Source organism: Triticum aestivum, chromosome 2D (genome assembly GCF_018294505.1).
Source record: "Triticum aestivum cultivar Chinese Spring chromosome 2D, IWGSC CS RefSeq v2.1, whole genome shotgun sequence".
In the NCBI taxonomy this organism is placed as follows: Eukaryota; Viridiplantae; Streptophyta; class Magnoliopsida; order Poales; family Poaceae; genus Triticum; species Triticum aestivum.
In genome coordinates, this window is record NC_057799.1 from 637,070,864 (window position 1) to 637,142,952 (window position 72,089).

General features: G+C 44.7%; 4 protein-coding genes and 1 pseudogene across 4 annotated transcripts; 1 reads left to right on the plus strand and 4 right to left on the minus strand.

The window, feature by feature from the left end:
• Positions 1 to 13,604: 13,604 nt before the first annotated feature.
• Positions 13,605 to 22,717, plus strand: LOC123050640 (probable LRR receptor-like serine/threonine-protein kinase At1g51810; annotated as a pseudogene).
• A 1,646-nt stretch (positions 22,718 to 24,363) lies between these two features.
• LOC123050641 (uncharacterized) lies at positions 24,364 to 25,737 on the minus strand. The gene has a single exon (XM_044473401.1). It carries the CDS (start codon positions 25,690 to 25,692, stop codon positions 24,493 to 24,495), a length of 1,200 nt encoding a protein of 399 aa, XP_044329336.1. The 5' UTR covers positions 25,693 to 25,737; the 3' UTR covers positions 24,364 to 24,492.
• A 2,299-nt stretch (positions 25,738 to 28,036) lies between these two features.
• On the minus strand, positions 28,037 to 30,438 carry LOC123050642 (uncharacterized). Its single transcript, XM_044473402.1, has 3 exons — positions 29,402 to 30,438; positions 29,025 to 29,257; positions 28,037 to 28,871 (listed from the first exon to the last, which is right to left on the minus strand). Exons 1-3 carry the CDS (start codon positions 30,288 to 30,290, stop codon positions 28,233 to 28,235), a joined length of 1,761 nt encoding a protein of 586 aa, XP_044329337.1. The 5' UTR covers positions 30,291 to 30,438; the 3' UTR covers positions 28,037 to 28,232.
• Positions 30,439 to 34,030: 3,592 nt separating this feature from the next.
• LOC123050644 (uncharacterized) lies at positions 34,031 to 35,744 on the minus strand. Its single transcript, XM_044473404.1, has 2 exons — positions 34,837 to 35,744; positions 34,031 to 34,703 (listed from the first exon to the last, which is right to left on the minus strand). Exons 1-2 carry the CDS (start codon positions 35,050 to 35,052, stop codon positions 34,095 to 34,097), a joined length of 825 nt encoding a protein of 274 aa, XP_044329339.1. The 5' UTR covers positions 35,053 to 35,744; the 3' UTR covers positions 34,031 to 34,094.
• Positions 35,745 to 48,077: 12,333 nt separating this feature from the next.
• LOC123050645 (NDR1/HIN1-like protein 6) lies at positions 48,078 to 49,288 on the minus strand. The gene has a single exon (XM_044473405.1). The coding sequence runs from the start codon at positions 49,107 to 49,109 to the stop codon at positions 48,348 to 48,350; it is 762 nt and encodes a 253-aa protein (XP_044329340.1). The 5' UTR covers positions 49,110 to 49,288; the 3' UTR covers positions 48,078 to 48,347.
• Positions 49,289 to 72,089: the final 22,801 nt, after the last annotated feature.

The window sequence follows — 72,089 nt, forward strand, 5'->3', positions numbered from 1 at the left end:
AAATCCAAAACATGAAGTAGCACTCACATATCAATTGGGATTGAGCTGAATTTTTGTGTAGATGAGTTATTTGGTCATATGAGAGTGCCATAAACATTTCATGCCATTTGGACAAGCCAAAATGGTACTTCCTTCATACGGCACCTCTCTGGACAGAATCTTGGGAAAATCCTGAGGGGAAATGGCTAGAGGAAATGATCCCAAATTTTGTAGAGATAGTTTATATAGATAGGAGAAGGCCTAGAAAAAAATTTCAGACATAATGGAGCAACATAAAATATACTTGCTTCATTAACTGAAAATTTGGACAAAACCAAAGAATTGATGCTCAGCTCACATGGATGCATTGCATGAGCTCAAATCTTGAGGAGGGCTTTTATTTGATAAAATGAAAGACCATGCAAAAATTTAACTCAATTGGATTAACCTAGCTAGTACTTCCTTCACAATCAATTCCCTTAGACAGGAACTTTGAAAAATTGCTCAGGAATATTTACTAGGCAAATTAAGTTGAAATTTGTGATGAGGCAATTATTTGGACATGAAAAGGTGTCCAAATAGTTTGGGGTCAATTGGGCAAAGATAAATGGCGCTTGCTTCACAATCTGCCACTCAGGACAAAATAGGAAAATAACAAATTGAGCATTATGGGAAACATGGCCAATGAAATATTTTTTCGTATTTGAGAAAGATATGACCCAAACAATTTATGAGAATTATTTGGGAATTTTAGGAGTGACAGAAATATAGGTTGCTTCACAACCTAGGGCAGACAAGGTTATTCCTTTAATTGAAAAAGAAATATTCCCTAGCCAAAAGAATATTGGGGTTGGGCTAGGATGAAAATGGCAAGGTCTAGGGAAGGATTTGGGTATGACAAGCCACTCTGGAAATAAAGAAGAGGGCATCTTCTTCAGTTTCCCGACCACAAAGCCACGGAAAAAGAAAACTCAAGCAAAAATCTCAGAAAAACAAATGAAAAAGAAAGGGCCAAAAATCAGGCTGTGACAGCCATAGAGCTTGACAATGTTGTCTATGAAGGCTTTTGCAATATATTCATCTGTGTAGTGGTGTGTCATGGGAAGGAAATGAGCATACTTTGTGAATCTGCCCACTAATACAAATATTACTTTTTTCCATTCGGAATTTGGCAAACAATTTTGTATATGGCGTATTACAATTTATAAATGAACATTCCTCATACATTTATAATAAACTTGTTTACTTTGTTTTCTTACCTAAAAATGCACTAAACAAATACTCATCATCTCTCCAAATTTAATATACCATCGATGGAAAACATATAAGAAGCCTAAACAATATAAACACAACTTCAAATATGTGGCCATAAGGACTCTAATATACCTCTCAAGGGATTGTACCTCTACTCTAGTAGTCAAGTGAGCAAGGCTCGCTTTCTGTACTAAATATTTAAAATACTGATGTCTGTTTTTATAGTGTCCTATAAAAATAAATGTGCTAAATTTAATTAAAATATGTTTGTAGAAATTGTGTTAGTCTTCATAAATTTTTTAGTGTCTCTTAACAGAACAATTTCTTCATAAATATAATGTTTTCTATAGATTGAAGAACATTACAAAGCATAAGAAAAGGTATAGCATTACAGTTTGTTTAAGTGTTATGTCTCTAGCATCTTTAGCTATCGTAAATGATAGTTCTAGAGCACACAAGTCTAATAAGTATCTTGACACAATTTTTTCGGTATTATTATTTAGTTTAACTTTAACTTAAATAAATCATTTGAAGTGTATGATTCTCTTTCTGTTGCTCAAACAATGGCTGAATCTCCTCCATATTCCGTTAATTAGTTGTTGCCTTGTTGGTGTTTTAATTTCTTTGTTCTTTATTGGTCAAGTCTGGCAGTTATGTTCTCAAGGCTTGACTAATGAACTAGAAATGTGTGCATGCTTCTCCTGGAATGAAAGGATACACTACGAAGGGATTTAGAGCACAGTCTAGGAATTTAGCACTAGAGCATCACTATTTGGTGAATGAGCTTGGGTATTTTATGCCCTTAAACATATTAGCCTCACCGACACCATCTCACCAGAGGAGAGCCACTGAGCTGCCATAATTTGCCCATGTTGGCTTACCACTTTCCGAGCGCCAACCTCTTCTCTAGCGTAGCCCTAGAAATCATGGAGCCCGTCCTACTGAACAATGAGTCAATGCCAGCTTCTCCGACGAGATGTTTACTTCTGTCACTGCCTTTCCCAACCTTACCGATATATATTTGAGCCACAAAAAGATCAGAGACGGGATTCCACCGCATACCGCAAGCACGTCGTCTTTTCACTAACGATGTGTTGGCGATGTATTCTGGAATCCTGCTGCCAATGTGCTTGTTCTTTGACACGTTGAAGTGCTTGTAGGCTCCATTTCGAGGTCATTGCTCGGCTTGCAAAAGTCTTGGGCGCGCATGTGGCATCTTAACTATTAAAGAGCAAGCTCACCTCTGAGCTGCCTAAATTAATCGGCTAGAGTCAGAAGTCGGTCATTGTTTTAAAGAACCCAAGGTGTGACATACATAGCTCGATCTCGATCTTGGCAAAACTCATGTTCCGGAGAGGCCACAGATCTCCCGAACTGAGTTAGTGTCGTCATGCCAACAACCTTGGCGGTGATCACAATCTTGCACTGGGTGGACCTCACCTACAATGCTGTCATTGGTAGGATGCCGGTTAATTTCACAAGAGTGGTGGGATTCAGCAAGCGAGATTTAGAAGCAATAAGCTATGTAGGAGGATATGTTGATAGTGCCATTCAATCGGTTTCCTATGGTGGCATACGTGCAAAACCTATGCTTGTGTGGCAAACTGCCGCCACCGCGCGAATCTATAAGAAATCTGTTAATACGTGACGGATTTCGGGCGACGTTTTGAAAAACCTTCATGAATCGGCTTAATACAGCCCCAAAGCCCGCTGGGTCCGCTGGAGCCCGCCTAATCCATTCCTCGCATGAAATCTAACCCTAAGCCTCTCCCTGCCTCATCTCATTCTACCTCTGGCGCCGCCCCATCATCTTCTCCAGTCTCCTCGATCCACTCCTTTCCGTCCTAGCACACCTACCGCACGGACGGTCTGTCCTTCCTCCACCCCATCACCACCTCCCAACTGCGCCCTCTCTCGTCCCCGGCCTCTCCCGTCCTTCCTCGAGTCACAATTCTAGTGGCAACAATCACCCCTATAGGCCTACACACCATCGTCTACCTTTCCGGCTACCCCTCCCCCCTCCGCCCCATCTTCACGACAATGGTTGATCCATAGCATGTGCTACTGATCTACCGAGTTTGACGGCGTTAGCAGCCCGAGTGATGACATGCGCGTCTTGGGCGCGCGCATATCCGGCACGGCTCAACCCCGGTGTTGGCCTTGTTGGAGCGGAGCGACCGTGCGGTGGCCGGTCCATGACAATGGCTCGCTACAATCCGCAGTGTACCCTAGACGCCACTGGATACTGGTGTGGATCCCACCCCTTCTGTTGGCTTCCACGACATCATGGCCTCATGCTGTTGCTGCGACCGCCAGTCAGGTTCATATTTGTTTAGACAATCCGGTCAAGTTCATTTGCCTAAGCTAGTAGTCGTACACTACTAGGGAAAAGCCTAGTAGTAGCGCGGGTTTAAATCCTACTAGTAGCGTGTGTCACCGCGCTACTAGTAAGACGCTACAGCTATTCCTTAGTAGTAGCGTGTGCGACACACGCTACTGCTAAGACACATAGCCGCAACGTGTGTTGTTTCCAGCGCTACTGCTATTATAACTAGTAGTAGCGTGTTTCCTGTCCAGCGCTACTAGTATACTTATTTTCATTTTTTTATTTTTAGTGTATTTATACGCCGTTATACAAATTTTGGTACAATACCAATTATGAGGTTGTTATATCATTATGTCCATAACAGTGTGTGAAATGAAGGTCGATTAGGTTCAAGTGGAGGCAGCATGTGGTGCATCTCGAAACTATACTACTAATCCAAACTTGATCTAGTTTGGATTAGTAGTACTTTCGATGTGCACCACATGTTGCCTCCACTTGAATCTAATCCGCCAACACAAGCTATTTAATCATCATCATAGTCATTACCACCAACACTAGCTATTTAATCATCATAGTCATCGTGTAGCACATTATCATCTTCAAACTCATTCTAGCTAGCTAATCACCACCAACACTAGCTACGGTAGCTATCTAATTACCACCAACACTATCTAATAATAATCATCATGGTCATTACCACAAACACTAGCTATTTAATCATCATAGTCATAGTGTAGCACATCATCATCTTCAAACTCATTCTAGCTAGCTAATCACTCCTGCCGCTCTCTCTCAGGTAAAATAGCATAAAACATGTGTAGCACTCCTGCTTCATCATATTGGAGCATGCAGATAAACATGTCTCCTAATTGTGGGCTGCGCTTCTGATTGCTGCCCCCTAGTAGTTCTCTGTGATCCTTCCAAATTTTGCTCCAGTCTTTGACTATTAAGACTTGCTCGCTTTTAGAAATCTTGAATGCACTAAAGTGCAATGTAGGATGTCTTGGCCGTAAGCTAACCATGGACATGCGACCTTTAGTCTCGATCCAATGACACACAACTATCACCGGGAGTCCCTGTTGAAGAACATGGTATATTAACATACTTAGCAATGAAGTTTAACTTAAAAAATAATGTATGCAAAAGATGCACTGAGGACAAATAGTAAAAATCTTACCATCTTTCCTAAATAGATGTGACCGTAGTTCAATACGAACACTATTGGTCGCACGTTTTGAGTACTAAGATTTTCAAGTCCAGGAAAATAATTTGTCTTGACAGCATCAGGATCCTCAAGCCATGAAACATAATGACTTATCTACTCGCAGTTTAGTTCAGCCCCGGGACAATGGACGGTCATGTCTACCGAGCATCGGACATGTTTGCTGGAATGGAAATAAGCTGTCAATAGAAATTCGTTGTCAACTATTTTTGAATAAACAATATCGAAGACATAAATATGGTTGAGAAACTCACATAATGGTTGAACTGGAGGCATCGGCACATCGACCCAGATGTCGATATTACCTTCAATATCATCTTCCGGACGAATATCAAAGGTGATAAGCATATCAGGCTCAAATGCATAAGCCTTGCATAGTGCTCTCCAAGTTTTGCATCCAAAATAGGTGTAGGTGTATGCATTGTATAATTTTGCGTCGAAAGTATAACCATGTTCGGTCTTCAAGTGAACTCTCTTTACCTCCATAGTTTTCATAGGACTGGAACTAATCTTACCCAAGACAAAAATTCTTGCATGGCAGGGGATACGCTAGTAGAATAGTAAAAAATTAAAATTATAAGTTGAAGCAAATGAAGCATAAGTCATGCTTAATTACGAAAAAAGACTTGTCGTTGTGTGTATCCACTTGGAAGGTCTCATCCAGCTTGATGCTGAAGCACCTACCATCAACTAGGAAACTTCTGTCGCACAGGCCGCGCTCGTCTTCGCAGTATTCGCACATACCGAAATCCTTTTGGTCGTCAGACATTTCCTATGTTCATAGTTGAAACATTAATTGAGAATCGATCGAAGGCAAAAAGCAGGAAACTCAACACATAAATCACTATTACTCAATATGCAATGGGTTGACTTTAGGTCTGTTGAGTCTTCCTTCCTAAACTCTCATCTCACGTATATGGTGGGCACTCCCTCTCTGATATTGCGACTGTCGGTGATGGTCGCTACTCCTCCTTTCCCTAGTGCGTTACAAATATCTAGCACAAGGAAAAGAAGGAGAAGCGACCCCCACGACAACAATCGGCATTCTTCTTCTCTCATATATGGTGGGCACTCCCTCACCGATTTTTCGACCGTCGATGATGGTCGCAACTCCTTCTTCCCCTAGTGCATAACAAAGGTTTAGCACAAAGAGAAGAAGGAGAAGCGACCCCCACGACAACAGTTGGCATTCTTCTTCTCTCATATATGGTGGAGACTCTCCCTCACTGATTTTTTGACTGATTCTCTTACTAGCAAATCTGGGGCACTCGACATTTCCTACATATTCTAGCACAAGTCATGCTTAAATTCACGGAAAAATCCGGCATGACCTTTGCTAAAATAGGACATATCGAGCGCCTGAAATTTGCCGCAACGGAAATGAATCAACACTCCGGCAAAACATAAGCCACTTGGAAATGAATCAACACTTCGCACATGAGCATAAACTGGTGCTCATTGCATTTCAATGGTTTAATATTGATTTTTTTTGAATATATCTTATAACCCGAACACTTCATTTGGTTAAGAAGCATAACTAAATACCCTAGTTTTACTTTATTCAACACCGAGGAGTGGAGAAGGAGGAAGTGTACTTTTAGCTCACCGACTCAGGTGTAGAGGAAGTAGAGATAGCTCGGATGACGATCATTCCAATGAGACACGACTCTACAAAGCCTGCATATTCCACCGAGTAATATTTTAATTAGATCATCAAATCTCATATAGCATTCTTTGATGATAAAGTGACAATGACATAAATTCAACTAGTTCTATTAATTCAACTAGTTAAACTAAGCACTTACTAAAAATAAACTAGTTCTATTAATTTTCTTACTAAAAATAAACTAGTTCTATAGTAAAATTTTAATTAGATCATCAAATCTCATATACCTAAATTTTCTTACTAAAAATAAAATAGTTCTATTAATTCAACTAGTTCAACTAAGCACTTACTATAAATAAAAATAATTAATTTTCTTACTAAAAACAGTAAAAAAACTACATTATACAAGAACAATACAAAAAAAGTTTAGGGTTTAGGAGAGATGGAGGGAGGAGGGAGTGGGAGGAGGGAGGAGGGAGGAGGAGTATGGAGGAGGGAGGAGGGGGCGACCGGAGGAGGGGGCGGCCGGAGGAGGAGGGGGCGGTCGGAGGAGGAGGGAGGAGGGAGGAGGGGGGCGGCTGAAGGAGGAGGGAGGAGGGAGGAGGGGGCGGCCGGAGGTGGAGGGAAGGGCGCGGTAGGGAGGAAGGAGAGAGGAGGAGGTGGTAGGAGGAGGGATTACCTCAGTGGAGGAGGAGGAGCAGCATCGGCGGCGGCGGGCGACGACGGGGGTCGGTGAACGGCGGCGGCAGCGGACGACGGAGGGTGCGGGGGAGTGAGAGTGGAGAGGGAGAGTGGGGGCGGCCGGTTGGGGAAGGTAAAGTTGAACTTAGCAGTAGCGCGGGATATGATAAACTGCTACTTCTAAGTTCAATAGCAGTAGCGCGCCTGCAATACAGGCGCTACTACTATACCTAATAGGGTGGCAACGTTGTGGCATTTTTAATGGTAGCGCGTTTTGCTACTAGCGCGCTGCTGCTACTTCTATAGCAGTAGCGCTGTTTTCAACAAGCGCTGCAGCTAAATAGCAGTAGCACCTTATTTTAGACCGCGCTGCTGGTAATATTCTGTGTATAAGGTTTTCCTTAGTAATGGTACTTGGGTTCTCTGATGTATGTTCTATTACGTTGTCACTTATATGTCAACTTAATTAGATTTTCATTTGACCCACTTTTATTTGGAATTTTAAGAAACCTCATCTTTATTTTTGTTTTAAAGTAGACACTTCATTATTCTCATTTGTAGCCACGGTAAGATTTAAGAATTTTGGATAGCAAGTAATTTATTTTCTAAGTTTGTTCTAATTCTCTTATTTCTACTATCTAATGTCTAATGTTGTTGTAAATATGCTAGATACGATTGGGTAGCGGGCTACTTGGTGCTGACCATCACGATCCGCCATGACATGCTAATTACCATCAGGAGGGCCGACGACAAGAACTTGAATAACAACCTTAATAGTTTTATATGTTCTGTTGATGTAAATTGGATTGTGCCAGTTACTAACCTTGTTGTGTGATATATTTTTTCAATATATTCTGTAAATTATCATTTCATTGGACGATCTTGTAAACTGCTATGGTGTAGATACCAATGGATGGCAGCATATTGAATATCTGTGGAAATACTTTGTCTTGGGCCAAAGTTGGCATTATGATTTGTATAATGTATTATGCTAAAAAATGTGCTGGCTCAAAATTGGTGCGGTAGATATGGGCTGGACTAAATTTAAATTATGCCTAAATCCATGACGATTTCTATGATGAAAAATAATGTCCATGTAGGCAGTCACATCACTCCAATTGGTCGATTGAAAATCCAACGTTCTGTCGGTCTATGACAGTTTGTTCCATCATGAATGGTTGGGCCTAGTTTAGGTTGGGCGGGCCTGGGGCAGACCCATGACAAGAACTAGATACATGAGGGATTGCAAATCCATCATCGATGCGCACGCATGACAGTTTTCCACAAATGTCCTAGGGCGTACTTTATTAATTTAAAATCACCGTTACATCAAAGATAATGTCGGAGAGAATAACACTAGGTGGATCACTGTCCCAGTTAATTACAATCTTTGAATCATAAACATGCCTTGCCAAATTATGTGCGACCCTATTAGCATCTCTAGGGCGAGAGAGCGACTTGGTTGATCGCTTCCAAATATAGTTATTGTATAGAATATAAATATTGTGTTATTTGGCTTATTGGTTCTAGTATAAGAAAAGATGGCCACTGATATAATGTATGCCATTAGATTTGAGAGGGTATTTTTTTAAAGCGTGTTGAGAGGGTATTTAACAAGCTAGAGTGATCAAATGTACGAGAAGAATTGTGAGTAAATGTTGTATATTAAATTATGAGGAAAAACATTACATGTTTGTAATCAAGTATCACCATTTCTTAAAGTATATCCAACCATTGACAGTAACTGGTGAATACAGTAGTATAGGAACAGAATCTACCATCATTGAAGTTGACATCAAATTCAACAAACTTCAATAAAAATAGAGTTTCATGACATGGAGTAGCAACCAACAAGCCTTAACAAAATATAGAAGATAATAGAATCCCCAAAGGAAGTCTGAAATTTATTTTTATTTTATATATGAAAAAACTGCAAAAAACAATTTAGGCCCTTGTACTAAGCTTAGTTCCCACTCTCAGCTATAAGAAGTTGTGCATTTAGTCAGTCCATAAATGAATACGTGATAATTCTAAAAAAAAAATTAGTGAATGACGAAGTAACATTATAATTAAGCAGTATAATAAGCATCGCAGTTGATACCATTGGAAAGCAACAGAAAAAAAATGCAAACATGAGAAACATAATATTCCAACAAGTAGTGTGATGGAGTATATGTACTGAACAAAAAGAGGACGCATAAGTTACTATAAATCTCAATAAAAAAGAATGCATTACTAATACATAGATGATAGGTAAACTTTTAATTCGAATGATAAACACCTGTCATTCTAATTCAGATATTTTTATGTAAGAATACAGAAAAAGATCATTATCACAAGTGAACTGCACTAAATTTTACAGTTATGGAGCCATACTGAAGCTAGGCTTAACTCTTCTCTGGTTCTCTGGCATTGCCGCAGTAATCATGAAGCCTCGCCCTGTTGAACAACGAGTGAACGATGGCTTGAACAACGAGTCAACGATAGCTTCTCAAGTTAGATATCATCTTGTAATGGTGGCTTGCCCAACTTTATCAATCTGTCGCCAAGCCATAATATCAGCGGCATGATTCCACCACACGCGCATCGTTAGCCGCCGGCGATCTCTGAATTCTCTTTCCGCTGAGATGTGCGGTCGAATGTTGCCGCCGGCGAGCTTGTTCTTTAACAGGTGGAGGCGCAGAATGACTCCTTGCTAATGAAGAATATTTACAAAGTTATCAACTGACATTTATTCCTTGAGTGAACTAGATACGGGAATAATTGCCCTGCTAGCAGTTGCAGAAGTTGTGGCGTCTTAACCTGTTAAAGAACAAGCTCACTTGTGCAACTCGAAATTTTAATTCAGAAGATGTTTTTATGCAAGGATACATAAAAGGATTCTGTCCGGCGGCTCCGGGAGCTCCGCTTTGGCGCTCTGGAACCGTCCAGGCGCCGGATCCAAGTGTCGACACCTGCGCCGAGACCTGCCGGACGTGGTGCTCCAGATCCACGCGGTGGTAGGACGCGCCGTCGCCGCCGTCCTCCGGGAGGAAGGTGTAGCCGTGTGAGACCCCGTCGAGTCTGGCCGGTAGTGGAGGCGGGAGGACTAGGGCCGGCGCCAGGTGATGCTGCCGATCCAGCAGCGGGCTGACCACCTGAGTGCCGCCGATGCTGTAGCCGTCGACGAGGAGGCGGCCGTTGCGGCAGTCGTCGATGGTGAACGAGAAATCGGGGTAGGCGTTGTTAGGAATAAACCACGTTTCACCGTGGTCATCTGTGTATGTCGCGTGTGGGTGTGTGTGCACTCAGTCCAGCGCGTGGGCAGGGGCCGTTGGCGAGTGTGCCGGCCAGATTAGCTAGTGCATGCGTAGTTGGCAGGTTAGTTAGTGCATGGATCTCGGCTGGATAACGTTGAGAGCCTAACGCAAGGGGTGGTTTTGGCCGTGCATGTAGCTAGGTTAGTGCGTGTGTATGGTTGGACTAGGTAGTGGCCGGTGTGACAGCCGGGTCGTGTGTGTGCAGCCGGGTATAAAAGCCCCTCCCATGTACTGATCAAGCGCGCCGGTATGTTGCCGCGCCACGGGACGGTATGTGCCGAGCCAAGGGGGAGGGGCTTAAGGAAGATGCAGTCTCTGTCGGGACCGTGGTATGCGCACGGTCGATGTGAGAGTTCTTTCGTTGTGCTACGTGTGTGCGTGTGTACCTTCATGTATGAGTGTTTGAGTAGTTGAGTTGAATAGAAATCAACATACAAACCGTTCGGCGGCCGAGGCGTTCGTCGCCGGAAAATTCTGTTCATCTTCTTCTACCTTCGTCCGGCGTTTGTCGCCGGAGGGCGGTTTGGTGTATGTGACCGGTGGGTTTGTCCCAACATGTGTAGAGGCCGAAGCTGGCGCGGCGGAGGACGGCGGCCAGCTCAGGAGGGCTGGGGACCGGCACGAAGTCTTGGCGCGGGACGCCGTCGCCGACGACGTAGAAGCCGAGGAGACGGGGCGCGTGGAGCCTGCGGAAGCGGCGGAGGAAGGCCGGCCGGGAGACGGTGCAGAGCCAGCGGGAGCAGGCGAGGGAGGCGCGGACGAGGCAGGTGGGGAGGTCGAGCCGGAGGAGGATCTCGTCCAGCAGGTTGTCGTCGCTCAACACCTTCTCTGTCGCCATTTCCTGTCTTCTCCGATCAACTTCCGATCACATTGAGTCATAGATTCATGTGGAGACAACAAGGGCGTACTAAAGAGATGTTACTGAGTCAAAAATTACGACCGTTCGTGACTCCGTGAGTCAAATTTGATGTGCGTGTGGACTCTTTCGCCTTGGCATGTGGTTATTGTTCTTAAACTAAAAAGTATTCATTTTTCAGAACGCAAGAAGCAGACTTTTTCAAAGCGAGCTTAAATATTTTTCTAGCTTTTCTAGATAACTTTTGCACTTTATCAATCACTGCTGCACCAAACATGGGATTGGTCTGTTTAACAGTCGACTGATTTTCATATTAGCTTAAGTCAATTTTTTTCCAATGAAGATGTGAAAGGTGTTGATTTCATGTTTTTTATCAGAGTTCACCATACTTATATTGCCACTGTAAGATTCATTCAAACTCATATAGTTCTCTTGAACAGGTTGATCCATATTCAATGAGAAGGATCCATTCTTGTCGCCGTAATCATCGCCGTCATAATCGGTCTCCTCGTCCATCTATACACGTTTAAATAAATTCTAAGATCAATCCGGACACCATACAGCATCATCGCAAAAATAATCAGTTCATCAATTAGAGTATTGCATAATTAAATTATGTGCAAAATGAATTTGCTTAACAGTACATCACACAAATTTATGAATTAAACTAACACCTACTTAGTAAGTCAATACAAAAAATAATTTCATCTCGTTTCAATGAGTAACCTAATGTAAAATTTGCAAACCAACCTCTTCGTTTACGTTGCCCGCAGAATGCCACCTTTAGGATTAAGGGGTGGGAGGCGATCACGGCGACGACAAAGGAATGCGGCGGCTGCAATGATGATCGCAACTAGGGTTTCTCCTGTGGGCGGCGACAGGGGCACGCGTGGCGTGTTGTTTGGGCGGCGACCAGGGCGACGTGTAGGGCGACGACGACTGCCAAAGAGGAATGCGGCGACTAGAACAACTATCGCCGATAGGGTTTCGACGGGGGTGGCTGCAAGGCACACACCGGGCTATTTTTTTCACACGTACCGTCGCGGGTGTACATCAACGCGGGCGGGCATACAGCAATGGGGTATGGCGTACGCGGGCTAGCGGGTGTACAACGGCGGGCGGGTATGCTATACGCCGTGCGGAATGACCATACTACCCATTATATGTTTTAGGGGGAGGGGGTCGTACCGAGGAGGGACTCCACACAAAAATAGATTTTGGTTTACGACGACATAGAGCTTTTTTTCCAGGGGACGACGCCAGAGAGCTGACCAAGCAAATCAGCGCATGATCCCCGGCACCGCTCAACACACACGCAACTGGAGGGGTTTAAGGGATGCCCGTGCCAGCCTGTCATCGCCGCTGTTGCCGCCGACAGGAGCTCGACCCCACCTCGCCAACCACGCTGCCACGCTGGCCAACCTCCCGGACAAACAATATGTAGCCCAAAAACGGCGTCCATGTTGAGGGAAGCCTCTGTGTAAACGAATCGTCGGACGTTGCGCTATTCCGGCACCATGAGCCGGCCCAATAAGGCAGCACAACCTGGCAGTGTCCCTCTGTTTCCACAACATCCGCAACCTAAGGCACAAACTACCCATAGTAAGGAGTAACTTAGAGTAGTAACATGCATATGCTATTAGTCTATGTTACCATCTCTATTGTGTGAAGTAACATATGTGAGATGTCATACAACATTATATTTATTAGGTTGTAGACTTATCTTGTTTTGATATGTGTGATGTTACTTATAGCGTGAGTAAGACTATCCATAGTAGGTCAATTATCTAACACGTGTTTTGATTCGGTTTGTGATTGTAGGGGATGCGAATTATCTAACACGTGTATTCTGGATGCACGGGCTTCTTAACCACGTGGGTTCAACTTGACGGCCACTTTTTGCCGATTAAGAAACGATCTTTGGCTTAACGTCTCCCGCGTATGTTCGCCGCGACATCCCCAGCAGCACCACGCCATCACGAGGAGCTAGCAGTTGCTTTCTGTGATTACACTAGCATCGTGGGCTTTGATCTTGCAAGTTTTTCTTTTATTTTAGACTTCCAACTCTACTTTGTTAGTCCTTTAACCTAGCATAGCAGACTGGTTCGACGAAAGATCGATCGACGTGTGCTTCAAACAAAATTCCACGGCAAAGCGCACTACCTCTATTATATCTAGCTAGATTTATGCAAGTTGCATTTGTTTGAAGCAAAGGTCACCTACAGATGCACAAAACTTTTGTTTTCTTCACACTGTTGACCGCATGCGCCGATCGAGGCCAAGTCATGGGAAGCAAGCACTAAACTGTTCCAATTAATTTTGCTCTGCTATATAACTCCACAAGTCACTTGTAGCATCTACGGCGCTTCTTGCTTGTAACCATGGTGATCAACTTCATTTGCTCGCCAAGTACAAAACTGACATGGATCTCGGCGTTGCTGCTCAACCTGGTCATGATGATTCAAGTTCACGGCCAGCCTCCTTCTGGTAATACAAGCCATATCCTCCTAGCTTTTCCGTTGTAGACCCTACAGTTCTTTAAGCTATGATCCATCTGCATGCAGTACAGTTCTGTCTACTTCAGCATGCAACTTGAAATCTTACAACAACAACAACAGCAACAACAACAAAGCTTTTAGTTCCAAATAGGCTGGTTAGACGTAAAACCCATAAGATCTCGCGACCAACTCATGTTCGCTGTCCATGGCTAGTTCTTTGATAATACTCCAGTTCTTCAGATCTCTCTTTATGGACTCATCCCATATCAAATTCGGTCTAGCCGACCTCTCTTGATATTATCTGCACGATTTAGCCGTCCGCTATGCACAGGAGCTTCTGGATGCCTGCGGTGAATATGCCTAAACCATCTCAGACGAAGTTGGACAAGCTTCTTTTCAGTTGGGGCTACCCCAACTGTATCTCGTATATCATCATTCCGAACTCGATCCTTCCTCATACGGCCACACATCTATCTCAACATGTGCATCTCCGCCAAACCTAACTGTTGAACATGTCGCCTTTTAGTTGACCAGCACTCGGCGCCATACAACATTGCGGCTCGAATCGCCGTAATACAGAACTTGCCTTTTAGCTTTTGTGTTACTCTCTTGTCATAGAGAATTCCAGAAGGTTGGCGCCACTTCATCCATACTGCTTTGATTCAATGGTTCACATCTTCATCAATACCCCCATGCTTCTACAGCATTCACCCCAAATATTGAAAGGTGTCCTTCCGAGGCACCACTTGCCCATCAAGGCTAACCTCCTCCTCGCACCTAGTTGTACTGAAACCACACGTCATGTACTTGGTTTGGTTCTACTAAGTCTAAAACCTTTCAACAATAAAGAAATCTTGCTTTACAGAAATCTCAACATTTGTACATTATCAGCTTTAGAGTATGCAGTCGCACAACTAATGATCTTTGCATTAATCCCAAACCGTTATAAATTGGAACACATGAAATTGATACATATTCTCCATTGTACAGGGTTCATAAGCATCGACTGTGGATTGAGAAACAGCAGTTCCTACAATGACAGCACCACAGGACTACGGTTTGATCCTGACAGTGGATTTGTCGAGGGCGGTGTGAGAAGACGGATGTCTCAAGAGTTTATGGCTGATGCCACAAATGAGCAACAAAAATCCCTGAGAAGCTTCCCAAGAGGCTCAAGAAATTGCTATACACTGCCATCTACCATCGGTAAGAAGTATCTATTGAGGGCCATGTTTACTTACGGCAACTACGATGGGTTGAACAAGACTGGGGACGGGTCGTTGTTTCTGTTTGGGCTCCATATCGGCGTCAATTTCTGGGATACGGTGAACTTGACAAATTGGAATCCATCAGTCACTAAATGGAAGGAGGTGCTCACCATTGCTCCAAGCAACTCCATATCCATCTGCCTGATAAATTTTGGTTCAGGGATTCCCTTCATATCTTCTTTGGAGCTGAGGCCACTACAAGATACGATGTATCCCTTTGTCAATACTTCTGTATCAATCAACCTCTATGGACGGAACAGATTTGGCAACGTCCCTAACGTTCTCACAAGGTGAGACGAGGCTGCCATCCATAGTTTTGGAATAGTTATGAGTTGTGCCTGTCAATGGTTTTATATTCAAGTTTGCTTAGCTAGCTTAATGCATTTAAAGTGTTTGATCGTTTGTTTCCTAATTCTATTAAAAAACTATTAGTAGTAAATCTAAATGCCATTAATATATCTTTTCCTTTGTCTTTCTGTGCGATGAAGATATCCAACGGATAAATATGACCGCTTCTGGGTCACACGGATCTTGCCCTACCCCTGGATAATGTTGAACACTACAAATATAGTGGAGAGCCTTCCCGGCAACGACTTCTTCAATGTACCATCGGCCATCATGCAGACTGCCTGGAGCAAAGAATCGAACTACTCAGGCTTTAGCATAAGTGAATCACGTCGCAATGAAGACCTCACGAACCAGCAACTTTTGCCAGTCTTTCACTTTGCCGAGATCAACGGGAGCAACCCGGATAGGAGGTTCAACATTTACAGCGCTGGCGAATTACTATTCTCAGACTTTTCCCCGTCACGATTCCAGGTGGACAGCGTGCACCAGAACGGAAGGTTCTTGCACAATCCTAATGCCTCCTTCAGCTTAAACAAGACACACAACTCAACACTCCCACCGCTCATCAACGCGCAGGAGGTGTGTTCGGATGGACAACCTGACTACTGACTCGGAAGATGGTAAGCTGGTGTATATACTGCATGTGCATTACGCATTTTCATGTACTATATGAGAAGTTCACATGATCATGATGCAATTTATTCAGTTGGTTGAATAGCACCTCGAGCTTCATGCGCTTACAAAGAAATGTTAATGACCGGGATATCACTGTGTAGAGCGGTAGAGCCCCGGAGATTCTCAACTCCATTTGGCATTATTAGTATCCTCATTATAGAAAGAAGTTCGCCAACCGGTTAGTTCACTAGTATACTCAAATCCTGAGTAAGCCATCTTCCAAAGGTCAGTTGCCAATGAGCCATGGCTAAGACCATAGCAGAGCAATGAATTCCTAGAATTTATTCCATTATATGAAATATAAATACTTGCATCTGAAATATATTTTGCGTTTCTTTTCATTGAATAGGAAGACATTAGGGTACAACCTCTAGGAGGGACGCATAGACACACGCATGCATGCGCACGCGCACACACACATACCGAAACGATGAAAGGCTTCACCCAGCCTGACCTCCAGCCAAGAATGGCGAGGCACTGAGACTCGGAGCAACATGGCCGCATCACAGCCGTTGCCAGATGACCACAACTTCAGGATAGTCCAGGTGAACGTACCTCGCACCCATGTGCCTAGAGAGTCGACTAGTCTAGTTTTTGTCAGGGAAGCGTCAACGCCGGCGTACATTGTACACAGGAGGTCCGCATCCTGTGAGGTAGACCATGCTAGAGCAACACATCGCCACCATCTCCAACTGCCGCTTTAGGAACACCTGTGCAGCCGAAGAAGTGCCTTTAAGAAGGGAACGATGCTACGACGCCGCCGTTGCCTGGTACCGCCAAGCCGAACCTAGGTTTTCCCCTGCTGCTCCCGGAAGAAGTCCAGTCAGGGTCATGCCAACTCCTCCATAGAGGTAGCGGCGCCCTCGGGCTTCATCGTTGACAGCGCCGATCGTCGGCTCACAGGGATTTAGCCCCGACCCATGAACAAAGACCCCCGAAGACCGCCGAAGCAGGGGCAGACCGGAGACGGCGAAGAAGGTCACCAGCTCAGGGAGGGAAGCCGAGAAACACTACCGTCGAAGGAGGGAGGCACCGGCCAGTGCAGCAACAACAAGCCAGCCACCACAGGAGAGCGGGTGGAGCAGGAGAGGCGGCGCCATCTAGGGACCAACCGCCTGCACCGCGTGGCCGCTCATTTGAAATAACCTTTTCAACTTGTTATTTATGACCCGCGGCTTGGGCTATTGGGAAGAGCAATGCTACATCTACGTACTAGTTTTTATGTGTTGTACGTAACAATAAACGTGGCAAGTTAGGATTGGAGATTGGGAGAGGAAGATGGGGGGGGGGGAGGGGGGCACCCCCATTAAAATAGGGGGGGGGGGGGGGGGGGGAGAAGGTTAGATTAGGAAGTTTACGTAACATTACGTAGTTATTTACGTAGGTGTAGTATTATTGTATTGGAAATGCTTCGACTAAGGTAAAGGGGGTGATGTGAGAAGTTAGGGTAACTTCTAGTCTACTTTTTTCAATTGCATACATATTGAGACACCCAAGCCCATCGAAACCTTAAAAAATACAAACCCTTTCTTTGGTAATCAAATCTGGAACTTGGGCGGGATGCTCCTATATATCACAATTACTTAATTTAAAGTTTACATCTTTCTAATACATATAAGCCCCATGACTAATATATACAGACTTTTGATTCCGGTTCATATTTTTCTATGTTGTATTTTTCCTGTTGTAGTCAATTACATGAAAGAAATCAAGAAGCACTACAATTTGACACGGAAAAACTGGAATGGAGATCCATGCTCCCCAAGAGAATATTCTTGGGAAGGTTTGACTTGCGACTACTCAAAGAGCAACCAGAATCCAAGGATTGTTTCAGTGTAAGAACATAATACCATATACATAAGTATTGCGGTTTAATCTTTTTAACATTTGAAGTGAACAAGTTTAATGCTCCACAAAATCCTCCTCTTCAATTAAGTGTTGCTCCAAATATGTACTATTCTATATAAATATGCACGACAGAGACACTTGGTCACATCTCTTACCGGCTAAGATCTTGATAACACGAATAATTTAGTTAAAATTAAAACACATGTAATTCGGTGCAAACATTGACTACAGAAATATGTTTACATAATCCTGAAAATATATGTCAGCTAGATGAAATCACTAGATTAATAGGACTTGTAGTAACATGAGTTGATTTTGCAGAAATCTGTCTACGAGTGGATTGGAAGGTGGGGTAGCTGTATCATTTATGAACATGGTATCACTGGAAAACCTGTAAGTAGTGCTTACCACATTGTAATGATATGCTAGACACTTAATGAGGATATATTGTCATAATTTTGACCATGTGCACAAAACATATATAGGGATTTATCGCACAACAATTTGACAGGAGCTATTCCTGACTATCAACTAAAGTCACTCAAAATTCTGTAAGTATGATTTACATCTTTGGTCCAAGATACAGATTTCAGATGAATAATTTTAACTATTATTTTGCAGAAACTTGTCAAACAACCAGCTCGTTGGGCCAATCCCTTACTCTATTCTTCAAAGATTTCAGGCTGGCTTGCTTGATTTAAGGTTTGACATGCTCTATTGCGCAATTTCTGGATATATTTCTTTTCTGATCAAACTAAAATCACACTAATAGGCTCAACCCAAGGTTCATTGTCACCAAAATAATTGGGCATTTAGCAATAACAATTGCAAACATTATATATATTATTTGGTGGAAACACATTCTGTTCCTATGCCACGCCTTGCCAAACAAAGAGCTGTGTAAGTTGACTTTTTACTTGTGCCGCACCACACTTATACAGCTCAACCAGCCATATGCATAAACTCTTGTCAGATGCGACGTCTAGGGTGCCACGAAATAGCCACACTTTTGCAGTTCATTGTATTGATCCAGACATAACCTCGGTTACGTATACTAGCATCTAGTCTAGTAACTATAAATACTTTATCATTAGTAGGCGTTCAACATGAGAAGCAGGTAAGGACCTATTCATAATGGGGTGCGATTTGAAAATCATGTAGCCTTTTGATTTGGAGGTTAGGGATCTTTGCAATAAGAGTAAAATGCACCAGAGGTCCAAAAATATAGTGGTGTGTCAGCTGGGTCCTAGTTATTTGAAAATACATACATGAGTTCTAAAAGTAGAGAAGTAGTTCACCGCAGGTCCTAACCAGGTCTGACTTGGCTACGTGACGTGTTGACCGATGCCACATCGACATTATTAAAAAGTCCCTCCAACATCACATCTTCAAATATAGTACTACCTCTATTCCTAAATATATATTTTTAGAGATTTCAATGCGAACTACATACAAATGTATATAGTCATATTTTAGAGTGTAGATTAACTCATTTTGCTCCGTATGTAATTATATTGGAATCTCTGAAAATACTTATATTTAGGAATGGTGGGAGTAGTTCTCTAATTTAGAAGAGCACCAACATGTGCATGTTGGTGCTTGTTGTCTTGGATTCTTTCCCCACTAAGAAAGCCAACGCGCGAAGAGTCGATGTGAAAGTAGTCCTGTACACTCTTCCTCTGATTACCTCTATGCAAAGCAGGCCATGGTGATGGCGCACGTGTCGAGAAAACAACTGCTGCTACACCACATAACGTACGCGCACCGTGCAGAGCTACTGCTACGGTGAGCACCGGGATGAGCACGACCGGCGAGCAGAGGGGTCATCGGCAGTCCACGTGCCAGGCAGATGGCCGTGGCGCCGTGCTCCGCTTCCTCGTGGTCACTCGATCTGGTCGTCACCGTGTTCCTTGCAGGCCTGGTCGCGCTCGTCTTATGGCTCGTTTTATCCTTTTATAGGCCTGGTAGACGTATGTCTTCTGAACATGTATGTCTGGGTAGGACGTGCGGTGAACTATCCACTTCTAGGACTCAGATATGTATTTTCATAAAACTAGGACCTAGTTGACACCCCCAGAAAAGTTTTAGTACCTCTGATGCATTTTACTCTTATAATAACTATTAGAAAGTTAATTGTGTTAGAAAACGGAGGTATGTTACAATCATAATTTTGTAGAGCTGTTGTAGCTAATATCTTTTCAACTGATTTATAGATATGTTGTGCATTTGTGTTACTAGATTAGAAGGCAATCCCGTATGCTCAGAAGTCAGAGATACGTACTGTTCAAATAAGAAGAACTCCATACATATAATGCTCATCGCAGTAACAGTTCCTGTTGCACTGGTATCCCTTCTAGCATTGATGTGCATAATCCGGAAATTATGTTGGAAAGGTAAAATATAATTGTTACGCTCTAAAATTCCCTTTTATTGGTGCAATAAAAATAGGTAGACATGAGACAATAGGTTCATACCTAAACTTTGATGTAAAACGCAATTTGTTGGCAATGCAGGGAAATCAGACCATGAGGATTATGCTATGTATGAAGAGGAAACTTCCCTACATGTTGACATCAGACGGTTCATGTACGCGGAGCTAAAGCTCATAACAAATGATTTCCAGTCAATCATTGGAAAAGGAGGTTTTGGTATTGTTTATCATGGCATGTTGGAAAATGGTGATGAAGTAGCGGTTAAGGTGCTGATGGAAACATCAATAACCGAGTCAACGGACTTCCTCCCTGAGGTATAACATGAAACCAACAAGGCCAAATCATTATTTCTTCAATAGGAAGTATACAATAAGCCTGGAAGATAAATAAAACCTTTACGTAGTCCATATTAAACAAATGCAATTGGCGTCTGCTCTTGTATGTTTGGTAACAATATGTGTTCCTACAGGTACAAACCTTGTCCAAAGTTCACCACAAGAATCTTGTGAATTTGAAAGGATATTGTCAAAACAAGAAGTGCCTAGCTCTCATTTATGACTTCATGCAGAGAGGGAATCTTCAACAACTCATAAGAGGAGGTTTTTATATTAATTTTTTATCCTTTAAATAATGTTTATATTAAGAATAGTTGACTTGCTAAGTTGTATTTTAATTTGTACATAGACTGCTTGTGCCTTAATTCAATAAATTTAAATCTTAATCATTAAAATATAAAATGCATGTTGACAAATTCAGGGTTTTAATTCTGATGAAACAAATAACTAAGAAGATACACTGACCCCAATAGCTCTAGTTAACCCTTGGGACACAAGAACTTCCGAAACTATATGAATATATGGTATTTCACATCATAATATAAAAATCGCACGACCTAGCCACAAGTACAAAAAGGAACTCTAAAATCAAACTAGTCCGCCTTTTGACATCCTACGGTAGCAATATTTCCTACTACAGTTGTGGTTGGTTTTCTAGACTGTTATTGCTACTTTGATTTAATGAATTTGAGTTGGTGGACCTAATTTACCCTGTATAGATGATGGAGTAAGAAGTAAGGCCTCCCTAACTGCACATGAATAACCCAGGGATGTTCAATTAATTGTTCATAGATAGATATGTGGCTAACAAACCGAGGAAAGCACAATTACATTCCTAGAGTCATAACCATGATACAATGGAACTCTAACCATCTTTGAAAGCCACTAAGAAAGAAAATAACTCCTGAAAAAAAAAATAGTTGGTTCTCTTCTCAATTTGATTTGGATATGAAAAATACTCTGGTAAAGAGAAGGAAAAGCACTGGTCCCCTCTCGAATATCAAATCCCAAGTTTATGCAGGTTTCAAATCTTAATACATCAATTCGTGCTATGCTCAACCATTAAGGCATTGTGCATAATTTGTGAGCTTAAATATGTTCCAACATGTTGAAAATAATAATAATAATAATAGTGGTAGTAGTAGTGGCAGTAGTCGTGGTAGAAGTAGTAGTAATAATAACAATGGTAGTAGTAGTACTAAAAAGAACATATATTTATGTGCCGTGCATGTATCAAGGCACTTATGTTAATCATGTATATCTTGATGCAGGAGATGACTATAGTTTGAATTGGGAACAACGGCTTCATATTGCACTTGATGCTGCACAAGGTCCATATTTGAATTATGTATTAACTTTTGTCTTGTATGTATGTATGTATGTATGTTTTGACGAAGTATGAACTATAATAAACTATAGGGCTGGAGTATCTACACGAGTCATGCACCCCTTCAATAGTTCACAGAGATGTCAAGACCCCCAATATCCTTCTGGACAAGAATCTGGTGGGGATAATATCTGATTTTGGTCTTTCACGAGCTTTTAATGATGCTCACACGCACATATCTACTGTTGCTGCTGGCACTCTTGGCTACCTCGACCCCGAGTACCATGCAACTTTTCAACTCACGGTCAAGACAGATGTTTACAGTTTCGGCATCGTGCTCTTGGAGATCATCACTGGCCAGCCCCCAGTATTGATGGAGCCTCAAACCTTTCATCTACCAAACTGGGTACGCCATAAGATTGCCATGGGCAATATTCATGACATCGTGGACAAGAGGTTGTTGGATCAGTACAATGCTAGTTCACTCCAGAGTGTGGTAGACCTTGCTATGAGCTGCGTCGAAAACGCAGCCATCGACAGGCCGACCATGACCGAGGTTGTTTCAAGGCTCAAAGAGTGGTTGCCAGCGGTTTCAAGCGAAAAGCAGCCTGATTCGTCTTCAACTCGTCGTACGAACTCCACGGATGCTGAAATTCGAAGGCAATTTCAGTTGGCGATTTTTGGAGTAAGTAACGAGGAGAACTCCTTCCAGTCTGGTTATACCGATGGGATGTCAGAATTAATCCCTTTATCTGGACGGTGAAAGGGAACTCCTACTGAGTTATTGTTGCATCTGGTTAGTGAAATTTTGGTAATATGCTCAAATGTGTCATTATTTGTTGTTCGTAAACCGCAACCGAGTCATTTTATGCTTCTGGCACATCTGTGGTGTTTTCATTTTGTTCTATTTTTGTGCAAACTCTGCTAATTAGTTAGAGTAATTGTCAAACATGAAGCATCTTCTTCATGTGAGAACTCGTGATAACCGTTACCCACGCATTAAGCCCGAGATCAATGTTAAACAAGTGGTTTGCTCAAGCGTTGCTAATTAATAATTCTGCCCGTTTCTCCCTAATATCTCATGCAATGTTGTGGAATACGATTAAAAATACGTGCTCCTTGTACCAAACCCTATGAACATTTCCCGAGTTCATGCATCATCATAGAATTATACGCGATGGAGTTGCGCTATGAGCGAGTTGGCACCTGAGTTGTGAAGAGGCTGATCCCATTCGTCGTCGTCGGTCGCCCAATGGTAGTTCATCCTCCTCCGCGTTGAACACAGACTGTTGTGGGCTTGTGGTGATATTCTTCTGGGAAGGGGGCCGGAGCAAACTGGTGCCGCGCGTGTATCCCGGCAGCCCATAGATGCCCGCCCAGCCCACAGCGGTAACGGGCTGCACGTACCGAGCCGAGAGTTGCGTGTGTAGGCCCGACAGGTGTCACAGCCCATAACCCCTCATGCCCTTCGGCGCATCCGCGTTCATGGGACTCTTTGCATGGAAAAAAAAAATTCAAGACAAACATAACTAATATTCCAGCAAGGAGTGCGATGGAGTATGTCCTGAACAAAAAGATAACGCAAAAGTTACTATAAAGCTCGATAAAAAAAGAATGTATTAGTAATACATAGATGATAGGTAAACTTTTAATTCGAATGATAAACACCTGTCATTCTAATTCAGATGTTTTTATGTATGAATACATAAAAAGAGCATTATCACAAGTGAACTTTCAATCACTAAAATTTGCAGTACACAAAAGTCGGTGAATCATACTGAAGCTAGGCTGAACAATTCTTTGCTTCTCTGGCATTGCCGCAGAAATCATGGAGCCTGATGTTCCACCTGACCTGAGAGATGTTCTAGCCTCTGATTGTAACAAATCTGCTTAATCAATATATTTCTTTGTCTCAAAAAAAATCATGGAGCCTCGCCCTGTTGAACAATGAGTTAACGATAGCTTCTCCAGTGAGATATCATCTTCTAACGGTGGCTTGCCCAACATTATCGATCTGTCGCCGAGCAATTATATCAGTGGCAGGATTCCACGACAGGTGCATCGGCAGCCTCCGATCTCTGAATTCTCTTTCCATTGACGATGTGTGGTCGAATCTTGCCACCGGCGAGCTTGTTCTTTAACAGGTGGAGGCGCAGAATGACTCCTTGCTAATGAGTATTCCTTGACTGAGCTAGATACGGGAATAATTGCCCTGCTTGCAGTTGCAGAAGTTGTGGCGTCTTAACCTATTAATTAAAGAACAAGCTCACTGGTGCAACTCGGAATTTTCATTCAGAAGATGTTTTTATGCAAAGATACATAAAAGGATCATCATCACAAGTGAACTTTCAGTCACTAAAAATTACTGTAAAAATCACTGAACCACTGTCAATTAAAGAACAGGCTCACTGGTGCAACTCTGAATTTTAATTCAGAAGATGTTTTTATGCAAGGATACATAAAAGGATCATCATCACAAGTGAACTTTCAGTCACTAAAAAATACTGTAAAAATCACTGAACCATTCTTTAGCCAGGCTTAGCTTTGCTCTGCCTCTTCCAGGTTCCTGAACTTTGCTCTGCTTGCTTGATGTGGAGGGAACACAGGCGGCCAGACCATGGTAACTGGATACACGATGATGAGTTCATCGTTGTCCGGGTCCCTCTGGTACACCTTCTCCACTGTCCTGCTCCCTAGCCACAGCAAGACGAAGGCGCCACTATCCTCCTCCAAGAAGGCGAACTCGGCGTTGTCCCCGACCCCGACCACCGAGAAACCTACAAGCGTCTGCTGCACAAGATGGCCGCACGCCTTGCGCAGACAGATGCTGTGCACAAGAACCCACTGGGCCTCGTCATCTGCCGCCGTCGTCCAGGGCCGGCGGCGCCAGACCTGCAGCTGAAACCTATCCACCACATGGAAAAGGTAGAGGTGATCACCGTCGTGGTGGTGGTCGTCGTATCCTCGGGACAGGACCAGGCTGCCGAAGTACTGGTACGTGACGCCGTCCGGGAGCTGGACCACGAAGAAGCTCGCCGCGGCCAAGTCTAACCCGAGGATGTATCCGGCCGTGGTCACCATGTAGAGCTTGCCGCGGAGGAGCACGGTTAGGTCGGGGATTCTGTCCGGCGGCTCCGGGAGCTCCGCTTTGGCGATCTGGACCGTCCAGGCGCCGGATCCAAGCGTCGACACCTGCGCCGAGACCTGCCGACCGTGGTGCTCCAGATCCACGCGGTGGTACGACGCGCCGTCGCCGCCGTCCTCCGGGAGGAAGGTGTAGCCGTGTGAGACCCCGTCGAGGCTGGCCGGCGGCGGAGGCGGAAGGACTAGCGCCGGCGCCAGGTGGTGCTGCCGATGCAGCAGCGGGCTGACCACCTGAGTGCCGCCGACTCTGTAGCCATCGACGAGGAGGCGGCCGTTGCGGCAGTCGTCGATGGTGAACGAGAAATCGGAGTAGGCGTCGAGGCCAGAGCTGGCACGGCGGAGGACGGCGGCCAGCTCAGGAGGGCTGGGGACCGGCACGAAGTCTTGGCGCGGGACGCCGTCGCCGACGACGTAGAAGCCGAGGAGACGGGGCGCGTGAAGCCTGCGGAAGCGGCGGAGGAAGGCCGGCCGGGAGACGGCGCAGAGCCAGCGGGAGCAGGCGAGGGAGGCGCGGACGAGGCAGGTGGGGAGGTCGAGCCGGAGGAGGATCTCCTCCAGCAGGTTGTCGTCGCTCAACACCTTCTCTGTCGCCATTTCCTGTCTTCTCCCACCAGCTTTCAGTTTGTTTCTGATGGTTCTTATCGCCTTGAGTCATATATTCATCTGAGTGAGATAGCAAAGTCGTCGAGCCGTGAGTCAAATTTGATGTGCGTGGACCCTTTCTCCTTGGCATGTGGTTACTGTTCTTATGAAATAAAATAAAAGTATTTATGTTCTAGAGCTCAAGAAGCAGACTTTTTCAAAGCGTGATCAAATATTTTTCTAGCTGCTTTTCTAGATAACATTGACACTTTATCAATCACTGTACCAAACATGGGACTGTCTATTAACAGTCGACTGATTTTCATTTTAGCCTAAGTCAAAAATAATTCCAATGAAGATGTGGCATGTGTCCATTTATTCATGATCTGCCTCCGTCTTGGTACTTTGTACGTTTTCGTCTGTTTCCTACTGAACTGTCCCAGGACTTGACAAGGAAAACGAGCCACACAAAAAGAAAGGAAGAAATACAACGGGTTTGAAAACAGAGACGCACTAACCTGGAGAAGAATCCGCAACGCATGCTGCCCTAGTTCACATATCTGGCAAATGAAACCACAATGTTCACTAGAACTTAGACTAAACGTACGGCACCAAAGAAGAGACATGAAAAAGAACACAAGTACTGCGTGTTTATGGTCTGATCATACATGTCTTGGATATATAGCAGACATGACTGCCCTGACCTTGAAAAAATGACATTAACTAAACTTAAGTATGATATATAGACAATCAAGCGCTAAATTATCATGACAATCCATGAGCAAGAGAAGCCATGTTTGGAGTCAAATCTTGGAAGCGAATTTCTACCATCCGGATTCGAAGAAGTAGAGCCGGCCATCCGAAGAAGAAGTGCACTGCGTTACCTGTGGCTCGCATCCATTGAAAACCCCTCGCCAGCTCATGTTCACATATCCAAAACTTGGTTGAGGGCATCCACTTTAAACTGAATCTTGTGGCCGGCTTTTATGGCGTAGAGACATAGAAATCTTTCTCAATCCTGTTGCTGACAAACAAACACATTAAAAACAAAAACTTTAGGCAAGGATGTAAAATAAGGATATACAGACTTACATGATGAAAACATTGGAAGCTGCATTGAAAGAGAGAGATTTGAGATATTACTGAAATTTGATACCTGTGAGATTGGTGACTAAAGAACACACACTAAATCCTAATGAGAAAAAAAAGGACATGATAATAAAAGTAAGGTTCGGAACATTCACACTAACTAGCAAAAAAATGACGATTTCTAGTCAATGGATCAAGAAAATGGCTTAATAAACCTGACCAATCTTGAATCTTCTTCCTTGTCCAATCACCTATATTCACAGCCCACTCCTTTACGAATCGGCATCCGAAAACATGGGCAAGAAAGAAAAATGAAAGGAATGCAAAAGGAAGGAAAACATAGAAGGACCTTGACTTACAGGAATAATTATATAGATGTGAAAGCGAGATAGGGACAAAGACTCATGAATGAGGAATGACATGGCTCATATATATAATGAAATAACTAAATGAATTGAATGAGAAAAAAAATACAGTAACTGAATGAGGAGAATGAGAGATGTAACAGAAGAAATGTAATGAGGAAAAAAGAAAAATATCAAAAGGACTAAACTGAAAAGTGATGCATACATAAGGATTGAATAACCGATTACGAAAATGAAAATGAAGACCGAGGAATGAATACAAGAGAAGATACTTCAATCAATGAACAAAATGATAACATTCAAGACAAACTGCTGCCTCAATAGAATTTTATTTTTCATGATTCATGATCGCAATCAGCAATTCAGGCATTTAGTTTCATCGCCAATGGAGAGAGAGAAGTCCCAAAATAGTTGGGTTTCACCTGAACTTTGTCATTCCCAGTGCTGAACTGGCCTACTGATTTTCGAAGTTTCAACTCCCCCATCTATCAACAGGCAATCTTGATGCAAATGATTCAAGAATGTCATGGGCATCCATGGCAACCAGAAAGAAAACTAGAAAATACATTATTTAATGTTATTTCACTGGATTATAATGTTAAACACAAGCCCAAATAAGAGGAAAACACAACAAGGACCACATTATTTCATCAACTGTATTTTTATGATATATGTAAATTCTTACAAACAAAAATTATATACATGGTAAGAATCAACAATATAGAGTGATCAACAAGAGTAAATCGAACAAAAACAGAGTCTATAATATTCTGGCACTTCATTTTCTAACAAAGGTTACTCGAACACAAGCCCATAAGTTGAAATTATGCACTAGTCAGGAAAAAAATGTATTGCAATTTGGACATTTGAAATAACATAAATACAATTAATCAAAACCGGATACTTCACACAACAGAGCATATAAGTTATAGCCATTACATCAACAGTTGGATAGAATAAGGTACAACCGATACGCACACAGTTGGACATCTGACCTAGCTAGTCAATATATAAATACTTAACATTTTAGTGAAAAAACAACAATAAAATAGATATAATTGGAAAAACATGACACCACTCCTTGAAAACATATAGCCTCTACTCCTTGCCGATGTGCCCCTCTATCAGCACATCCATTCTGTCTCGGACCAGGCGGGACCAAGCAACGGTTATCTCCATCTTGAAGTCGCCAATGAAGCATTCAAGTGTACTTGTTTGACAATGTTTGGGAGGGAAGTATACATGACCCTCATGGTCATCAATACGACCAGATTCCAAGTAAGCTTGTATGACAACTTTCAATTCTCCTTGTAATTCTACTGAAACAACATTCCTTGACAACTGAAGGTAACCATTTGGTCCAACAGGCATTCCTTGACCATGACAATCCAGCAACACAACTTCCATAGATGTGGGTTCAATAACCTCTGCAGCAGACTGGGAGCAAGCAACTCGACCTCCATATTTAAAAGGCCACCCCCCTTCAACCACGCGAACACCAACAATAGTGGCCTGGACCGTTGTAGCAAGTCGCTGAAGGCTTAACTCTGCTGTACACCAGCAGCTGTGGAAGAGAATGGTACGATCAGTAACATCATAATGGTTGCTAACATTCATCAATGGTCTATCTTGGGACTCCCATCCCACCCCGTCATGTAGTTTTAGTTCAACTTCAAAGTCAACGGGGTCTAGAGCTACAATTGCACGAGAGGGGCCGCTCAAGCGTAAAAAAGGATCCTGCAAAAGCATCATATCATTATACCTATTTTGCAGTGGTTTCGTAAAAAAAATAAAACCTTGGTTGCAATGTGCTATGTATTTGTATGAAATAAGCAGGAAGAACCAAAGAAAATAAAAGAAAATGTAGAGAAAACTAGATAAAATACATACATTTTGGGTGAGTAGTTGACATTTAAACATCGACCGGTTGAAGAGAATGTTGCGATTGCGGTCCACGGTGTCTCGAGCAGCGATCAGGCCGTAGACATAGAGTGGCCAGTTCAAGTTGCCTTTTAGTTCAAGAATTCTGAAGGAGTAGATTTGCAAGGTGCTCCCAGTGACCGCAGCAGATGATGGGATGGTACAGGGTGTGTAGTGTGTAAAGAACATAGGGCTCAATAAGGCTGCAGGACCAAAGCAAAGTGCACACTTAGCGTTAGAAATCAAATATGTGAACAGCTAAATTAAATCTCTTGTCTTCCATTTCCTTGATTAAACAAATTACTAATAAGTTAAGTGAGGTAAGCAGAGTGCACATGTTTACTTACTTTTATCTTCGAAGGCACCGCACCGCCCAATCTCAGTGCCCCGATCAAGTTCCCACATGCGACGACAGCCATGCAAAAAATCCTGCTCTATAACCATCTGATTTTTGAGATACTCCATTGTGGATTCCATCTCCTCCTCATAATCAAAAGCCCTTTTCCACTCCTCCGCCTGGTTCCTCCTCTCCTCCGCCTGGTTCCTCCTCTCCTCCGCCTGGTTCCTCCTCTCCTCGTCCTCCTTCTCCTTCCTCTCCTTCCTCTCCTTCCTCTTCTCCATGTTCCTCTTCTTCTCGTCCTCTTTGTACTTGTGCTTGTCCTGAGCCGTCTTCTTTATCCACTCCTCCTTCCTCCTCTTCCTATCCTCCTCATCCTTCTTCTTCTTTTCCTCCAACGCCTTCTCCTTCTCCTCCTTCCTCTTGTGCTCCTCCTCCTTTTCCTTCTTCTCACGCTCCTCCTTCTCCTTCTTCTCACGCTCCTCCTCCTCCTTCCTCTTTTTCTCCTCCTCCTCCTTCTCCTTGACATACTCATCGGAGCATTCCAAGTAATCGTGGTAGACACTCAGGAACCCGTTAGAGCGCACCATCTTCGCCTCCTCCTCCTCTTCATTCTTATTATCCTTGATCCCCTCAGGCGCCTCCGCCTCCTTGATACCTTTGTAGAAATCCTCGGACATGTGCGTCAACATAGATGCCGCCCTGACGAGCTCCTCGGTCTTGTACGGCGAGACGGTAGCGTCGGATTTGCCAAGAACATAAGTGGTAGACAGCATCCGGTGGCCCAGATCCTCCATGTCTTGCAGGATGGAGTTGAAGTAGTCCAGGAGGTCTTCCTCCTCGTCCCAGGCAGAGTGGGGCAGATACACCCGCTGCGAGTTGGTTTTGCTCGAGCCCATCTTCTTCCTCTGGGCGGATCCGCCACACTGCTGCGGTGGCGCGTGAGTTTCCGGCGATCGAACTTCTTCTCTCGGCGGAGATGCAGCAAACCCTCTCCGTCTCCGTCTCCTAGATTGATTCAACTGGCCGGATCTGGTCCGGTGCGACCCTGTTGCTGGGCCTGTTAGAACGATTTAGGCCCAATGCTGACTTGTTTGAGCGAACGACTTTGTTTCCTCCGATTCCTTTCTCAAACACAATCCTTTTTTTTTCGCGAAATTCTCAAACGCAACCGTTTAGCTCAAGAAAAAAAAGTAAACACAATAGTATATATGCGTAGCGCGACACGAAACGACATCTAATAGCTATTGCATTTCGTGTCACCCTTGGCTAGGATAGCAGGGAGCTATGTAGCCCGACGAGGCTCGAGCCACGGAGTGGCCTGTGGTGTTTAGAGTTTTTTTCCATAAAAATATGCCTTCAAGGGCTAGTCCTGAATGGTATGGGTTTTTTCAACGATTTTCATCAGGGATGCCGGCCAATCAAGCAGCGCAACCTGGCGGCGTACAGCCATAACATCCGCTCCGGCCGTCCACTGAAAATGACACGACGGTGGTGATGCTCCCGATATTCCACGTACACATGTGGTCTCTTTTGCAGCCTGCTGGCCTCCGAGGCATCTAGTACCTTCTGGGGCGGGCGGACATGTGCGCGGCAAGGTCCCGGTCTCCACTCTCCACACCTCCCATCTCAGTGGTCCGGTGGGAGATTGCATCCTTGGGTTATATGTCGTTAGCGCATCTCCAACCTGACCCTAAACTTGACACCATATCCGTCCGCAGACTGGTGAGGACCCATCCACGGAGATTGACATGAGAGCGAGCCATCTAAAGTTAGCTGCAAACTGTCCGCCGTACGTTCAATATGAAATTCAAATGTGTTCGATCACATATATAGTGCGCGTCCGATCACATTGCACCCGGTCACAATCAAAAAGAGGCAAGTATATGGGCAAGAGAGACAGAAGTAAATTTCATGGGCAGCGAAGAATGCACGAGAGGCGTGATTATCAAATTCTCGCCCATTGTCAGTTTATGATTTTTCGGTGAAACAGTGTGTCCGCGTAGGTATGAAAATAATTTAGTAGAGGGAAAACTTCAGATTTTTTATGTATAAGAAATATGGAGGTGTAATGAGAGTAATCATAAAAAAGACTAATTTGTATTTATAAGCGGAGACACTTGGAACCATCGAGGTCCATACATCGCAATGTAGAAGTCCAAAAGCAAAGCTTGCCCTAGACTCTGAATTTTTTAACAAAAGACGCTAAAGTGCGAGACAATGAATCAGGTCCTGGATGCCCAAGTCGCTGGTGCCAAAGCTCTGTGGTGACGTCGATGAAAGTATGATATGCAGTCTGCTGGTCAGCAACTAGGGGGTAGAGCTCTCATGGACTATCACATCGCAGAATCACCTTCCGAGTTCAAAGGTCCTTGATAGGAAAACCAAAACTGTCAAACTCAACCATAATAGGATTTTGACGAGTTAAAGCGGGATCAAACATCACCCTATTTCTAATGAAATCAGGTGTGATAGCAATGTCACGGAGATGAATAGGAAATTTTGAACTGTCAAAAAATGTGTCACCAACATTTGTAATGGGCAAGGAAGCACCATTGCCTACTATAACACTAGAAGAAGAAGTGTAGGGAGAGAGATTGGATAGGATACCATCGTTTTTGGGGAGGTGCGTGGTGGCGCCGATGACAATGAGCCAGTCGTTGCCGGAGCCCTATCCTTGGAGCGACAAGTTGTTCAGCGCCCATGCGGTCGGTTGCTGCGTCATAGGGAAGTTGTAGTAGCCGGTGTAGCTAACTCGCGCCAGGTAGGCCTACGGAGGAGGTGCACCAGGACAAGTTTTTTTTCTCAAACCGAAATTCTGGTTACCGACCGAAAATTGGAAATTTTGATGACGACAAATATTTTAGGTACCGCCCGAGATTTTTGAAATTAAACGGAAGGCTAATGTCAAATAGTGGTCGTCTGCCATTTTTAGAACAACCAGTCTCTTGGCGTAGCGGTATGGCTCGCGAGCTATTGTTTTGGTGACAAGAAGTACTCCATGTACACACGGGGTTAAATTCCTTACATATTGGCATTAAAATATTTAGATTTCAAAATTCATTTAAAAAAATCAGGCAAAATAAATCCAAAATTCCCGAGATTTTACGAAAACCGGCTTTTTTGCCCACTCCCAAAAAAGAGGAACCAAAAAAGACCTTCTCCAGGACACGGACCAAGCAGGCCAGTGACGGGAGCGCGCCCAACAGGTGCACAAGTGGGTGGCCACGCGCGGAAGACCCCTGAGTGGGGGTACGAACCAGCTACGAAGAAGGGGGCATGCGCGGCGGGAGGGCCAACCGGAACGCCGCCAGCCGGGGCGGTCTTGTTCTTCATGTTGTTCCAGTCGTTGCGGTTGCCGGGGGGAGATGAGGCAACTAGTGCAGCCGAACGAGGAGCTGGTTGACTAGCAGCTCCGCCAGCAAAGAGGGCGGTCGGTGAGGGCTGCCGAGTGCGCCGACAAGACGCTCCTCCTAGAGTAGTGCAGAGCGCACGTTCGCTAAGGAGGGGACGGCGGGGTTGATAGTCAGGGCCGCAATGCATTGGTTGAACTCGTCGTTGAGGCCATGGATGAATGCCAGGAGCATGTCTTGGTTGCTGCCCGCAGATCCGACGTCACGCAAGGTGTCGACGATGCACTTCAGTTCGCCGGAGAGAAAGCCGTGAGCAAGAGGTCGCCCTCAACGAGGTTATGGAATTCTCCCTTGGGGAAGACGACACGCTGATGGCGGTTCTCGAGGAAGAGGTTGGTGATGGTTGTCCATGCCCGTTCAATGGTGTTGGCAGGTTGGATATGATGTAATAACCTAAAATTAATATGTGCTAATAATTAGTGTGACTGGACCATTGTACTAGAATTATTTGTTAAACTATCATGCTAGAAGAAAAAGAAATAGATATGTACAACTCCTGGCAGATTATTTACGCTGGAAGAATACCATTTTGTATGGTCCTTAAAATATCTCCCTAACTGGAGTGAGCCAACCAAGGGCCAACCCGAACATGAGTAAATTCGATCTAATCCATCTGCCTTTCCTTAGTCGGTAGCTTCAACAGATGTCTCGCTCTCGCCCACCCAGAAAATTCTCCACCCTAGTTGATAGCAACCGAAGGACGACGACTGTTGGAGAAGTCTAGGAGAAATTTGAAGACAAAGAGGTATGGCCTGCTATGAACTATGAGACTGAGATGAGACTTGGGAATAGAGGGAAAGGAGGTCACTGACCTTATTTTCCATTCACGTGAGCACATGGACGCATAGTGCAGAGAAGTGGGGCATAGCTAGAACACCTACATTAGACTCTGGCCTAAATGACCACTGTACACACAAAGTCTAACCGGTATTAGAATAAATGCAGTAATAAAGCTGCATATATAGATCTCGGAAACTGGACGATGGTGATAAGGGGTGTACCTACATGGCGTCTCATTCAGAACTTTCCCTAGCGCCATGCCATGGAAAGACAGAGTGAGTCGCCAAGGTAAGTAGGTGTGTCACCGTAACAACGAATAAGATGCAGTGCATGCAGGTGCCCGCAATGGCATTCGCCTAACAAAAAAGCTGGAAGAAATTTCTCAACACGATCAACAAAATGCTTAACAACACAAGATATGATCGGTACATAATGCGTCGGTTAACAATAGCTTGAATTCATACACAAAAGTTGGTATATATACACACACCAAGAGGCGGTATAATCCTCCTACAAGATATCCAGCTTATCCTCGACAAGAAGAGACCAAGCAACAACAATCTCCACCTTAGAGTTGCCAACAAAACACACACCCCTACTCATCTGGCAATGTTGGGAAGGGAAATCGACATCCCCCTGTCCAGCAATAGCACCAGATTCCGCGTATGCTTGGATGACAACTTTTAGTGTTCCTTGTAATTCTGCGGTGACAACATTCCTTGATAGAGTAAGATAACCATCTGATTCTACAGGAATTTGTTCACCGTGACAATCAAGCAACACAACTTGGTTCGACGGGAGATCCTCAATAAGCTCTGCAGATGATAGGGAGCAAGCGACTCGACATCCATATTCAAAAGGCGGCCCACCTTCAAGTACGCAAACACCCAGGACAGTGGCCTGAACCGCTCTACCAATTGTTTGAAGGCTTAGCTCTCCATCACAAGAGGAACCGGGGAACCAAGCGGTATGATGGTGCATATGGTGATGGTTGGTAGAACAGAAGAATGCTATATCTTGGGACTCGGTTCCATATTTTATCTTCAGTTCGACTTCAAAGTCAACAGGTGCCTTAGCTTGAATTGCACAGGAAGGGCCGGTCAAGCGCAGAAAAGGATCCTGCAAGCATCATTGTCGTTGTTATCATTACCAATACTTCATTAAAATGGACTAATCAATAAGATCACAAACATGCGGGAGGAGGAAAAAGAAACAAAGAGAACTTGATGTTATACCCTGCACGTATATATACCTTTTCAGTGAGTACTTGGTAATTAGCCCTCGACCGGCAGAAGAGAAGGTTGCGGTTACTGTCTACATCGTCTCGAGCAGCGACCACACCGTACACGTGGAGCGGCCAGTTCAAGTTTTCATTTAGTCTAAAAATTTTGAAGGAGTAGATCTGCAAAGCTGGGGTGACGTAAAAGTAGTCGGGGATGTTAACAGGCACCCGGCGCGTGAAGTGCATAGGACTCAGTGTAGCTGCAGCACCAAAGTCAAGTGCGTTATGGTTAGAGATTCAACTTTTTTTGAAACGGTTAGAAATCTAGCTTGAATGAATTGCTAAACCAAGCCAAGTGAAACCTTCGCCTGTATACAAGAAGGAAATCAGGGGTTAGTATATGCATATGAACTCTTGCTTACTTATATCATGGAAGCCACCGGTGTTTCCAATGGGGCCGCCCCACGTAGATTTCCAGCCGGCGCGGTGCTCTTTGTAGGAAGAAACTTGGTCCTCCTCGGTAGCAGATTTGCGTGGATTTGGCGATCCATGCTTGCTGGCTATGTCCCCGGAGATGCTGGCGAGTGCGCGCGACACGAGGAGCAGCGTCTTGGCCTTGTCCGGGGAGACGACGGGGACGCCGGAGTTGGATTCCCTGAGGACGGATGCCAGGGACTGGATCCTGTAGCGCAGCCTCTGCGCCTCGTGCAGGAGGAGACGGACGGCCTCCTCCGCCGAGTCGGCTCCGCTCGAGCCCATCTTCTCGACGGGCAACTCGCCTGGACGGCCAACTGCGGTAGTGCTGGTGCGTAGCCGTCCGTCCAGCGATTGTCGCCGGCTCCGGGACGTGATCGAACGATGGCGAGGAAGAGCGTCTACTGATTCTCCCTCTTTTGGCGGAGATCCAAATTAAACCCTCTCCATCTCCTTCCCGGATTCCTGCGACACGGTTCCTGGACCTCTGGGCTGGTAGACGATTTAAGTCGAAGAAGGTTCGGCCAATGCTAGACGTAAGCCGGCTGATAGCTCAGAGTTATCAGCCGCCTTGATAACCATTCGATGGAGCACATCGTGGCCGTCCCTTTGGTGTCCCACGGATGGCACTTCCCCTCGATGCCATCTTCCCCTCGCACAACACACGCACCACCCACAGCTCCCACTGTCCCGCTCCAAGCACGGCAGCGGCGGCCTGGACGCTATTTGAGCTACGATGCAGTGGACGACATCGACGAGCCGGAGCTATGATGCAGCGGACGACGACGACGTCGGAGCTACAATGCAGCAGCCGCCGGAGTGCTATGCAGCAGTCATAGATGCCGCCAGAGCTACGATGCAGCCGTCCTCGACGCCACCGGAGTTGCATTGCAGCGGCCGTGACGCCGCCGGAGCTGCTATGCAGCGATCGTTGATGCCGTCAAAGTTGCTATGCAGCAGGCGTCGATGCCGCCGGAGCTATGATGCAGCGGCCGTCGACGTCATTGGAGCTGCTATGCAGCGGCCGCCGGAGCTACGCGCCGCCGGAGGTGTGATGCAGCGGCCGCGACGCCGCCGGAGCTGCGATGCAGCGGGCGTCGATGCCGGCTGTCGTGGACGAGTTGCATCATAGCAAGAGCAGCCATGAGGCCCATGATGAGGTTGCATCGCAACAAGACCAGCGCTGGCGAGGTGCATCGCACCTCGGTCACAACAACCCAATCGGAGCCGCTCTTGCTACACCAAAAAATGGCAAGGCCAACTACACCATCCCGTGTGCTGCTCAAAAAATGGCAAGGCCAACTACACCAAAAAAGCTTCGGCGCAGCAGCTTCCATGGTAGCACTACGCGGCGCGAAGCACTGGCGGCGCCCGCTGGCACTCCATTGCAACCCCCGATGAGCTTCAACGACCCTGTGTGTGCTTCATTGCAGCTCCGGCGGCACTTCATTGCAGCCTCGGCGGAGCTCAGCAACCCCGCTCGACGCTCCATTGCAGCCTCCGACATCGCTCCATTGCAGCCCCCTCGCGCTTCACTGGAGCACCGTGAGCGAAGCGCGTCGCGTCGGGACGTCGGTGCAGCACCACGAGCGCATCGCGCAGGACACCGCTTTGCAGCAGCAGGAGCGTCGCCGCCCCCGGCGAGATCCACGCCAGCCGGTGCTGCAAAGGCCGGCCGCAACCTGCTTGCTGCAAGGGCGCGTTGCACCAGTGCGCCGGGGTGCCGCGGACGCTGCTCCAACGGAAAGACAGATAGATGGGACGCTTTAGGGGGCAGGGGGTGAGAGCAAGGGGCAAGAGGCACAGTCGATTTGGTGGAGGAGAGAAGGGGACTCGGCTGATTTGGTGGAGGAGAGAAGAAGGCGACCCAAGAAGAAAGGATAAGGCGTGGGCGGTGGGTGGTCCCATGAGGGACGCGTGGCACGCAACGCACACGGCTTAAATTACGAGAGATCAGTCGGTTGTTTTCAATCGTTTTCCAGAAGGTTCAGCCCATGCACCTCCTCTTTAAAGGGCGAACCTGAACCTCTGCTATTTTTGCAATTTCTATCGGCCCATATCCAGCTGGTTGAACTGAACCGATCAAATTAGGACCTCACAGAGCAATTTTTTTTTTGAGAACTCCTCACAGAGCAACTAATCGAAATCACTAATTAAGGAGTACTCGTTGCAAAGAACACTCAATTTTTCCAGGTCACGACAAGTGGCGCGCCTCGCAACCCGTGAGTTTTCTTTTTTTCTTAGATTCGTTTATTCAAAACGTTTTATCTCTTAAACCGTGCGTCCAAATCTCAAACCGTTTTCACCATTGGATTCCTCGCGTCGAGATCTTCCAAACTAGATCCCATGTTGATAGGTTTTGACGAACTTTTTTTCCACGGAAAAAACCGGATGAAAAAAACGGACGAAAAAACTAAACCGGGAGCACGGTTTTTTCCCTTTCCGAAAGAGGCACGCCCGTGCCTCTCGCAAAATCACAACCGTGCCTCTCGTGCAAGCAAAACCGTGACTCTCGTGGAAAGAAAAAAAAACAGAAAACGCGTTTTTTCCCTTTTCGAAAAAGGCACGCCCGTGACTCTCGCGAAAGCACAACCGTGCCTCTGGCAAAAGCAAAACCTTGACTCTCGCGAAAGAAAAAAAACAGAAAACGCGTATTTTTCCCTTTCCGAGAGGCACGGCCGTGACTCTCGCAAAAGCACAACCGTGCCTCTCGCGGAAGCAAAACCGTGACTCTCGCAAAAGGAAAAAAATAGAAAACGCGTTCTGTTTTTCCCTTTCCGAGAAGCACGGCCGTGACTCTCACGAAAGCACAACCGTGCCTCTCGCGGAAGTAAAACCGTGACTCTCGCGAAAGAAAAAAAAACAGAAAACGCGTTTTTTCTTCGTTTCCGAAAGGCACGGCCATGACTCTCGCTAAAGCACAACCGTGCCTCTCGCGAAAAAAAACGTGACTTTTCACGAAAGGGAAAAAAAGTAAACGCGTTTTTCACGCAAAAAAAAAAATTTAAATTTTTTTTTGGTCGAAACGCGAAGGAAGACCGGGGAAAATCCAAAACGTCGAAAAGATCCGGGAAAAACCGTTTAAAAAGCCGAAAGCGCGTGCGAAAAAATAAAAAAAAAACAAAATCTGGAAGGAATGTCCAGAGCGCGACACGTGGCGAATGGCTGAGAGCGCGCCAAGTGGCGCTGATCGTTGCGAGGCTCCCGAAGGAGCGCTCGTTAACTAGTTGCTCTCGCAACTAATCAGCGAGAGTATATTCCTTGAGGAGCCCACGCAAGGATCACTTTTGGCGGGCTGGGAGCGCGCCAACTCTCAGCCACCGCCACGAGTCGCGTGCTGGACGTTTTCTTCGATTTTTTTAATGTATGTGTTTTTGGCTGTTAGATGCTTTTGTGTGGGGGTGTGTGTGTGTGGGGGGGGGGGTCAGCTTTCTGGGTTTCCCTCGGTTTTGGATGGAAAAAGTTCAATTTTGTCCGGAAAACCCTTTTTTTCTTCTATTATGCGAGAGCACATATTTACTTCTCGTGGAGACTTGGATTTGCTTCCGCGAGAGGCACGGTCGTACCTTTTTCCCTTCCGCGACAAACATGGATTTACTTCTCGTAGAGGCAAGGATTTGCTTATGCAAGAGACATAGTCGTGTTTGTCGAAAAAGGTTTCCTTTCGCGAGAGGTACACATCTACTTTAGGTGGAAGCACGAATTTGCTTCCACGAGACGAGAGACACGGTTGTGCCTCTTAAAAAAAATGTTTTCTTTTTCTTTTCTTTTTCTACGAGAGGCGTAGATTTATTTCTCGTATAGACACGGATTTGCTTCCGCGAGAGGCACAGTCGTGCCTCTCGAGAAAAAAAAAATGTTTTTTCATCTGCGAGAGGCATATATTTACATCTCGTGGAGCCACGGATTTGCTTCCGCGAGAGGCACAGTTGTACCTCTTCGGAAAATTTGAGAAAGTTCACTAAACTTTTAAAAAGTTCATTGAATTCAAAAAACGTTCACGAATTTGAGAAGGAAATTCATGTATTTAAAAAAAAGTTTAGCAAAAAAACCATTCGAAAAAGAAAGAAAGAAAAAAACCCAAACAAAAGCATTCAAGAAAACAAAAAAGATTATAAGAAGAGAAACGCTAAAAGTACACATGTTAAGTCGGTTGGCTGGTTGGTTGTGTCAACGAAAGTTGAGCCAGGAGATCGCGTGTTCGATATACCGTACTCGCTGTGTTTTTGCGTCTTTAAACAGGAAAAAGAAAGTAACGTGGGCCGGCCCAGCGCGGAGAAATGGGGTGCGCGCCCCGTATGGTTAAGCCTGTAACGGGCGCCGTTTAGGAAATGCCTATCAGCCCCCCCCCCCCCTCTCCCGGGATTTTTGTAGCCCTGTAGCTCAGCCTTTTAATAAATGGTCTCTTGAAGATGGTAGAAATATTAGTTTTTGGCATGATATTTGGGCTGCTGATACGATCTAGAAACTCAATTTTGGGCCGGCCCAGCGCGGAGAAATGGGGTGTGCGCCCCGTATGGTTAAGCCTGTAACGGGCGCTGTTTAGGAAATGCCTACAGCCCCCCCCCCCCCCCCCCCCCCCCCCCGGGATTTTTGTAGCCCTGTAGCTCAGCCTTTTAATAAATGGTCTCTTGAAGATGGTAGAAATATTAGTTTTTGGCATGATATTTGGGCTGCTGATACGATCTAGAAACTCAATTTTGGGCTTTTTTGACATTTGCCAACAGCAGAACTATTACATACCCAAGTGTGGGACGGGCATACCAGGAGGTGTGTTGGTGAAGGTTTTTAGTTAAATGGCAGCAATTGTTGATTGTCCTTTCAACATGTATTCCAAACGACAACATTGATCAGCTGTTATGGTTGCTGGAGCCTTTTGGCATCTACTCAGTTCTTTCCTTTTATAATATGATTAATTTGGGGGGGGGGGGGGGGGGGGGGGGTACTCCTATGTGGAAGAACTTTTGGAAGGAAGTGGTTCCTCACAAATATCTAGTTTTGTTTGCCTAGATTTTAATAATAAAATTTTGACCAGAGATAACCTAAGCAGACGGCATGATGAGTTGAGTTGCTTCTTTTGTGGAGAGGTTGAGTCTGTCCACCACCTGTTCTTTGATTGTCTTGTGGCAAAAGAGATTTGAAGAGATGTAGCTGATACTTTTAATTTCAGTGTTCCTTGTAACATTTTTGAACCTGTTTTGTGGTGCATTGATACTAAGAAAATCCATGATTGGTATATCATGTGTTGCCGTCATTTGGAGCTTATGGACAATACGCAATGATTTGTGTTTTCAGGGGGCGGTATGGACAAGTACCCAGATTCTTCTTGGGTGGGAGTAAGTGCACTGATCCATGAATGGAAGATCCTGTGTGTGGACGCTCAATTTGGGGGGAGACTAGTACAGGATCAACACTTTAGGTGAGATCGTAGGATCAACCCAAAATTTTCATATTTAGACAATCCAAAAAAATCTGAAAATAATTTATAACATACCTGTGGGTTATGTCTACAACTCCAAAAAAAATCAGCTCAAAACTTGATCTACAATTAGAGATTCAAAATAGACAAATTCGACTATGATTAGTGTCAGCTTTAGGTGAACAGTTTTTGACACTATTCACATTTGGTTTTGTCTTTTTTTGTCCTCTAAGTGAAGTTTGAATTAGCAGCTGAAATTTTTTGAGCTTGTACATCAAAGGTGGATGAGTGTCTCCAAAAAAAAAATCATAATTTTTAACATGCTTTGTATCTTCAAATAGATTGATCTTATTGATCTCACCTAGGGCAGATCCTATACAAGTCTTCCTCGCTCAATCTCTCATGTTGCGACAAGGTCTTCTGATCGCTTGGAGATGAAAAGATATTCAGGAGACGGCGGTGGTCAGAGTTTATCTTGAGTCTTGAGGGCGTATTCCAGCTGAAAATACTGATGATAAAACTGTAATAACTATTTTGGCTATTTTACCGTTCGTTTGCTACTTGTTGAACTTGTTGTATATTTTTTCCCAGCCCTGTGTAGCTAGATGTTGGTGTTTAAATTATGTCTTAGCTACTCTGGCTTGCCCTGAACGCTGTAAACTTTTCTGACTTGCTCTGCACTGTTTAATAAAATGGGGCGGGGTAACCCTTTCATTTTATAAAAAAATCTTTGTCGGTTTAAATTTAGCAAAAAATGTTCGCAAATATGTAAAAATGTTTGCGGCTTTGAAAAAAGTTAATTAACTCAAATAATATTCATGAATTTTAAAAATGTTTGAGGATTAAAATTTTGTTTGTAAAATTCATGAAATGATCAAAATTTTGGAAAAGCAAACATTTTTAAAGTTCCCCAAGAATTATTGCATTCTCGAGCATTTTTAGTTATTTTGCAAATTTATTTAATTTGTGAACATTTTAAAATCATAGGAAAAAATACGGTGAACACATTTCCAAACTATTTTGTGAGTTTGACTCAAATCTTCATACATTCGAAATTTTTAACAAGAATTGTAAATAGAATTTTTTTAATATGGTAAAAAAATTTAAAACATACAGAACCATAATTTATTATACTTTGAATTTTTGATTTGTACACAATGATATTTTTTTAATATACGGCGGACAGTTTCTAATTACATGGTAAACATTGTTCAAATATTGTGAATTTTTTTACGAAATACATGCTGAACATTTATTTAGTATATGATGAACATTTCATTTATGTACATGAACATTATTTAATATATGGTGAGCAAATTTCAATTACACACCAAATCTTTTCTAAATACAGTGAGAATTTTGTCAAAATACACATTGAACAATTAATGTTCAAGAATTCAAAAAAAAGTTCATGGATTAAAGAAGCGTTCTCAAATTTAAGAATTCACTAAAAATCTAAAAAAGAAAAGGTCAATAGTTTTTGAAATTTTGAATAGAAATATGACGATTATTAACTTTTTGAATTTTGTATTTCTTGAAAAAGAGAGAAAAAGAAGAAAAACCAAGGTTTAAAGGAAAAATAAAACAGAAATGAAAAGGAAAAAAGAGAAACAAGTAAAGATAGAAAAAACCGCCAGTCACCTTCTAGAAGGTTGCCAAAACCGGAAAACAAGCTTGAAACTAGAAGGGTGTCGGTGCAACAAACTCTGGTGTATGTTGCCCGGACTGCACACAAGCTCAAGGGCAAGGTTACAACATCCAAGACAAGGCCAAGCAGAAGAGTTAGCTCTTTGAGAAATCAAAGGGCGGATCAAGAAGACCAAGACAAGCCGAAGGAACAAGACATCACTAAGGAAAAACCTCCCTTGCCGGGTAGGCGAGCCTGACAAGGTCGAGGTCACCCCGAAGATAAGTCCCAAGACCTCCCCGACAAGGGTTGCCTGGACGCCAGCGGCCCGCTTCCCCGCCAAGGCTCCACCGTTCCACCTCACAGCAATGCAAGTGACCTATCGGTGCGAAGCCGAGCCCCCAGGTGATTAAGTGGCTGTCATTTGGCACGTGGCAGCCATTTTTGAGGAATATCACCCCTAAATGACACTTGTCCAGAGGCGTGCCACGCAGGCAGGCGAGAAGGTTGTTGAATGGCGCGGCAAGGCTTGCCGGGCTACACCCACGGCGTGACACTAAGCGGTGCATTTAATGCACCTTGTCCTATTTGCAGTGTTAGGTATGATAGCACTGTGGCTATCTAATCACTTGATAATGACTGTTTTGCCATTGTGATAACCCGATGACCTATAAAAGGAGGGCCGTGGCAACCTTAGAAAGGATCCGGACCCTTGTACACTCATATGCGCGCAGCTTCTCTTGTCCCTAGGCGACCTTGCCGGGCTTGAGCGCCGCGTCTCGACCACGGTCCTCTCATCAATCCACCAAAGAAGGAGTAGGGTTTTATACCTCATAGCGGCCCGAACCTGGGTAAAAACTGCCCGTGTCATCGCTGTCGTGCTACTCTAGGGCCTCCGCTCTTTGTGCAATGTGCCCTTCCCCTTTGACGAACCACAAGGGGCCAATGGCCCCATAGGTGACCGTGTTACACCACGACAAGCGGTTATCAGTGAATTTGGAGTAATGCTCCTTGATTTCCTTCCATATATGCTTTCTCCTGTCAAACAATGAAAAACGAGTTTTCTTCTCTCTCTCTCTCTCTCAGGATTAGCGTTAGAAATAACCAAGAAATAATGATAAAAAGTCAAAGGAATCCAAGTCAGAACTCCTTATTAAAATCACAAATGCTCGAGCCATCAATCAGTTAGGAGAGCTATATCTCTCCAGAATCGTCTCTCTCCACAAGATTATTCTTGAAATAAATTCTGACCGTGAGGCTATCTTCACCTCCAAGTTCTGAATATTTTTTCAAAATCCTATGGTAACTACAATACTTTTCAGGACAACTTATCATCCACAGAGACAAGGTCAGATTCAAACGGTCAACCTAATCTTGTAAGATACAGTCAAAGCTTGTCATCTAGTTTTCTATGAAATGGGAAGAGTAACTTCTTTTACTGAGCTCCTACGACAACACATTAAAGGCGGGCCTTGGTATGGATCCCTTCGAGGTTCTTTACTCCGCTCAATTTGTCTGAAACTAGATAACGTCAACATTTTGGTTCGAACATCATTCAAGGCGCAGAAGAAAAGTCTATATTATCCGTTAGAACTTGAAAGTAGCCCAATCTCGGTGGAAAGAGAGTTAAATGCACTGGAGGTCCTAAAAGTTTTGTCGGGGTGTCACTTTAGTCCTAATTTTTTCAAAATGCACCTTTAGGTCCTAATTCTTTAGTAAGTGGTTCACGTGAGGTCCTTTCTCACGGGCGCTCATTGACCTGCCTGCGTGGTGCGTTGACCCACGCCACATCGACAGAGGGCCCAGCCGCCAGGAGAGAAATCTCCTAAAAGTTTTTGGATAGTGTCACTTTAGTCCTACTTCTTTCAAAATGAACATTTAAGTCCTAATTCTATAGAGAGTGGTTCACCCAAGGTACTTTTTTGCATGAGCGGTTGCTGACTTGCTCGCATGACGTGTTGAGCCACACCATGTCAACTTAGAGGTTGCTGTGGTTGCTCTTTTTTACAGAAAGCCCCTTATAAACCCCCCTCTTCACTTTTCCCAGCCCTCTCTCTCTCGTGGCAACACCATCGCCATGGCTGGGATAGCAAGCTCCTCAACAAGGAAGCGGGTGACGAAGAGAAGCATTGCAGCAGCATCGTCGGCGTCGCCTCCTCCACAAGCTCCTACCACCTAACCTCAAATCAGGGCAAGCAATTTGAGAAACTTAATGAAACAATGCAAATTGAACTAAATCAATGCCTACAGCTAGTGATTGTGGAAGAGTGGAGGAAATCACATAGCTACGGGACCATAGCGGCCAAAAAATAGGTTTTTTTGGCAATGTTCCTCATCTGCTATTGACCCTAAGTCGACGTGGCATGGGTCAACGCGCAACCGAGCAGTTCAGTGAGCTATTGTGCAAAAAAGACCTTGGGTGAACCACTTACTATAGAATTAGGACCTAAACGTGCATTTTGAAAGAAGTAGGACTAAAGTGACACTGTCCAGAAACTTTTAGGACCTTCAGTGTATTTTTCTTGCCTGGCGATTGGGCCCTCTGTTGATGTGGCGTGGGTCAACACGCCATGCGGGCAGGTCAGCGAGCGCTCGTGAAAAAAGCACCTCGGATGAACCACTCACTAAAGAATTAGGACCTAAAGGTGCATTTTGGAAGAATTAGGACTAAAGTGACACCCCGACCAAATTTTTAGGACCTTCGGTGCATTTAACTCATGGAAAAATTACTATGACAGAAAACATCGTCCTCCGCAGTCGCTATCCACCGCCATCGCCAGCCCGAGGTGATTTGAAATGAATATTGCTCGTATATTTATAGTAAACTTTTTTAGTTTTTATCTAAGTGATGATGTCAGTAAACAAATACTCATCGCATCTCTAAGCATATATAGTTTTTTAACCGAAATTGTAAAGGATGCCTAAACTATAAAAACAGAAACCAAAATTCGTATCCATGGTGACTTCAACATGTATGATGAGGTTGTATATACTAAACATACATCTTTTATGCATACTTTGGGCTACAGTTAACTCGTACATGATATTTATGTATATTTTGGAGTACAACTAACTAGTAGGTGTACCAATTTAAGCTAACAAAACCAATCATGAACTAGACCTAAATATTAACTACTACTAGTCCTCATTCTTAAAATGTCATAATTGCTATGGCTGTAAATAAAAATATGCTTAAGTTAACTGGACTATGTTGGCTATAGTTGTATTAGTTTTTAAACATTTAGTCTATGACATTAAAATAATGTGTTTTTAAATTGGGGGGGAATTTTCTTTTAATGTATGTAAACTAGAAAAGAACAAGACAAGATACAATATTATAGTTTGTTGTGTCCATTTTAGTATCTTTAGCTGCCTTAAACCAGAGTTCTAGAGCACACCATTCAAATAAATATCTAAATATAAATTTTTGCAGGCTATGTTTAACTAAATTATGAATTTACAATGAAAGTGTGTCAAAGTATGAATTACTACCATTTATTAATTATTTGCTGATGATGTGTGGGCGTTCTTTTCCTGAGCTTGAACCGACCAGCAAAATGTGTGTGTTTTGATTTTTGAAATGATGGCAACTTAAGTTTTAATATAATTTTGTGTAGATTTTGAAATCTCACATTTCAAACTCTAGGAGGCTAGGATAGTGCATCAGGTAATATCTAACCGAAACCCAAATATTTAGCCCCTTAAATCATAACTCCTCGGATTTGCGGGTGTTGAAGAAAAGCACTTTATAACCAAACTCCTAAAGAATTTTCTTTGCCAATCCTTCTATCTATTGGCTTACATACTCCATTTCAAGTATATATTTGCACACATATCAAATTCAAATTTGAATCAAGGTTCACACAATTCATGAACATAAAAAAGATCAAATTTACAGATGTACTTATTCTAATTCAAACACGCGAAAATGTCCAAATGATTGTCAAAGCTTGGCATAAGTCGGATTGGGTGCAAACTAATCCTTGGCAAGCTTCCCATGGCCTTATGCTTTATCCCGATTAATGTACAAGCAGCTGAACTTTGATCCTAATCTCAGATGCTGAAAGTCCTCGCGAATGATCACTGCAATGCCATCTCAAAATCACCGTCATCTTCTTCCTCCTCCTCCAAAGAAGAGCCACTGAAGAATATCTCCCTTAACCTCTTCACCTATTTATTGCAATATTCCATGTTAAATTTGATTGCAAAAAACAGTAAAACAACATCAATGAAAAAATGAAAAAAATAATCACCTAGCTAATTCGTCCAACACGATGAGAGCGGAATTGCGGCAACGCCGAGGCTGTGGGTGGAAAGCGTGGCTGAGGGGATGGCCTTCAGGCTTTGGTTAGCAAGAATATTCTCAAAGTCGTGCTTGCTCTTCGCAAACCAAACCCGTCGTGGCCGAACTTCGGCTTTCCAAAGGTCACCGGAATGTCTGAGATTCCGGCGGCGTTGAACTTTTCTACGGGTGCTCCACGACATTATGGTCATCTGCCGTTTCCATTTTTGATGGAATGAAGCTCGAGAGTTGCCATATTCATCCACAAGCTCCCGACGGCATGGGAAGGAGGGAGATATGCGGCGATTCCAGCAGCGATGTCAGCCGGCGAGCGAATCTACCATGGGCCGAGAGATCGGCGAGGTTGCGGGCCCGGTGTGTTGGCCGGCCTGCGCAGTAGCCGGTGAGGGAAAGGAAATCAGCGGAGGCAGCGCCAGGGGTGGAGGTCGTCGAGTGAGAGGTAGCTGACGCAGGGGGTGAAGCTGAAGGGAATCTTTTTGCAGAGACTTGTTTGGGGGGCTCAAAATTAAGAGCCGGCAGAGGCTTCTTCTAAAAGATTGGAGTAGTTAAAGGAATTTGGCTAGGTGCGGCTTAACTTGAACTTTGGAACTGATTCTGGACCCCCACCTCTCATGACGCCCCGCCTGCTCAGTGAGATGCTAAGAGCATCTCCAACGGCCGCCCAACGCGTCGCGCCTTAAAAACTACTTTGCCGCGCGCCCATCGCCTGATTTGGCGCGGCGGGCAGCTCTAACTCCAGCAGCCGCGCAAAAATGCAGCGCGCAAAAATGAAGCGCGCGCGACACTCGCACAAACAACATATGCATTCTAAACACAAGCAAAAAGATCAAACACAAACAAAATAAATCAACAAATAAATAGTTCGATTTCGTTATTACAACTCAAACAAATAGTTTATCGTTCAATACAACAAATAGTTCGATAATACAACATCAAACGCACAAATCATGATGCTCTTTGTCGCCCATTCCAAGCCCACCACTCCTCAATGAGATCCTTCTGAAGATCATCATGCGCCGCGTTACGTCGGATGGCATGATAGGAGGCAACAAAACCAGCCCTCCGTCGCACTCGCACGGGATGTCCCAAGAGCTCATACTGAGAGTAGTCTACATCTTGGCCACGCTCATTCTCGATGATCATATTGTGCACGCTTGTGTGATCATGCACGCTTGTGTGATTTTGCAAGCCCAATTTGCTATTGTGAGAGGACCGGCTAGATTTTAGGATCAAAAGATGCTTTGGTACACGCGATGGAGTTTCGGCCCGCGCGCTGAACTAGATATGCCACGTGCGCGGTTTTTTGCGCGCCCGCTGGAGCCACTCTACCGATTGCGCGCACGCTAAAATGATCAATTTTATGGCGCGACGCTTGTTTAGCACGGCTGTTGGAGATGCTATAAGCAACTATGGTGCATAAGCCTGAAAACCACACACACAAGACTGTGTGCATGAGCCAATATCTTCTCTTTATTATCGTCTCCAGAGAAATTCATAGCAAATGAATACACCTCGGATCTTATTTATTACACTAAAAATAATGAATATGCGAGCCAAAATAAATAATAAATTTACAGCACTACCCATCTCTACCATCTGCCGATCGATCTCGATCAATATAGATCGACAGGAACGGGGACGAGACCTCGGTAATCCTACATACAAGACACACGTATATATGCACAATCCGTGCACGGCTCAAACGGTTTGAGAATGATCTAATTAGGCTTGAGCTTGAAGGTGCAGCTGTTGGAGCGGATGCGGAGCCGCGTCCCGGCCTCGAGGCTGTCCACCACCAGGCTACACGTGGCCTTCCCCGTCATCTTCCACAGCTTGAGGGCGCCAAACTTGATCCGGATCGGCACGCGCGCGGTGACCGTGAGCGGCACGAACCCGGCCTGCCGCTGCTGCGCCAGCTGCGCGGCCACGGCGCTGTCGAGCCTCGTCTCCCCCTGGAGCGTGATCAGCGGCCGCACCGTGCTGCGGTGGCCCTGGTAGAGCGCCGGGAACGCACCGCGGCACAGCTCCGTGCCGTTGAACGAGGCGGCGACCCAGCCGCCGTCGTAGTACACCCCGATGCGCCGGTTCGGGTTCTCGGCGACCACCTGCACCTCGAACGCGTCGGACACCGTCATGGAGGTGGTGTTCACGTCGAACCGGGTGGCCGTGAGGCGCTCCACGCGGAACGTGGGGATCTTGGGCCGGAACACGGCGTAGAGGATCCCCGCCGTGGCGCCGAGCGCGACGATGAGCACGATCAGCACCAGCAGCGTGCAGCACACGCACCGGCAGCACCTGTTGTGCCGCTTCCGCCGCGGCGCGCGCAGCGGGGCCGCCGCGCCAGGTGCCGGGGCGGTGATCGGCAGCCGGTCGCCATAGTCGGCGCTGGGTGGCCGTGGCAGCTTATCCTTGTTTTGCTCTGGCACCGGGGGCGGCGCGCCGTCGACGATCACCGGGTGGACCCGGTGGTAGCTTGCCATGCTCTCCTCACCTGACTGGCTGGTTAGCTCCTAGTTGCTTGCTTGCTTGCTTCTTACAGCAGGTAGAAGTAGTGCTCGCAGGATGAACTGGCTTGCAGAAAGAAAATGTTGAAAGCCACCGATGTAGTGGGAGTTGAGGGGTGATCGGGTCCAAGTTTATATGTGATGGCTGGCTGGTGTCAAGTTGGTGCGTTGGTTGGTGCTGCTTGAGTTTCTTTCTAGATGTTGGAGCTTTCTTCCGGTCTCGAACCTTGACTTGGCTGGCTGCCTGCGCGCGTGATTGACTTGGGCCTTCTTACTACCATTTTCTTCGTTTGAAACAGTGGCCGTGTCACATGTGTCTCTGTTCTCATGGGCACTCGTGCCTCTTTCCAGAAATTTTGTGTCAACTTTTCTGGCTCCATGTGCAGGCAGATGTAGTAGTACTAGCTAGTCGTACGCGACTACGCGTTAAGTTTCCATCGAGCTAGGCATTTAGTCATGTGCTCATGAGCTTGTCACGTTGCACTTCGATCGAATCCCTCGTGTTGAATGGTTGCAACCGAGTAAGGACATGTAATTACCGACGAGATCGGTCGTGTAAATCGTCACAACGATCTCCATCATGTCATGGGATACCTCAGCACTGTCGTGGATCAGGTGAAAGTTCAGAATAGATTAATGTGTATCCGGCAATGCATCACGGGGGACGCTATCGCTGAATAATTTGCCCGGAAGATGCCTCTCAGCCGTGCAGCCAGCATAAGCGTGTGTGGTTACGTTGACCGGTGGTTGTGTGTTGAACATTAATAAGGCCGGCCGGGGACGCCGGGACGGTGCGTCCGGGAAAGGAGAAGCTTCATGCGTGACGTGATCCACGGCTGCGGACGGGCGACCTTTCTCTTTCACATTCGCGCATTGGCAACGCGTGTGTTTCAAGTAATAATCCCGTGTTAGGAAGATTCTCAACGGCGGCATAGATTGTAATGTAAGCATGTGCTAATTCAGCACGTAACTAAACGAACTAATACTCTACTATACTTGTATTGTACTACTAGATTATAATTGCTTCGCTCTTGCAAGTAGTACTTTTTAGCTTGCGCCGCGATACGATGAAGGTCTTGCTTTCTCTAAACAACACATATTTTCAGTTTGTACCGGTGGAGTGCACACAAGTGGTAGTAATATATTGAAATCCCGGCAAAACAAAAACAATTGAGGATTTGGCAGGAATACATTAAGAAAGTCAAATACCTTTTGATTGAGTGTACAGAGACAAAGCAAATGCAGATGCTTATTTATTTTTGTTTCATCCAAATGCATGAACTCGTTCCTATCCAACACTAAAATTACATTGCAAATATGGCGCTGTGTCAGGTATTTTTTGGCAAACTGATATCAAGCTCATTTCAACACAAAATCTCACGCCTGACTATAATAACAAAATATCAAGATCTGGCCTAGTTCTCTCTCTGTGGATGCTCTTCTTCTTATTATTATTCCAAATTTATCATATGATTTTGCATATCGTGTAATATGAATTTCTACATTAAAAAATAACGGATACACTATGGGAGAATGGAAACTGTTTACATTTATCTTTACCTCGATCTGAATCTCAGTCTCCAATTTCTGGTGTCATGAGGCCTCAAGTGCTACCGAGCATTTGATCATATGTAGCATTATTACCACGACCATCGAAGGATGCAAAAGACTAGAGCTAACCCTAGAAAACAAGGAGCCATATATTCAGTGCATAGGCTACGCACATTATGGTATATTTTCATCACAATGAAGAGAAATCAGATAGTAGTTCAGTGAGATGCATCTTTTTGCATTGGTCTTTAGGGCTTTACACACAAAACCTAAGAAAGTCAACCACTTCATTCCTAGTAGCCAATTTTGTAGAACACTTGATCCCATTGGACAAAACTCTTAGCATTTATTATCTTTACTTATGTTCATTTTTTATATGTTATTATTGTTAGTCTAAGCAATTTTTATTGTTGTATTGAATTAACAATAGAATTTTCATAATAAGGCTTGCATCTTAGTAATATAGACACTTGAAGTGTCTATGTGTTATTATGTAACATTGTAGTTAAAGAAATATGAGACTTACCAACTGGCTCTCACGACCATCTAAAACTTTAGCTCCAAATCTAAACAGATATAAGAGTCACTAATACATGGGGGCATCACATGTTATGTGAAAAAACACATAGATCTTGCTCTTTAAGTGCAGTTGTTCGACTGAATGTGACGACACGTCCTCGCCTACTCCCCGCTCATGATCCATGTCTTGTATGTCATCTTCCAAATCCGACGGTGGCATACTTGTTACTATTTAGCACACATGATGTCATCGTTGGAGTTACAACCATTCTAGTGATCTTTCCTGATCCCACCAGACCATCACTTTTTATCAAAAAGGTTTCCATGTCATTATTTTCTCACAAGGGGTTTGTGTTGTTCAGTAGCCACATATAGCTTCAAGTAGATAATTAATTGTGGCCTAGGAGATTAATAATTAATGATTCCGTCATTTTTGTTGCAATCAATTTTTTATCTTTTTATAATTAATGCTATTATTAAATATATGTTTGATTCATGTATGACTCAACATTCAAATTTAACACGTACTCTCATAGTATCAAGCGGAGTTGCTAAATAATAATAATGATGTGCATACTTATACACTTTTAGTTTTTTGCTTTGTTGGTACAAACAAGAAGTGCAAAACTGAAATACATGTAGTCATATAAATTATGTCAGTTTGGAAACAACAGCTAGTCAAATTCATTTATATGAATATTCCTTGATAAATTCAACTTGTATCTATATATGTAAGAAGAAAAAAACAAATCACATCCGCACCCTTAATAGGCATGTGCCATGGGGAAGTACTATAGCATGTTATATATGTTGCATCCATTAGTGATTCAAGATGGCTGAGTAGAGAATTCTAGAGGGTGCCCATCTTTCTTTAGTTGTTTCGATAAGGTATACTAGAGTGTACCAGTGTAATAAATATCTTATTCTATGTTTACATATTATGTTTAACTACTTATGGAAACTATAAACAGTGATTGTAGAGTGTACACACAAGTGATGTCCATAAGTAATTTTTGATCTACTCCCCTCTGCTCACCCTCACTCTTCACAATTGTTCATTTTTTCAATTTTATAAAGTTTGCGCTCTTGTTCTTGAGAATCTAGTGACAAGCTGGCAATGCATGCATGCTTCATACACAATTTCGAAATGGCAATCTTGTAATGCAATATAATTTAGAATCCAAATATATGATTATAGTGTTGAAGCACTGGTATCTTGTGAGAGAGGTGTCTTTTCTTGCAAACAAGCTTATGATACATCTCCAACGTATCTATAATTTTTGATTGTTCCATGCTATAATATTATCTGTTTTGGATGTTTTATATGCATTAATATGCTATTTTATATTATTTTTGGGACTAATCTATTAATCTAGAGCCCAGTGCCAGTTTCTGTTTTTTCCCTTGTTTTTGAGCTTCGCAGAAAAGAAATACCAAACAGAGTCCAAATGGAATAAAACTTTCGTGATGATTTTTCTTGGACCAGAAGACACCCAGGAGACTTGGAGTTCAAGTCAGAAGAGCCACGAGGCGACGACAACAGTGGAGGGCACGCCCAGGGGGTAGGGCGCGCCCCCTACCTTGTGGGCCCCTCGTGACCCCCTGACCTAGTTCTGCCTCCTTTATATTCACATATATTCCCAAACCACCAGAAGCATCCACGGAGACACTTTTCCACCGCCGCAACCTTCTGTTCCCGTGAGATCCCATCTTGGGGCCTTTTCCGGCATCCTATCGGAGGGGGGATTCGATCACGGAGGGCATCTACATCAACTCTATTGCCCTTCCGATGAAGCGTGAGTAGTTTACCTCAGACCTACGGGTCCATAGCTAGTAGCTAGATGGCTTCTTCTCTCTCTTTGATTCTCAATACCATGTTCTTCTAGATGTTCTTGGAGATCTATCCGATGTAATCTTCTTTTGTGGTGTGTTTGTCGAGATACGATGAATTGTGGATTTATGATCATCTTATCTATGAATATTATTTGAATCTTCTCTGAATTCTTATATGCATGATTTGATATCTTTGTATTTCTCTTCGAACTATCGGTTTAGTTTGGCCAACTAGATTGGTTTTTCTTGCAATGGGAGAAGTGCTTAGCTTTGGGTTCAATCTTGCGGTTTCCTCACCCAGTGACAAAGAAGGGGTAGCGAGGCACGTATTGTATTGTTGCCATCGAGTATAAAAAGATGGGGTTTCATCATATTGCTTGAGTCATGTCATCTTACTTAAAGCGTTGCTCTGTTCTTTATTAACTTAATACTCTATATGCAGGCAGGAGTCGGTCGATGTGTGGACTAATAGTAGTAGATGCAGGCAGGAGTCGGTCTACTTGACACGGACGTGATGCCTATATTACATAATCATTGCCTTGGATATCGTCATAACTTTGCGCTTTTTTTATCAATTGCTCGACAGTAATTTGTTCACCCACCATATTATTTGCCTTCAAGAGAGAAGCCTCTAGTGAAACCTATGGCCCCCAGGTCTATTTTCCATCATATTAGTTTCCGATCTACTATTTTGCAATCTTTACTTTCAAATCTATAAACCAAAAAAACCCAAAAATATTTTATCTTTTGTTTAGTTTTATTTATCTATCTCTATCAGATCTCACCTTTGCAAGTGACCGTGATGGGATTGACAACCCCTTTATCGCGTTGGGTGCAAGTGTTTGATTGTTTGTGCAGATATTGGTGATTTGTCCGTTCTTCTCCTACTAGATTGATACCTTGGTTCTTAACTGAGGGAAATACTTACCTCTACTTTGCTGCATCACCCTTTCCTCTTCAAGGGAAAAACCAATGCAAGCTCAAGAAGTAGCAGCTTACACAAAATCAGATCCCTCCTTCTAGCATTATTGCTTTTATCTCACCCTTTCTCCACCTCACACCATCCACTTTCCTTTCTCTCCTCAAATTCTAGTATAGTATTCCTTTTGTATGCATGTTAATATTAAATCTACCAAAATGCATAGAAGAGAAAAAATGTTCAATTATTTTGATTAGGTATTCTAAATGATTAAACATACCAATAGAAGAATATATCAAGGCCCAGGTCAATAAAACTAACTTAAGAATGTCACTATTTTTTGAAACTATAACATGTGTTAATTTGATGAGCAATATAGGTTTTAATTTTTTTTTGTGAAATGGTTAAATATATCTTCCCCAACAAAGTTATACCCATCTTCATCAATGACCAGTCAATATTTTAAGGGGTGTGAGATATTGATGAAATGCCATCGATGATGCAGTATTTATCATGACCAAGAGGCAAGACAACGAGAACATCCACTACAAAAAAATACACTTCCGTGATGATACGTGTTTGTCACAGTAGGTCGCGTTTTTTGTCATGCATGTACATCCATGACAAATTTATGACAGAATCAAGATAGTCATACCTGTGCTGTCGTAGAAATGTTCCATGACATTACCAAAATTATCATCATGGAAGTGTCCACTTCCATGACGATAAATCGCGCGTCACGGAACGCCGTTAAGCTATCGGGTCGGGTTTTCGATCCGATAACCCGTTAACAGCCCCGACCAATGGGGATTTTCCACGTGTAAAATCATCATTGGCTGGAGGAAACACGTGTCGGCTCATCGTTGGGACATATGTCATCCATTCATTGGACAGAAGGCGCCTATGATACGTTGACACATGGCACGGCCCAACAGAGGCCCATTCCTGTGAAAAGGCCGACCCATTTGACTTGGTCAAAAGGTGGCGGGCCGGCCCATGGAAAGCCTGTTAACGGCCTGTTCGCATATAGCCCATTTACAGCCCGCTAACCCAAGGCCCGTTACGCCCTATTCGAATTAGGCCCAGTAGCGTCATCTGGGCCATCCAATATGATTCCAGCCCGTTTTCACTTCTGGCCATGTATGGCCCATGACGTCTTTCGGCCCATATGAGGCCCTATGTAACTCTTGGCCTATTAACGACCCATGGTGAAACTGGCCCGTAATGAACAGTGTATCACTTTACACCCATTAACGACCCGTGGTGAAACTGGCCCGTAATGAACAGTGTATCACTTTATACCCATTAACGGCCCGTTATTCCGTTGGGCCGTTTCCAGCCCATGTTATCTTTCGGCCTTCTCAGAGCCCATTTATTCTTGGGCTATTTTCCAGCATTCGTTTACTTACGGCCCGTTACTGTCATTTTCTGCTTGTGGGCCAAATTCAGCCCGTGGTTACAGTCGGCCCGTTTGTGGTCCGTTAATACGTTGGGCCGTTTTCATAGCGTCATCAAATACGGCCTATTAACGATGGCCCGTTATGGTCGGCCCATGAACGGACGATTCCAACTCTAGCCCGTTTACGGCCAGAATGCGGTCTGTTTGGCCCATGTTTGGCCAATCGATCATACGGCCCGTATAAGGCCCATTGATGATACGGCCCGTAGAAGGCCCATTGTTTCTACGGCCCGTAGAAGGCCCACTGTTTCTACGGCCCGTAGAAGGCCCACTGTTTCTACGGCCCGTAGGAGGCCCAGTGTCACTACAGTAAATATTAGCCCATGGTTATTGTGGCCTAGTTTTAAAAAATAGGTTATTGCAGCCACTAGCAAACCGCAGAAAAAGAACTGCACTGACTACAAGCAAACAAATAAACAAGACAACAAGGAAATAAATAAGCAAGCAACTTACACTAGGCTATCACGGCTATTACACATATTACATCCACTGGGCATCAAAGTTCGCCACCAGTGCAAATATAGGGAACACAGCAGCATATAAACGCCGCAGCAAAACAAGTCCAGAACTGAAACCACTTCAGAAGAGCTCAAGAAACAATATCCTGGGTACCCATAATGCTGGCAAGATGCTTAGCAAGCTTATTAACTTTCTCTTGTTTGGCGCTTAAGTCCTCCAGCGCTTGCTGTTGCACCAGAAAGTATGCATCTGAATTCTGCAGGGACTTCCTCAGTCCTTCGGCTTCCTGTCGCATAACATCTGATCGATGTCTTTCAACTTGAAGTTGAGACTCAAGAAGCCGAACTGATTCAGGCAACGAGTTCGAAGAGCTGGTGCCAGCAGTGGTAGCCAGTAACTCGAACACTACATCAAGACAGGACTTTGGGGTTGTCTCAGTGTCTTCAATATAGTTTTTATCAGCTTTCTTGGAGACCAACAGGGATGTCTCACTATCTTGAACCTTATCTGCATTACTTCCTTTACCATTGCATAACAGGGTACTCTTCTCCAATATTTTATCCGCGTTCTAAAAGAGAAACAAACAAACACATCTCAGGTTTACAATGTAGTATATGAAACTCATTTTGGTAAACCAGTTCAGTAGTAAGGTGGACAGGATAACAGCATGAAACAAACATATATCTATGTAGTATGGTCACTGTATGGTCTATATCATTCTAGTTTATGTTGCCAAATCAAGATAGATACAGTTCGAATCATATCTATTTAAGACAAAGCAGCATAGACAGAATATAAGTGTGGGAAACTACACAGCAATAACAACACTTGTAATGTGCATGGCATGAGAACATAACTGTTTATTCAATTGAAACTGAAATCAACATAGAGCAAGTTACAACAGCAAACAGCCAAACACGTTGAAGAAACAGGTTTAAAACATACCTGTTGCGCCATTGGAGTTTCAATTGCATCCTTCAAATTTGAAATTAGTTGGTATCAGTAAATACAGTGATGCAAGAGCAAAGTAGTATGAACCATAGCTACGGAACCTGACCTGAGAACAATTCTTCTTCTGCTTTAAGCGTTGACTTCGGGTTCGGAGTGGTGGTCCTCGTGATTTGGGCACTGCAGTTGCCTTACTAACTGCTCGTGTTTGGGTGCTCTGTGGTGGAGACGGTGCTGTGTCAACGGGAACTGGGTGTCTATCTGCTGGGGTTGGGGTTAGAAGGGGTGTAGCTGGTTCTCTGTCCAACTGGGTAGGGGTACAATCTGCATGAGTGTGGGTTATGTGTGGTGGGGCTGGTTCTTGGGCAAGTACAACCGTGGTTCTATCTGCATCGACAGGTAGCACGATCTTTTCTGAAGACCGTGTTTTTACTCCCACAGATACTGCCATCACTCCCTCCAATTGAAATGGCTGATAAACAAGAAAAGTAATTGAATGTACAGACATTGTAAGATAGACAGGTGCAATGGATAGTAGGGAAGAAAACAGGGCATGAAATAATTCACATTTATGTTGTCTAAGCAAACAGAATAGCAGGACATAATTTCACATATATGATGGCTAATTAAACAGGATAGCATGACACAATTTCACATGTATGATGGCTAACTAAACAGGATAGAATGACATACTTCAAAATATGATGACTATGTAAACAGGATGACATGATATAACTATACGATGTGTCTATTAAAGTGGTTGGCATGCCATAAATCACAAACATGCCGTCGATGGAAACATGATGGCATGATATAATTCACGGATAGAATGACATAATTTAAAATATGATGACTATGTAAACAGGATGAGATGATATAACTATATTATGTCTTTAGAAAATGGGTTGGCATGCCATAATTCAGATACATGCTGTCTATGTAAACATCATGGCATGACATAATTCAAATATATGATTTATATACTAAGGAAGTGAGCAGAGGGCAATCGCATATATGATGTGTCAACTAAGGAGATGGCATTCAATATTGTGTATATGATGTAAAAACTAAGCATTGCAATACAACATATGCATTATATGAGTAATATAACCCTGCCAAGTTTGAGCATACACCTCAGGGGGATAATAGGACTGGTCATCTGCCTCTGAATCCTCCTCTGAAGAGCTATCTGTAACCAGCAAGATATCTGCTTCAGCAGGTAGCATTGTCTGCTCTGAAGACCTTGTTTTCACTCCAGATTTCTCCATCACCAATTCAAATGGCTGATGCACAGGAAGAGCAGTTGAATATACAAACATTGTCGACAAAAGCAATGAGAAATACAAAAAAAGGACGGCATGATATAATTCACATATATGACGCTTGCCTAAACAGCATGGCATTGCATAATTCACATACATAATGCCTTGCAACAAGATAACATTGCATAATTCACATATATAATGTCTTGCAACAAGATGGCATTGCATAATTCACATATATGGTAATTAGACACTAAACAGGTGGCATTCACACAAAGCATGTCTAAACTAAGCAAATGACATAGCAATGCAAGATACCATACGCACGATATGAGCAACATAACCCTGCCAAGTTAGGGCATGCACCTCGGGGGGGGGGAATATGACTGGTCATCTGTCTCTGAATCCTCCTCTGAGGAGCTATCGGTAACCAGCAAGACATGCGCTTCGTCAGATAGCATTGTCTGCTCTGAAGACCTTGTTTCCACTCCAGATTTTTCCATGACCGTGCCGAATGGCTGATGCACAGGAAGAGTAATTGAATGTACTAAAATTGTTGACAAATTTAACACGTAATAAAAAAATGATGGCATGATATAATTCACATATAAGATGACTGGCTAACCAGGGTGGCATTGCAAAATTCACATATATGATGCCTGGCTAGACAAGATGGCATTGCATGATTCACATATACGATAAAGAAACTAAACAGATGGCATTGACACAAAGCATGTCTAAACTAAGCAGATGACATCTTTAATGTATACAGTAAGCAATGCAAGGCACCATATGCATGATATTACCAACATCAGCATGCCAAGTTAGAGCGAAGACCTCATGGGGTAAATAGGAGTGGTCTTCTCCTTCTGAATCCCCCTCAGAACAGTTATCTTCCTCTTGATTACGATCCGAAATGGGTGGAGGGGGGCTGCCTTTGCGCCCACCATGGAACGACGTCTGCATGAAATTTTATTGCCACGCAAGGCTCGTCTCTTTTGCTCTACATGATCAGTTCCATTGTGTACAATAACTGGCATGCATAGGAATAAAACATAGTGAGATTATGTAAGGAGTGCATGCACAAATCCAGAGTGATGGTAGCAAACTGTGGATAGACCCAAAACCAATGATAGCAGGCAGATAATAGCTTTAGTTAAAAAATACAGATAATGGCTCCTTTAATGTTTGTTTGCACCCAACATGAAACTCATAGTAGACACCGGAGATTAACCAGATAGTAGACAGATAGTACTGATTGCTGCCCCAATATGTACCCCACAACCATTTAAAAACTCAAGTTTCAGCATTAGTTTGGACCTGACTCGGAGTCTAATAGGTGAACACGACGATAATGTAGCATGTCATCATATTAAGCGACGCATAACGTAAGCAGACACGGAAGAGTGCGACCTCTCTTGCGGACCCGTGTAGTCCTCAAGGTCATCTGCTCAGTTGATGATGGTAATGCAGTTGCCGTGGCTGCCGGCGGCGGGGAAGAAGATCTGAGGCGGCGAAAGACAGTCTGGAGAGCGGATCCCTGCTGTGGTGAACCCTTCCGTCGTTGGAGCAGCTGAGCTGGGGTGGAACACAGCGCCGCAGGAGCAGGACAAACCACACAAGGTTTTCTTTGACACATATCTGTAACAGAAGTAATTGAGTAAGGGCTTGTTTGAATTTGAGGATTCTAACAATGCAGGGATAGGAAATAGACAGGAATAGGATAGGAATGCACGTGCAAAACAGAGAATTTAAAAACACAGGATTTCTGCCAATCTGGGTGTTTGATTCACAACAATTGGAAGATCACAGGATGCAAAAAAGCATGGTGAGATTAAGTCAAACCACAAGAAAATGTACGGTTATAATGCTATTATGCTACTATCTCTTAGTCTTGTGCTTGATGAATAGGAATATGAAAAGGAGGAGAAGTGGAAATTAGAATTCCTACGGTTTTTCTTTCAAGGAGACACTAAAGGAACAAATCCTACAGTTTTCCTTTGCTCCATTCCTTTGCACCAAATTCATGAAAAGTAGTACCATAGGAAACTTTCCAATTCCGATGTTTTTCATTCACTTTTCCTTTCAAGCACTGGCGATTCTAGTAGGCAGGCTTGAGCAAGGAAAATCCTACACTAAAAAAATGTTTTTGTGCTACTTCTATTACTTTGGACCCAGGCCACTGCCATACTAGCTCAACTCCCAGGCCCATCGACAAATGCACAGCTCAAACGCGCAGAGATAAATAATGATGGCGTTCAAGAGAGTCCATCACGGATAGCTAAGTTGCCTGGTACCTCACTGCTTGTCATATAGTAGGATAAAATAATCGTATTTCCCGTTACTACGAGTGCTCAGTGGACAATATATATAACATGTAGAGTAAAAAAGAGATGCAACAAGTGTACAACCTCTTTGGCGAAGCCATGTCGATCTCAGCGTGATTGGGTTGGCCGGTGAGGATGCTCCGGCTGACTTGGCTGTCGGAGGAGGGGAAGAAGATCTTAGGCGTCTGGAGATGGAGCCCGAGGTACTGCTCCGCTGTGATGGAGGGTTTCGTCGTTGGAGCAGCTCCGGTGAGTTGTACGACGCCGAGGCTGAAGCAGGACAAGAGAGACAACGAACAACGTTAACCTGAGTGGAATTCTAATAGCATCTCCAATACATGACGTAAAATACATAACCACAAAGTGCTAGATGTAAAATACATCAGCCGCTCATCTCTGAACTTAACTGTCGAAACTGAATTTAACTGTCGAAACTGAACTTAACTGTCGAAACTGAACTTAACTGTCGAAACTGAATTTTGCTGTCGAAACTGAATTTTGCTGTCGAAACTGAACGCACTAGCAAGGTGAGGCTACACGTCGGTCGACTGACTTTTTCATCTCTGGTCAGTCGATTTTGCAGCCGTTGGATACGAAATCAAGGGCCTGCGGTTCATCTTCAACCTCCACCCCCTGAGCCGCCAGCCACCACCGGCCAAACAGCAGCCCCCCGCCGCCCGCGGCCGGCGGTGCGCCGCCCCGCCCGCCCCGAAAACACTCCCCACCGCCGGTCCGCCGCCGCCCCGGCCATCCCTCTAGGCCCCCCCCGTGCCGAGCTTTTTCTCCGGCGATCCCCACGCCACCGCCCGCCAACGCCCGCCACCGCCGGCGACCACCGCCCCCATCCTGAACCCTAAGATAGATAGTGGGGTACCTCTCCGGCGAGCCCCCCTCCCCGCTGCGGCTGGTTCTTCCTTCACCCCGGCGAGCCCCCCCCCACCCCCTGAAAATCGACTGACCCAAAAGTCGATTCAGTCGACTGAAGTGTAGCTAAATCGGAGCAGCATCGCAAGCAAGAGCAAGAGCGAGAGCAGCAGCGCGAGCAAGAGCAATAGCAAGAGCAGACCAGGCAGGGGACCGAGAGCAAGAGCAGAGCAGCAGCGCGAGCGAGAGCTAAAGCAGCAGCAGCTCCTACTGATGTGGACGTCGCCGCCGAGGGAGCGACGCCGTGGAGGAAGTGGCCGGCGACGCCGCCGTGGATGGAGCCGCGCCGTGTCGGCTCGGGACCGAGCGCCGGCAGCACCGTGAGATCGAATCAAGAAGAAAATGCGGCGATTAGTGTACAACCTCTTTGGTGGCGCCGATTAGGCCGCAGCTTCATCCGAGGAAACGGTGATGATGATGCTCTTCCGGTGGTGCAGGTGAAGACGGCGGTGTGGGAATGGAGGTGGCGCGAAAGACGAGGGGAACGTCGGGGCAGCTCCTTGGAGGTGGAGGACGGGGTGGCTGAACCGGCGGGACGATGAGATCGACGACGGATCCTCATCCGGTACGGTGGATGAGGGACGTCGAGGTGTTGCTGTGGACGACGTCGTCGGGGAAGAGGCTCCGGCTGGGTGGCGGACGGAGCAGGGTGTGGGGTTTCGTCGCGGGTTTTCGCGGCCTCGGTGTACGAATGGGTGGGCGGATGGGATGGCAGTGGGGAACCATGGCTTAGAGACGCGCTTGTCCGAAATGTGGGGTAAGTTACGAAAGTACCCCCACCGATTTGAGGCGGTTCTTTCGGTTCAGGGGTACCACGGGCATTTCGCGTGTCGGGATTTCACAGGAGGTGGGAGTTTTCGCGCGCGTTGTAATTTCGGAATAGCAAGGCGCGGGTTGAGATGGAGGGAGTTGTCGGAGCACAACGAGACAAAGATATATCTTAAATATTTCGGGCTAACAAGGCGCGGGTTGAAGAGGCGGGAGTTTCGCAGCACGATAGACAGAGACGCTAGCTTGAATTTTCGGCATAACAAGGCGCGGCTTGAAATTTCGGAAGAACAAGCTTAACGTGTACCCAAAAAAAGACAATTTGCACCTCAACACGCACAACACACACACAAACACCATTTAGACTAGAGTAAGGTACACGTGCATTGCACGCATGAGATTTGGCAACCAAATTATGAATAAATACCACATTATAGCATGCAAGCTTTGAGTCATATATGCATGATGTAGATGTTCGTTTAATTCTTATAGTTCATTTCATTCAAAATCATCTAGTTTTTATAAGAAAGCTAATCTATTTTAAGATTCATGGAATTGTGCGTCGTAAGACATAAAGTAAAAACAAATAATGGCAAATCATGTAGAAAAACATTTGGGCAATTCTGATACGGAAGATTCTAGAACAAATAAGAAGTGCTTGTGTTTTGATGTTTGTGCATTATGCTTAAGTTCAACCATGGAGTCTTCTAGATTATACATGTGGCGAAATCTGGTGGAATCTAGATGATATCCAACGGCCAGTAGTGCTCAAATTTGCCATCTTTGGACCATCGGATTCGCCTCATCCAACGACCATCTTTCAAAGTTAAAGTTACCCGCACACAATATAAAAAATATAAAATATAATATATATATAGGGGTATAGATATAGATATGTGATGCGAAAGCCGCCCATCATCTCCAATTAGAATAGTGTGTCCATGCACGGATGCGACGTGGCCAAATGATGTCTGCCATCGGTATCTCAAATTCAAATCAGTCTGACCTTGTTCAATGTGTATACATTACAACATGCTCGTTTCCAAACCACACCGCGCAGATCTCCGTTATATTCATGCATGCATGGGTTTCAAACATCAGGATCTCTTATTCAAATATTTGAATTCAACTTTACATTGATTATGACCTCACCTATTCTTTTACACCCACACAGTAGTCTTCTCTTTATAATTGTACCACTAACTTTCTCTCGTGCATGCATGCACACACACTACCAGTCGGCATTATCCATCGCACGCATACAATCTTTTTCTTCAGGTCGGTCTCCCATGAAGGCACACACCCACACACATCCCCCTCTCCATCATATCGGGCATTCTTTATCTCTCACGCGTGCATGCGCAACGATCGATGTTCCTCTATGTATGTGTGTATATAGCTAGGTCTTTCATAGTTTTCCACACAAACCGATCAATCGATATATCCAGTGAGGTCTCACCCTCTTTCCCACGTCCACATCGATCAATCTATACCTCTCTATATAGGATTAACATATATAGCTAATACACCCACATTAATTATATATCCAACGTCCCCCTCTCATCATCCATGCCTTCCGCTTCATCTCTCAGACGCGTGCACAATGGCGAAGACAGGGGGCAGTAAGGGCCCTGCCCCCCTCCCCCCTAACATCACTATATATCGAGGCTAATATGAATGTGATCATTAGACAATTGCTGCTAAAAATGGTTTAAGTTCATGAATTGACCCTCCTCGTAAAGGATTAGCAATGCTTGGCCCCCTAGCTCATTTATTTTTCATGGCTCCGCCACTGCGCGCAACAGCGCACGTGTTCGCCCCCTCTCTCTAAATATCGATCTCGCACTTGTGCATTCCTTCATAGTCTCCCTCCACTCGGCCCCTCGCACCATCTTCTAGCCCCCCACCGGATTTTGCCACATGTACAATCTAGCAGACTCCATGGTTGAACTTAAGCATAATGCACAAACCTCAAAACAACAGTGGTTCTCTTTTGTTCTAGAATCTTCCGTATCATAACTGCCCAAACTTTTTTTCTAGTTGAATTGCCATTATTTGTTTTTACTTTATGCTTTACAACGCACAATTCCATGAATCATAAAATAGATTAAGGGCTTCTTTGATTCAAAGGATTCTCAAAGGAATTTTGGAGGATTCTAATCATTAGGAATTTTTCCTATCTTGGTTGTTTGATTCGTAGGATTGTAAACCATAGGAATTTTTCCATATGATTCATTTGCACTAGATTTCATAGGAAACATCCCATCCACTCAAACCTCTTTGAAAGAATTCTGCGTTTTTTCTATGCACAATCAAACACTCGTACAATCCTGTAGGATTCAAGACGACATTCCACTATAATCCCATGTTTTTCCTATTCCCGCGTTCTTAGCTTTTTTATAAAAACTAATTGATTTTGAATGAGATGAACTATAAGAATTAAACGAAGGGCTACATCAGGCATATATGACTCAGAGCTTACATGCTATAGTGTGGTATTTATTCATAATTTGGTTGCAAAATCTGATGCGTGCAATGCACGTGTACCTTACTAGTACTTCGAGTATGTGCAAAACACGTAAATTAGAATACCAATGGCACGCTACACAGTGTCTCTCTTACAGTTCATGAAGCCACGTGGCACATGTGGAGGCGTTGTCGCGACCTCCTTGCGTGGATTGATCACAGTGACGTGCTGCTGGTTCCAGAAGAATGTACTCGTCCTCCCTGAGCCATACTGGCGGTACATGCACGAAGCGAAGATGTGCACGCACGCCACGCACGCACTCATTCCCTCGCACGCACACGCGGGTACACGGGCGGACGCAATTTTGTACCAAGATCCACCCCATGTGATAATTTGACGCGTGTAAAGTCGTTCACTTCATTGATGGTCAATTAATACAGCGCATGCAAATTGAGTGGACGTGAGGGCGGAAGAAAGACATTATTACTCCACTGCGCGCATGCGAGTAGTTAAATCGTGGGTTGCTAGTAGTACTTCCATTGGTCTCCTTCGTATTTTGTGCCAATTTTTGACAGTAACATAATATTTACGCATTTGAGCAGTGTAGTACTTGAAATTTATGTTCCGCTAAACTCATCGGGAGCCGTTTCGGGCCTCGAAACCAAAACCATCAATTAATCTTTACCTTGTTCCCATCACATTCGAAAGCCTGCTCACACCTACTAGTACGTACCAAACCTGAACGTGTTCCCACTATGCAGGTATTAGTACTAGTGCTAGTACTTAGGTTATAAAAAGGGGAACTACCTAACCGAAAATTACTCTACCTTTCCTCCTCATAAGTGCTTCTTCTTCGTCCGTCGTTGCCATGGCCGGTGAGCAGAGCTCTAGGTCGAGAACTACTCGTAACAAGGGAGCGGCAACCAAGGCTGCGGAAAAAAAGAGAGGGCTCGCCGCCACGCAGAGACCTCGAAAGATCTCTCACGGGCAGGCGATGGCTCCCAGGAGCGCCCTAGCCGCGGAGGCGAACATGCCGAGCCGGCGGAGCTGGAGTCGTTATCCCTCGACGGCATGCCCGATCAGCTCAATAAGCAGAAGGAGTTCATCCAAGGCTTGATGGAGTTGCTGAAGGAGAGCCTCGACGACATGCCCGCTGAGCTCAATCAGCAGGGGGAGTTGACCGCCGGCTTGGTGATGCTGCTGAAGAAGAGCATTGCCTCGGAGAAGAAGGCGACCGGCGAAATCCTGCGACTTCAGGAGGACAAGGCGAAGCTCTGCCACGAGATCGACCTGTTGAAGGAGAAGAACGCCGGCTGGAAGAAGCTGCATGAGAATAGTAGTTCCTCGATGAAGATGCTGCAGGCCCTCGTCATGGAACAGAAGGAGGAGTTGGCGAAGCTCCGCATCGAGCACCCGGCTGCTGTCAAGGTACGTAATGCGGCCGTGGAACAGATGATGAAGGCTCGCGTCGAGAAATCCCGCGTCATGGACAGAATGAAGAAGATGGCGGAGGAGACGCGCAAGGAGATGGAGGTCGTGGAGGCGATGAAGAAGCAGTTACGACTCCGCGGCGAATTAGATCATTTGGGGTGATAATCTTCCTTCTTCTTTTGCTCCTGTGTTTCATCTTTTGCTTCGGGTGTTTCGCCGCACGTGTCACGTTCTCTGCGAGGCATGAATAGAACAATGTTTTTTTGAGGGAATGAATAGAACAATGCTAACAATGAGATGACTAGCAAATTAGATCATTTTTTATCGCCATATGGCACTGGGCTGCCGTGTTTCGTGCTCCTCCGTCGCAGTACTACTCCAGTGGAAAACTTGAGTATACCGCACGGTTCTTTGCTCCTCCTCGATCAGGTCGTCGGCGCATTTATACGAGCAGTCAAATCACAAGGCCCCGCCTTCCAGCAGTAATGAGCCGTCAAATCACAAAGGCCCTCGCCTCTCGTGAAACCGACCAAGCTAGACTGCCCCGCCCTCTAGCCTTTTAAAAAATGTATACTTTTGTACAGCAGTAGTATCGATGGATTGCGCCATGGAGCAAAACTTGAAATTAAAAAAAGGTGGTACATATAGAGAGCGCTCGTCGCCAAATTATGCATATAGTACTATTAAAAAGGCTAGTCACAATAATGGTGTCCAGCACAACCCACCCCTCAAATAAAACTAAGAGGGTGCTTGGATACGTTTTAGTCCCATGACTAAAAGTAGTGGGACTAAAACATGCTAGCCTCACCCATGCTTGGATCCAAATACTAAAAAGGCTAAAATCAAGTTAATGAGCATTTATTATCCTCCAAACCCTCCAATCCAGAACTCGCCTGTGTTAAAGGAGAGGAGTTAAATGAGTAGAGAGAGGACTAATCCACATTTTAGTAGGGGTACCCCTGACTAAAAATTTTAGTCTCAAGACTAGTTTTAGCCCCTCTTTAGTCAGGGGTGCTTGGAACTTTAGCCTCTTAAAGAGACTATTTTTAGTCAGACTAAAATAAGTCCCTTGGATCCAAGCACCCTCTAAGCATCCTGGAATTCTTTGACAAAACTAAGCACCCTGAAATTCTTTGACAACTAAACTGCTGGCTATATGATGTTGGCCATATATATTGTACGTATATAATGTGAAGAAACGAGTGGTAGTACTATACCAACTAAAAGATGAAATGTAAGAAATACTAGTATGTACGTACTGAAGAGTTAAAGTAACGAGAAGAAACATAACATAGTTCTGCTGGGGGCTCAGCACAACACACCCCTCAAATTAAATTAAGCACACCTGAAATTAAACTTTGCAACTATTCCGGTAGACACTGCATTAGAACCACCATGAGCAACGACACTGCCACCTTACTCGGAGTCCTCGTCCACGTCCTCGACTTCGTCCTTGTCCCTCTTCCTCTTGGCCGATACTTCTTTGCTTGAACCGCACACTTGGCTGTTGCTCTTCATCCAACCCTTGTAGATATTGAAGCAAAGGTAGCCATCCATTGCAGCGTAGTGGATGTGGTCTATATCTAGTACATTCCGCTGCCATGCATGACGATGAAACGTGTATGGAGGTTTCTCCAGTTTACCGTACGAAGGATGAACCATGGCTCCTGCCAGGGTCAGCATTGAAGGCTGACGAGAGGACACCAGCCGATTCTTCTGGAGGTCGAAGGTGTTGCCTACAACGAGGCCTATCCGACGCAGGACTTCTTTGTCGTTACCAAAGTCTACAGTAACGAATTTGACTAGGTTGCTCTCGAGGAAGTCCTTAAAATCCTGGCACTCAACGTCGGCATGGCATATGTGGTAGACCAAGCATAAGTCATGCACGCAAACCTGGATCACGGCGGGCTTCTTCCTCTCTTCGTCCTTTAGATCCTTCTCTCGTCCCAGGACTGTGGTGTACTCAACATCTAGCCCAGCGACCCACTCATCATCTGAGTCTTCGAACATGCGTCTGAAGCGAGAAAGGCATCCTTTCACCGTCGCGGAAGAACGGGTGTAGATGACGTCGAACTCATCGCCGGTGATGGTTCTAACCTTGTACTCACCGCCGATCGTGGAGATTTGGGACGCCATGGATTTGGGAGGAGGGTTAGGATTAGTGGAACTGCCGTAATGTGAATGGACGGGACGACTAGGAGCGAACCGCCGTAGTATTGAAGGACGTGCGGGGACGAGTAGGAGCGAACTGCCAGCGTGCGAACGGCAGGGTAGTGGCTTTCCATTCTCCCATGATACGGGCTTCCGAGAGCCCTTGGATCTGAGATCGAACGGTTGCATGGCGTGATTCTAGACCTATGGGTGAATATCCTATCCTGGAGGGTTATTCTGCAAATTTTCAGCAACTTAGCATGCGACCGTTTGATCTCAGATCCAAGGGCTGCCAGCAGCCCGTATCATGGTCGCGCCTACCACGACCGTCGCGTCGCTCGCGCGGTCGCGCCCTTGGAGATTTAACACGGTGCGTTAGGCTATCTGATGTTGGCATGTCATACATAGTCATCACTTAGTCACTCATACTACAACAAGGTTGGCTATAAGGTTGGCTATAAGTGTAATTTTTTTACTCCTCTCTATCTCTTTCTTCGTACTCCCTCCGTCCCATAATATAAGAACGTTTTTGACACTAGTGTAGTGCCAAAAACGTTCTTATATTATGGGACACAGGGAGTACTAGTATTTATTGCATTTGCCAAGGAGTGACCTCTTCCAATGAAATGGTGTTGCTAAGTTTGCTTCATTTAATTAGCTATAGACTCAAAATTGTCTTTTCACCTAGGTACACGCGCTTAGCACCGTTTCTTCCTTGGGTCACCAAACTAGTCTCTCTCTTCTTGATTAACTTGCCACATCAGACTTTATGCCTATGTGGCAAGCTTAAGCACCTGTAGGAGCAAGTAAAAGTAAGTACAATAGTGCGCTTTACATGGCATTTTTGCATATGTGGAGGAAAGAGAGGCAAGGAAAAAGTGGAGAAGTGGGCTCTCATGCAAGAGCCAGCCTCTACTACATGGTGGAGCATTGGGAGAGGCACCTGTATGGAGGTGGTCAGGAATCGGGAGACTCACGCCGGTCGTAGCGCCGCAGTTAAAATGATAATGGCAAGTCAAATCACGGGGCCCCACCTGTCCAGCAGTAACTCGCTGTCAAATCACACAGCCCTACGTTTGCAGCAGCCTACTCCCTCGTCTTCTCGCGTCTCTGTCGAACCGACTAGGCGGAACTGCCCCGCCTACCGCGCAGGAAAAGCCCCGCCCTCGACTTTTAAATAGTATACAGTATACTAATTTTGTATCCATGGATTGCGCCCGCGCCATGGAGCAAAGCGTCTAGAAAACGGCGGTACACATGTACGGAGTATACAGCACGCCCGTCGCGTTCGCGTCGCACCCCAGACGGTCGGTCGGTCTGGCACGCTGCTCTCCGAATGGAACGCGCGTCATATTGCGTTTGCACACACATGTGGGACGGCAATTGAGAACCGACCATAGGCACACTCCCCGGCCCCGCAAGTCGGGTGACTTAATAGAAGAGGGAGACGAGCGATAGTACTAGAGAAGTGTTGTACTACGTTGGTGCCTGGACGATCCCTGCAAGACACGGAAGATCAGTTCGTCCATGCATGTGACCAGACTCCAGCAGACACGCCTGGATTGGCTATCGTCTACATATCGTGCAGGCTGTGTTGTACATGGCTGTAGTTGTGGTGAGAAATCTAAAAAAAGGTTTCTTGTCATCTCGCAAAATTAGGTGTCATGTGCTTCGGATCACTGCGAGGGTTAAACAGCGACAACTGAGTTGGGCTAGTCATTGGGGGCACATGCACGAACAGTGACTACTCGGCTGCCATCTAGGTCAAGCCGGCTATGTTAATTAGGACATCTATCGACGGACCCCTTTTCTACGAGTTTATCTTTAATTTGAGCTTTGTTCCTCGTCTAGTTTGTCCGTCGGGATTCATGTTGTCTCCTTTGGGCAGTGAGGTTATGATTTCTTGTCATGTGGCATTTTTTCGTGTTATATGTTATAATCCGGCGCTTCAGATCAAAATGACGACAACTGCGCCTCCGGGCCACGTGCATGAAGACTTCTCGACAGTCATTGACGAGGTCAAGCCGGCTCCGGTAGACAAAAGAAAACTAGTACTACTCCACTATATAGGCAGGAGCCTCCGCGCTTGCTTGCTAGTGTTGCTCTCTTCACACTGTCTCGGCCTCTCCAGATCTAAACACGACAGCGGTGGCCACACACACTCTCTCTCTGCTCACCGCTGGTCACAGATCCAGCCAGATCCTCTCCGCCGGGGAAGGTGAGAAGGTGCAACGTTCACGCGGTCGTCCTCGGCGACGGCTCTTACCCACTGCTGGGCGCGTCCCGATCAGCCTGCCTTGCCGTTCTATCCCAAGCACCGCTGGCGAGGGAGGGCCTCCGACCCCTTCTTCCTCGCTGCCGTAGTGTGGGCAGATCCGGCCTCCCGCCGCCCACCTAGCGACATCCCGGCGACCATCAGGTATAACTTCCTTCGAAACCGGCCTTGCTCTACTTCCCGAGCTCCTGACGTCGCTGCATTTGTATCTTTTACTATTTCTCAGGGCCCCTCGTAGATAGGATCGATCGGCTGTTCGAAAACCACCTAATTTTTTTACGTTTAAGAGGTAAAACTAGTTCATGCACTCGAATCTAGTACTACTTGGTTCAAACAAGGAAGAAAGGGGGTGGGGGTGGGGGAGGATTTGTTACCTGAATCTAGGACTTGGTCGAAAGAGGAAATAATGGGGGCGAAAAGTAGCAGAGACTGGCTATCCAACTGGTCTCTAGGTCTAATAGGGAAATAAAGGGAAACGCAGTACAAACTCAATATAAACCCGATCTATTGGTTGAAAAAGGAAAGAAAGTGGGGACTGGGGGACAAGTCAACAGAGTAAGTCCAGCACTAGATTTGCTAGCCTCACACAGTATAAGGTGGCTATACCGAACAAAAATGGGACCAACCCAGATATCCTGTTCTGATGTTTGTTGCCCCGAGCCACTCTTATGTAATGCCACTGGTAAAATGTAGCAGTCGCACTGTTAAAAGTAAGGACACGTTAAACCAATGTTGTTTTCAATGTAATGCCTCCAGTAATATGAATCAATGGCACTTCTTTACATGTCCTGCTAAAATTTCCCATTAAGATAAGTTGGTTCTTTTCGTTAGAAATGCAACTGTCCTGGTCCGCCTACTCTCCCGTGCCCAAAGTAATGTCGTATTTAACGGTTGTCATAGTTAATCCTAATGCCCACACTAATATCTAGCAATGCCAGTGCTTTAGAAATTGCTACTGTCCTTGTAGGATTGCCATTCAGATAAGGAACATGCTTCTTTTCATTTGATGCATGTTTCATCACTTGTTAGTCACCCTCCTTTCCACCTTTTTTGTGCAAACAGAGATATACATTTCACGCTCGATCTTAGTTGAACTGCACAAATGATATCCAAATTATAGTTGAGCATTCCAGGAGCTTCACAACCAACCTTGATGTTGCTCAATTTTATTGCAACTAATGAAGAAGAAGCTCTGTGGGTTTCGTTTTCTGATGGAAATGGAACCGGGGCTGGAGCCCTTTTCTTAAAAATTTTGAAGAAGAAGCTGCTAGCTCACGGGACATTGCTTCATTTTAGGTGAACTGCACCAAAAGGTCCCATGAATTGAATCATCCATGTTGGTGACTGAAAGAGCCAGCTTCAGCATCCCAGTCTAAGCACCCCCGGCCTCCATCCTTGCGACGCACGGTACACCTCGTTTGCCACCTGCTCGACCCTAGTGTCACTGATAAAATGAAGTAATAATACAGTTAAAATAGAGCGAGTGTCATCTCTATCATTTCATTTCCAATGTAGATAAAGAAAGTGCTTCTCTTTGTTAATGTATGTTTCATCAACTAGTCCCATTGTTAATGTTTAAGCGTTTCTGCAAACTGGGGTGCTTAATTTTAGTTGATATGTACAAAAATAGAGATTTGAATGTCTCAAGGCGCCTCCTTGTACT

What these genes read in the sequence shown, in the direction of transcription:
- LOC123050641 (XM_044473401.1), bottom strand. Translation starts at nt 25,692, where the DNA reads ATGGCGACAGAGAAGGTGTTGAGCGACGACAACCTGCTGGAGGAGATC.
- LOC123050642 (XM_044473402.1), bottom strand. Translation starts at nt 30,290, where the DNA reads ATGGGCTCGAGCAAAACCAACTCGCAGCGGGTGTATCTGCCCCACTCT. An exon ending in CGGTGCCTTCGAAGATAAAA is followed by an intron (nt 29,258 to 29,401) that starts GTAAGTAAACAT and finishes TTGGTCCTGCAG; the next exon opens with CCTTATTGAGCCCTATGTTC. An exon ending in GTCAACTACTCACCCAAAAT is followed by an intron (nt 28,872 to 29,024) that starts GTATGTATTTTA and finishes ATGCTTTTGCAG; the next exon opens with GATCCTTTTTTACGCTTGAG.
- LOC123050644 (XM_044473404.1), bottom strand. Translation starts at nt 35,052, where the DNA reads ATGCACTTCACGCGCCGGGTGCCTGTTAACATCCCCGACTACTTTTAC. An exon ending in ACCAAGTACTCACTGAAAAG is followed by an intron (nt 34,704 to 34,836) that starts GTATATATACGT and finishes TGATGCTTGCAG; the next exon opens with GATCCTTTTCTGCGCTTGAC.
- LOC123050645 (XM_044473405.1), bottom strand. Translation starts at nt 49,109, where the DNA reads ATGGCAAGCTACCACCGGGTCCACCCGGTGATCGTCGACGGCGCGCCG.